This window comes from Phocoena phocoena, chromosome 15 (assembly GCF_963924675.1).
Source record: "Phocoena phocoena chromosome 15, mPhoPho1.1, whole genome shotgun sequence".
In the NCBI taxonomy this organism is placed as follows: Eukaryota; Metazoa; Chordata; class Mammalia; order Artiodactyla; family Phocoenidae; genus Phocoena; species Phocoena phocoena.
In genome coordinates this window covers 6,761,304-6,830,200 of record NC_089233.1, presented here as the reverse complement: position 1 = coordinate 6,830,200, position 68,897 = coordinate 6,761,304, and the positions used below count along the sequence as shown (strand labels likewise).

The following is a 68,897-nucleotide window of genomic DNA, read 5'->3' as shown; positions in this document are numbered from 1 at the left end:
ATGTCCTCAAGGTCCATCCATGTTGTTGCAAATGTCAGGATTTCCTTCTTTTTTATGACTGAATAATATATACACATTTTCATTATCCATTCATCCATCAATGGACACACTTAGGTTGCTTCCATGTCTTGGCTATTGTAAATAATGCTGCAATTTACTTATTTATTTATTTATTTATATTTATTTATTTTTGGCTGCATTGGGTCTTCGTTGCTGCACACGGGCTTTCTCTAGTTGGGCGAGCGGGGGCTACTCTTCTTGCGGTGCACAGGCTCCTCACTGCGGTGGCTTCCCTTGTTGCTGAGCACGGGCTCTAGGCACGCGGCCTCAGTAATTGTGGCTCGCGGGCTCTAAAGCGCAGGCTCAGTAGTTGTGGCACACGGGCTTAGTTGCTCCACGGCATGGGATCTTCCCGGATCAGGGCTCGAACCCATGGCCCCTGCACTGGCAGGTGGATTACTAACCACTGCGCCACCAGGGAAGCCCAGTGTTTTTATTTCTTTTGGACAAATCTCCAGAAGTGGGATTGTTGGATCATATGGTAGTTTTTTTTTTTTTTTTTTAATTTTATTTCTTTGGCCACGCCACGAAGCTTGTGGGATCTTAGTTTCCAGACCAGGGATCGAATCCAGGCCCACGGCAGTGAAAGCACCAAGTCTTAACCACTGGACTGCCAGGGAATTCCCTGGTAGATCTATTTTTAATTTTTTGAGGAAACTCTCTACTCTTTTCTATAATGACTGCATCAATTTACATTCTCATCAGTGCACAAGGGTTCCGTTTTCTCCATGTCCTTGCCAACACTTGTTATTTCGTCTTTTTGCTGATAGCCATTCCAACAGGGGTGAGGTTATTTTACATTATTTTATTTTATTTTTTACCACACAGATATATTTTTGAAAATTTTTATGGGGTTAGGTAGAGATTTCAGTGTAACTTGGAGCATGTCATCTCTCCACTTAAGATCTTTTCAGGGCATCCTGTAGCATTTAGGATGAAATCCAAACTCCTTGCCTCAGTGCCTGGCTGTGGCCCCTGCCCACCTGCCTGGCCTCATCTCTCCAGGTGTCCCTTTGCAGTCACTTCTGTGCTTGGCTAGTCTCAGTTCATTTCCTCTTGCAAATGCTGATTGTTCTGTTTTGAAAGTGGTTCCCCCACATTTTTCACTTGGCTTGCTCTCATTCCTCCTTCGGATTTAGTCTCTAGCTACCTCAGAGAGAGGTGCCTTCCCTGAATTCCCGTCCCCCTGTGCCCTGGGCTTTGTTCAGGGCTGTGTCCCAGAGCTCACCTCAGCACGGTGCCTGGCATGCACAGGGCAATAGGGTTTGGGGTAAGGAAGGATGACTCAGGTAGGTAGTATGTACCCCTGGGTCCTAGTCTGCCCACCCGATGGGGTCAGACTCCTTCCGTTTGGCGTCCTGTCTCTGGCCCCCCAACTGTGCTCCCTTTCCAGGCTGTGCTCCCCTCCCCAAGGGAACCTTTAAGACCCAGGAGCCAGTGAGGAGAGGCAGAAAGCTGGGGGCTGCGAGGAAGAGGCAGAGGAGAATGAGCACAGTCCCGAAGGGCTGCTGACCCCTGTCTCAGGCCCGCTCCACAGAAGGAGGGGTTAGGGGGTGACGAAGGAGAAACCCGGCTCTGAAGTAGACAGGAGTAGGAAGTCACAGGTGGGACTCCTCATCCGTAACAGCCCACCTAGATTTGTTGTCTTCCTCACCACCCTGTCCTTCACCTGAGGGCCCCCTGAGATGTGCTATGCAACTCTCCACCCCGTCAGCAGCTGTGGCTTGACCTGTGTGTCCCTGCCCCCAAGGAAAGGCTTCCCCTGGGGCCTGTCGGGGCAAAACCTCCAGGCAGGAGTGACCAGGTGCCCGGGCACCTGTGTGGCACCCCTCCCCCCCTTTTCCTCTCAGGACCCCATGGTCCTGCCTCCCTCCTGCTCTTCCTGTAACAGCCAAGTGTCCTTCCTTCTCCTAGTCCCCGCGATCTAACCAGGAGACTCTGGAGCCGATCAGAGAGAAGTCAGGGCAACTTTCACTCCAATGTGAGTGGGAGCGAAGGAACGAGGGGTCAGGACCACGTGAGGAATAGGCTTCTCTGTCTTCTCTTCATGAACTCTCTGGGCAGAAAAACTGGTACCCAGCAAAGACAGTTCCCTGAACCTAAGGCAATGCGGGAGGGGGGCTTCAGAGCCCCATCCTGCACTTCTCAGCAGTGCATGGGAGGCTGAGCCAGCCCAGCCTTTGGATTCAGAAAGACCTGGTTCAAATCCTGCCCTTCCTGGCTGTGTGACCTTGAGCAAGTGAGTTAACTTGTCTGAATCTCACTTTCCTTATCCGAGAAAAACGGTAAATATTTATTTCACATGGCTGTATGAATGTGAAGCGCTTTGCACAGGGCTTGGTACCCAGTGAATTGACAACAGGTGAAAACTCTTCTCCAAAATGTATCATTAAAGAAGTGGTTCTCCCAGTGTGGTCCTGGACCAGCAACATCAGCGTCCCCGGAGACAGGTAGAAATGCAGACTCTCAGACCCCACACCTCCTGAATCAGAAACTCTGAGGATGGGGCCCAACAGCCCATTTTAACAAGCCCACTGAAGTTTGAGAACTGCTGCCGCTTCGAATGAGAATGTGGACGAGATTCTGAAGCTTAGAAGACATCAGAACCACCTGGAAGCTTGTTAAAAATACAGATTCCTGGCCTCAAAGCCAGAGACTGAGGTGGGACCTGGGAATCTATATTTTAACCTGCGGTTAGTTTGATGGGGGACCCTGCACCAGAGGCTGCCCTGGGGGAAGGTCATGGAAGCCGCTTCGAGTCATAGAAGGCTCCAGCCTGGGGAGCTGAGGGCTTCCCGTGGGTGAAGAAGGGGATTTCAAGCTGGAGAAAGGAGGAATTTGGACTTTACCCTAAACTCCCTGTGGAACGGGGAGGAGTAGTGCCCAATGAGGGAAGGGCGTGCCCTCCGTGGACACCTGCCCAACCCCGTGACGTCACCCCACGAGCCGGGACCCCTTGCGCTCCGAAGGGGCGTGGCCTCTGGGAAGGGGGGGGTTTCTCCCGCCTCCGCCCTTGGTCTAGTCGGACCTCCCTTCACGACAGGTGGGTGCGGGTGGGGAGAGGCCTGGCCCGAGGGCACCGAGCGCAGGGTGGGACCTGTGGGGGCGGAGGGGTCAGCGGGGCTGCCGCCGAGCTGGGGCACCTGGAAGACCGGTTGCCTCGCGGTCCTGAGCTCCGGGGGCGCTGCGGTGCGCGGACGCCGTTACTGCCGCGTCGTCTCCATGGCCGTCTCGCCGAGCCTCCCTGGGCCTCGGGTTTGGGAGCTCGCAGCAGCCTTGCGGGGACGGCGGCGGAGCTGCGGGTGGCCTCGTGTTGGTGTCCGCGAACAGGGAGAAGTACCATCGTGAGCCCTTGAGCCCCGATCGAGGGGCCGGCTACCCCCGCAGCCCCGACGGCGTTAGCCGATGGAGGATTATGGAGGAGCTCCTACCCCGTATCCTTAAACACTCAGGGTCACCCGTGGTGACACGGGCCATTGGAGACACTGGTTTCACGGGACAGCTAATCTCTAGTTAAAACAACTCCTCAACAAGCTAGTGAAACCATGTCCTTTGGCCTGGAACAGCCGGCCTCTCTCTCCCTCTTTCCCTCTCTCTGTGTCCTGCTCTTGTTGCCAAGTCCACCACCAGCGGGGCACTTACTTCATGTCGAGCGAGATTTGCATCCGCTTCTCATTTAATCCTAAGGGCAGGCCGTCCCTTAGGCCCTAAAGGCATCACCCCCATTTTCCAAATCAGTAAATTGTGGTTTAGAGGGGTTCAGTAACTTCGGCAAGTTTCCAGTTAGTGCTATGAGAGTGAAAAAATGTCTGCCAGGCCGGTGCCCTTGTCACGGACCACTGCTTTCCCCACCTCTCTGATTGGACCCAGGGGTCCCTCCTTCTCTCTCCCGGAGGCCCCCTCCTCCATCCCTCTGCTTGCCATTGTGCAGGTTGTACACTGCACAACTCCACAGTCGACAGATGTATAGAACCATTAGGGCAATTTTCCATCAGATGGCAGTAAAGAGCTTTGAGGAAGGGGCACACTTTTCTCATGTGCACAAAGTCTCCTTCTAGGCTGCCCTGCTGTCCCTGCAACCATCTCCTCACGTTTCTTTTTCCTCTCCCTGGCACAGAACTTGTTCCTGGTGGGGGATCTGACCTCATCCACCCCTTTAGCTCTCATTGCACCCACTTCATGCTTCTAGGGTTTTCTCTCCTGCCATGGAGCAGCTGATCTTCAGCATCCAGCACCCCCCAAACCTGCCACTTCTGAGCTGTATCAGGAGACCTGCTGCTTCCTGCTCTGTCTGGTAGGCCTGGCTGTTGTGGGCATGCTCTCTCTACGCAGTCATCCTGAGCTGCGGCTGCTGCTGGGAGTGAGGCTGGTGGAGGCTGGATGGGGAGGCTGCTTCGGCCGATGGGGAGTGGGGGATGCTGGAGTCCTGGGGAGAAGTGGAAGTCCTGGATAGGAGAGAGGAAGGGGCTGGCTGCAGGAGATGCCAAGGAGAGGGGACTAGCCCCTGGTAGTGGCAAATGACTGAAATAAGTGTGTGTGTGTGTGTGTGTGTGTGTGTGTGTGTGTGTGTGCTGTTGGGGAAAGGGATGTATTGTCTGAAACAGAAGGTGCTCAGAGATCAACTAGTATAGCTCCCCTCCCCGCATTTTACAGATGAGAAGACTGAGGCCCAATGAGGAAAAAGATGGTGTTGCTGGGGGTCTGGGGATCCTCTGATTTCTGGTCCCAGGCCCAGTCCTCTGTCTAATGTGAGTCCCTCCTACTCCTCTCCCTGTCCCCCAGGGGCAGACTTTGGACCTGGGACTGTAGATGTGGTCTCAGTGCTGTGGTCACAGCACACTGCTGATTGGTGTCAAAAGGCCTCTTTCTCTACCGATTTCACTTCCTGCTAGACTACCCAGTCCCCGCCTGCAGCCTCCTCTGTCCCTCCAGCCCAGAATCAACCCAGCCTCAACCCTTTTTTGCCCAAGTAGCAGCCTTTCTTCGGCCTGGGATGCCAGCAGGAAATGTACTGGGCATTTGGGGGTTCTCTCAGGTTGAAGGACTGACACCATGTGTGTGGGGAGTAACTTGCAGAAAGGGGGCTGGTTCCTGATTCCTAGGTCTCTGCTAGCAGCCTACGCTTCCTAAAACTTAGTGTCTAAGGCTTCAGTTTCTTGAGTGCCCTTCCTGGTTGCCACGGCAGCCTGACACTTGCTGAGTATGACTGGTGACCAGCTGGGTGGCCACCCCCAGAAGCTTAAGATCTTGGGGGCCCCTGGGTGGGCATGGCTGGATGTAGACCTACCCCCATCAACTTCTCCACACAACAGGCCGCCCCATGGCCACCCCTCCCCCCTGTGCTGTCATGGCTCCCGCTTCCTTCTCCCCACACAGAGGGACTCACAGGGGGGCCAGTCATTCCTCTGTAATCTCAACACCAGGCTCCCCTCTCCAGCGCCCCCAACACTCCACCTGTCTCCCACCACCCACCCTTTCTCCTCCTGCCTTTGCCCTGGTTTCCCTTGGCAACTCTCTGGAGCCTGGAGAAGCCCTCGAAGGAAAGATGGTCCTTGATGGCCAAATCCTTCCCACCACAGGGCCTCCAATCCCAGCCCTCCAAGGATGGGGATGCTGCCAAGGTGAAGGTGTGGGTGAGATCCCGGGGGACATGGTGGCCTGAGCCTGAGGGGCAGCCCAGACCTTCCCTTCAGCTATATTAGTTTTCTGAGGCTGCAGTAACACATCGCCACCAACTTGGTGGCCTAAAACGACAGAAATTCATTCTTTCAGGGTTCTGGGGGCCAGAAGTTGAAAATCAGTTTCACTGAGTTGAAATCAAGCTGTGAGCAGAGCTGTGCTCCCTCCAGAGGTTCTAAAGGAGAATCCATTCCTTGTTTCATCCAGCCTCCGGTGGGTGCTGTCACTCCAATCTCTGCCTTTGTCACATTGTCTCTTTTTCTTCTGTATCAAGTGTCCTGCTGCCTCCCTCTTTTAAGGGTAATTGGGATTGAACCTGACATCTTTGAGAGGTCAGTTATTACACCAGCCTTCCGCCAAATACACACGTAAGTGTTGATCGCTTAGTCCAGCGGTCCCCAACCTTTTTGGCCCCAGAGACCGGTTTCGTGGAAGACGATTTTTCCACCAGCGGGGGGTGGGACGGTTCAGGAGGTAATCTGAGCGATGGGGAGCGATGGGGGCCACAGATGAAGCTTCGCTCGCTCGCCTACTGCACACTTCCTGCTGGGCGGCCCTGTTCCATTACCGGTCTGCGGCCCAGGAGTTAGGGAGCCCTGGCTTAGTCTACAAGTTGTGGGAAACAGCCAGGAAAGGATTTGAGAAGTAGGGAAGAGAGGTCCCAGGACCAGCTCTAGGCCAGACTCTCAGCAGCTTCCAGGTAGGCTCACCTGGGGGTGGGGATGAGGGGCGTGAAAGACCAGAAGGGCGATTGCATTTCTCCCCAAGTTGCGCAAACAGAACTTGCCTAAAGGCCTCCTTCATGCCACCTGCCCTGCTCTCAGGTTAGGAAGCACTAGGGATTGTGGGTAAGAGCCTGGGCAGTCACACAGACCTGGGTGTAGACCAACACCTCACCCATTACCAGCTGTGGTTCTTAAAGTGTGGACCAGGGGCCAGCAGCATCAGCATCTCCTGGGAGTTTATTAGAAACACAATTTCTAGGGCCCCACTCCAGACGTACTGAATTAGAGACTCTGTGGTGGAGCCCAGCACTGTGTTCAACAAGATCTCCAGGAGATTCTGATGCGTGCTGGAGTTTGAGAGCCACTGTCTTAGACTCCTCAAAAATGTGCATGAGAGCACCCACAGCAAACGCACAGTGATTGGTAGGATTAAACAAAGCTGTGTCCACAGAGGACTTAACTGCAGCCCTAGATTTTCAGAGTAGGTGCTCAGTACATATTTGTGGGATGAATGAAAGAGCTTTACGATGAGTAATGGAATACAAGTGGTGTGGTTTTCATTCACTCAGCAAACATTTACTGAGTGCTAGGTCCTCCCTGGGGCAGTTTTGAAGGTGATTCACTCCAGCCCAGTACACAGCTGAGAGAAGGTAAATTGATAGTCTCAATGCGGGGTGAGAAATGCCCCAGCTGAGGGATGGTCAGATGTGCTGAGGGAGCCCAAAGATGGAAGGAAGGAAACCATTGTTGACTTAGGTGCTTTCACACATGTATTATCTTTTTAGATGTACGAAAAGAGCCTTAGAGTGTAGTCCCATTTCCTGTACCTACTTGCTGTGTGACTTTGAGCAAATCACTTGGCCTCTTTGTATGCGGATGTATTTCCCCATCTGCAAAATGGGGATGATAATACCACACAGGGTTTTGTTTCAAGCAGTTAGCATTACCCCTAGCATATAGTGGGTTCTGAAAGATGTTAAATGTCTTCTTGTAATCCTCCCAGCAATCCTGTGATGTAGGTGTTACATTTACTTTTTAAAGTCTCAAAGGAGCTAAATGTGCTAGAAACCTAGGCCAATGTCAGTTACTGCAATCTGGCCCAACTTTAGCATTGAGCTCCCTGGCAGCCACAGAAAAGGAGGAAAAGTGATGGTTACCTGGAGAGCTGCTTAATTTACATAACAAAAGGAGACCACCTGGCTCCTTGGGGGACCCTCAGCAGGGCTACTACCCCCAGGCTGGCTGTCTCACCTGCCCTCCCTCCTGCTCCAGTTCCCAGCTAGTGTGGTGGTTGGCTTGTGGGGAGCAGAGTTGTTTCAGTGAAGGCGCATGTGAGTCAGATTCAAGGGGAGGGAACGTACACTGCGCCTCTCAATGGAAGGAATGTCAAAGAATTTTGGGCCAATTAAAAAAAAAGTCATCATATTAGTTAAATCCTAAATTGTCAGAATCAGGGATAGTGTTTAAAACCTGAAAAGAATACTTTTTTCTCATTTGGCAAATATTTATCTTCTCTCTCTGTGGTGGGCCTGTGCTGGGCTCTGGGGAACATGGCCACCCTCTTGCCTGAGCATAAATGGCAGGTGGGGAGAGGAAGGCTGGGCACCACACAGAGGAGGGTGCCTTGGGCTCAGGCCCTGGCTCTGCACCTACCAGCTGCTGGCCCTGGGTCAGTTTTTTCATAGACTCTAAAATCCCCTCCGCATTGCAGGTCCTGGGAGAGGGCTCAGTCTGGGCCTGGGCACCTCTTGCGGGCAGCTTAGGGGAGGTGGGGAGAGTGTGGAGGCAGAGACACAGGTTGAGATAAAGGGGAAGAGTCTGGGGAGCTGGGTCAGACTTTGATAAGGAAGGGTGGTGGTCTGCGGAGGCTGGGACCCTCCGTCCCAGTAGTTTTTGGGGAGGAGAGTCCTATTGCCCCACCCAAGCTTCCCATAGCCTCAGCAGCGGTGGACACCAGTGGACTCTGGGCCAGGGTTCCTTCTCCGCCATCTTGGAACCTCCTGCAGACTCAGGACCAAGGCAGGACTTCAGAGCTTCAGTTCCCTCTCAGGCCTTCTCCCTTTTACCCCCGGCCCTGGTCCCTCCTCAAGTTTCTGCACAGCTGCCCAAGCTGAGGTTATTGCTGGGGAACGTGGCCCCCGCCTCTTAGTCACTTAATGATGTCCCAGCCCCCAATACCTTGTCTCTGCCCCCCTTGACCCCCCCCCCATCTCTCCTCTTCGCCTAGAGCACCTCTCACCCCTACCTGGAAACTTTATGTTTCCCATCCCTCCCAGCATTCCCCCTCCTCTCCTTCCCCCGCCCCCCACCCTGTCTTTTCCTGTTGGGTTGACATTTGGCAGATGGTCCTGGGACCACGGCAGAGAGTGGAGTCAGAGGGACTCTGATCCTTCTCTTCCACCAGCCAGCCTCGGGCTGTGCAAAGACCTCACAGCAGCATCTCCCTGTTTGACCTAGAGGTTTCCGCGGAATCACCCTTCACCCTAGGGATCCCCCAGCATATCCTGTGTGCCCTCCCTCATTGAGTAGCAGACTGCCCCCATCCCATTTTTTTGAGGTGCCGACTCTCAGCCAGGCAGAGATCTGTTAGGACCTGTATCCTAGGTTAAGGCCAGCAGTTTACCATGTGACCCTCTGCATAGTTAAATTTCCCCTACCCATGGTCCCATCTTCCTGGTTTATGGCCATATGTTTTGTGGCTCTAACCTCACCCACCTTGCTCATGGCCTCTATCCCCTTTCTCGTAGCTCCAGTGGTTTTTGACCAGCCTCTCCCCAGGCTCTTTTAGACCCTAACCAATGGGCATCAACTTCTGTTCCCTATTTTGACACCAAGGACATCCCCTCCCCAGCAAGCCCAGGCTCGCAATCCAATACTCTCCCCTTTGCCAAGCCCAACTCCACTGAATTCTCCATACCTCCAACCCTGAGAATCTGTTTCTCTCTGTTTTCCTAGTGTCATCCAATTTCCCCTTCTTCATTCTCTACCCGACCCAGACTGTGGACACCTTCTTCCGAATGAGACCTTATTCCCTACCCTCAACTCTCCATCCCAGAAGCTGGTCTCATCCCATATCCCTGGAGACTCAGACATAAGGGGTGTCATCCTGGCCCTCCTGTTCCTTTCCCTGCTTCTGGAGGGGCCAGGCCGAGGGGCTCAGAGTCAGTGCGTTGGCGGGCAGCCGGACCTGTGCCCTCGCCTCCAGGTGTCGGTCTGTTCCTTCTGGGTTGGGAGAAAGGAGTGGAGGGCTCAGGCCCTCTGCTGGGGGGTGGTTTACCCTGCCAACCCCTGAGATTAGGTAGGATGGGAAAGTACACCGGGGCTGGGAGCCTGGACGTGTGTGTGGCTGAGGGGTGGGTTACAGCTGTTGAAGTGCAAGGTCAGCCACTCCCATCCTCCAGCATCCCCTGTGTGACAGGGACACAGTGAGGAGGTGTCTCTGGGTTGACCCCTCGGCAGCAGCCAGTTTGGGAGTGGGAGACGGGAAGTGAGGGGTCCCTGCACATGGGGTTTGCAGAGGGTGATGGTGGAGGGTTGCTGCCTCATCTCTTTGACGTGTCTGGGCCCTATTGGAGGGCGCTTTCCTGGATGGAACCATGGCTCTTCCCCTGCCTTCTCAGCTGGGGCGGGTCTTCCTAGCTGCCTGCTGCCATGGTCCCAGTCACACCACTGTGCTGGATGCATGCTGGTACTACTCAACAGCATGGTCCCTTGAAGGACCTCTGGCCCTGTCCTGTCTGCTGTCCCACCTTAGCCCACCTATAGTGTCTGGCCCAGCCGAACCTCAGGGATGACCCTGAATGACCCCTTCCAGCACCTAGCCTTGTCTGTCCCAAGCCAGGATCCGTGTCTGGGATTGCCTGTCCTAGATGACTAAAGGGAGCACCACTACCTGGTGAGTGTAACCCATCAAGACAAAACCCAAGAGCCCGAAGCATGACCTCTTCCTGGGGGTCTTCTTGTGCTCCTTTCCCTCTTCCTTCAGCACTGTTTCTTCTCTCCTCTCCCACCCTCCCCAGGATGGGAAGTGATGCAGAGGTGGGACCTCCCCAGCCTGGAGAGTGGAGGGAGGGGCTAGTTGATGAGGGCTCGGGCAGGGCCCCCTCACTTGGCAATCTCAGTTAACGGGGTTCGGGGAAGCTTCTCTGTTTCTCCTCCCCTTTGCTTTGAGTTGGTGGGGTGTGTGTGTGTCAATTCCTGGACCACATTTACAATCTCTCTCCTCACTCCCTCCTCCTGGGTTCCCCCTTCACACTTTCTACTGCGCCTAGTCAGGGCTTGGTTTTTCTGTGGTGTGTAACTGGAATCCATCTTTGCAGAAGAGGGTCCAGCTCTAGAACATGCCGCCACGAGGGGACTCTGAAGTTCAGGATAGAGAAGGAATCTTCCTTGCTTATCAGTTCCGTCTTAAAGGGGGGACTTTTTTTTTTTAGAGAGGAAGAGCGACATCAAATTGTATTAACGTAAATATGTACATGATAATTAAAAAAAAAAAAAGAGCACAATTCCAGCCAAAAAAATCCTAGGCAGAGTGGAGGTTGGACTGAGACCCCTCATTCCCTCACCTCCACTTACCCATCCTCATATTCATATTGTTTCTTTGAAGTTGTTCGGTGAAATTTACATTTCTTGGAGGCCCATAACATAAGCTAGCAAACAGAATGGCTTGGGGTTTTTTTGGCCCGTGCTGCATAGCTCGCAGGATTTTAGTTCCCCAACTAGGGATCAAACCCAGGACCCCGGCAACGAAAGCGCCAAGTCCTAACCACTGGACCGTCAGGGAATTCCCGGGAATGGCTTGTTTTAATCTCTGTATCTCGGCCTAAGAAGAGGTAGTGGCCAGATTTCTAAAAAATGTTCTATAGTTATTCTTTTTGCTTAAAAATGAATTATTTAATTAATTATTTTTAACGAAATACAGTTGATTTACAATGTTGTGTTAGTTTCAGGTATACAGAAAAGTGATTCACTTATACGTACATTCATTCTCTTTACATCCTCTTCAATTATAGGTTATTATAAGATACTGAGTATAGTTCCCTGTGCTATATAGGCTATACAGTAGGTCCTTATTGGTTACCTATTTTATACATAGTAGTGTGTATATTTTAATCCCAAACTCTTAATTTATCCACCTCCCTTTCACCTTTGGTAACCATAGTTTGTTTCCTATGTCTGTGAGTCTATTTCTGTTTTGTGAATAAGTTTATTTGTACCATTTTTATAGATTTCACATATAAGGGATATCATATAATATTTGTCTTTCTCTGTCTAGCTTATTTCACTTAGTATGATAATCTCTAGGTCCATCCATGTTGCTGCAGATGGCATTATTTCATTCTTTTTTATGGCTGAGTAATATTCCATTGTGTGTGTGTGTGTGTGTGTGTGTGTGTGTGTGTGTGTGTGTGTGTGTATACCACATCTTCTTTATCCATTCATCTGTTGATGGACACTTAGGTTGTTTCCATGTCTTGGCTGTTGTAAATATTACTGCTATGAACATTGGGGTGCATGAATCTTTTCGAATTATGGTTTTCTCCAGGTACATGCCCAGGAGTGGGATTGCTGGATTATATGGTAGCTCTATTTTTATTTTTCTAAGGAACCTCCATACTGTTCTCCATAGTGGCTGTATCAATTTACATTCCCACCAACAGTGTAGGAGGGTTCCTTTTTCTCCACACCCTCTCCAGCATTTACTGTTTGTAGACTTTTTTTTTTTTTTTTTTTGCGGTACGCGGACCTCTCACTGTTGTGGCCTCTCTCGTTGCGGAGCACAGGCTCCGGACGCGCAGGCTCAGCGGCCATGTCTCACGGGCCCAGCTGCTCCGTGGCATGTGGGATCTTCCCGGACCGGGGCACGAACCCATGTCCCCTGCATCGGCAGGCGGACTCTCAACCACTGTGCCACCAGGGAAGCCCTATTTGTAGACTTTTTGATGATGGCCATTCTGATTGATGTGAGGTGAAGTGGCTGGATTTTAAGACTGAGGAATTGAGTTTACTGAATTCATGGCTAGGGTTCCTGTAGGGCATTTATATCCATCGTCACAGCCCAGGCCTGAGGGTTGGGGGATAGGGTGCAGTTTCAAGTTTCAGCTCCAACACTTTCTGGGTGCCAAAGCTATCTCAGCCTCCTTTAAAAAAAAAAAAACCCAGATTTTTTTTCTAAATCGTAGAAATGTTCTAATATATACAAAAGTAAAGAAAAATATTATGATAAACCCCCATGTACCCATCACTCAGCTTCAACAATCACCCATATTTGGCTAATCTTGTTTCCTCTATACAGCCACCCTCACACACTGCCCTTCTTCCCAGCCCCAGCATTACTTTTAATTAAAATTTTTATTGAGATCACTGTAGATTCACTTGCAGTTGTAAGAAATACAGAAACATCCCTCGTACACTTTCCACAGTTTTCCCCCATGGTAACTGCTATAGACTGAATATTTGTGTCCCCTGAAAGTTCCTATAATGAAACCTAATCCCCAAAGTGTTGGTATTTGGAGGTAGGGTCTTTGGGAGGTGATTAGTGCCCTTACAAACATTTCCCGGTTTTGTACTCGTGTGTATGTGTATGTGTGTGTGTATGTATTAAGTTCTAAATAGTTTTTAAAAATTTTTTTTAATTTAATTTTTTTTATATTGGCGTATAGTTGATTTACAATGTTGTCTTAGTTTCAGGTGTACAGCAAAGTGGTTCAGTTATACATATACACATTCTTTTTCAGATTCTTTTCCCATATAGGTTATTACAGAATATTGAGTAGAGTTCCCTGTGCTATGCAGTAGGTCCTTGTTGGTTATCTACCTTATATATAGTAGTGTGTATATGTTAATCCCAAGCTCCTAATTTATGCCCTCCTCACCTTTCCCCTTTGATAACCATACGTTTGTTTTTGAAGTCTGTGAGTCTGTTTCTGTTTTGTAAATAAGTTCATTTGTATTATCTTTTTAGATTCCACATTATAAGTGACATCATATGTTGTCTTTCTCTGTCTGACTGACTTCACTTAATGTGATAATCTCTAGGTCCATCCATGTTGCTGTCAATGGCATTATTTCATTCTTTTTTTTATGGCTGAGTAGTATCCCATTGTATATATGTACCACCTCTTCTTTATCCATTCCTCTGTCGATGGATATTTAGGTTGCTTCCATGTCTTGGCTATTGTAAATAGTGCTGCTATGAATATTGGGGTGCATGTATATTTTCAAACTATGGTTTTCTCCAGATATATGCCCAGGGGTAGGATTGCTGGATTATATGGTAGTTCTATTTTTATTATTTTTATTTTTTTATTTTATTTTATTTTTTCTATACGCGGGCCTCTCACTGTTGTGGCCTCTCCCGTTGCAGAGCACAGGCTCTGGACGCGCAGGCTCAGCGGCCATGGCTCACGGGCCCAGCCGCTCCGTGGCATGTGGGATCTTCCCAGACCGGGGCACGAACCCGCGTCCCCTGCATCGGCAGGCGGACTCTCGACCAATGCGCCACCAGGGAAGCCCCTCTATTTTTATTTTTTTAAGGAACCTCCATACTGTTCTCCATAGTGGTTTTACCAATTTTCATTCCCATCAAGAGTGCAGGAGGGTTCTCTTTTCTCCACACCCTCTCCAGCGTTTATTGTTTGTAAACTTTTTGATGATGGCCATTCTGAGTAGTGTGAGGTGATACCTCATTGTAGTTTTGGTTTGAATTTCTCTAATAATTAGCGATGTTGAGCATCTTTTCATGTGCTTTTGGAGCACTGTATGTCTTCTTTGGAGAAATGTCTATTTAGATCTTCTGCCCTTTTTTTGATTGGGTTTTTTTTTTGATATTGAGCTGCACGAGCTGTTTGTATATTTTGGAGATTAATCCCTTGTCGGTAGCATCGTTTGCAAATATTTTCTCCCATTCTGTGCATTGTCTTTTCATTTTGTTTATGGTTTCCTTTGCTGTGCAAAAGCTTTTAAATTTAATTAGGTCCCATTTGTTTATTTTCGTTTTTATTTTCATTACTCTAGGAGGTGGATCCAAAAAGATATTGCTGTGATTTATGTCAAAGAGTGTTCTGCCTATGTTTTCCTCTAAGCGTTTTATAGTATCTGGTCTTACATTTAGGTCTGTAATCCATTTTGAGTTTATTTTTTTGTATGGTGTTAGGGAATGTTCTAATTTCATTCTTTTACATGTAGCTGCACAGTTTTCCCAGCACCCCTTATTGAAGAGACTGTCTTTTCTCCATTGTATATTCTTGCCTCCTTTGTCGCAGATTAATTCTATCCTGTTCCATTGATCTATATTTCTGTTCTTGTGCCAGTACCATACTGTTTTGATTACTGTAGTATGGTTTATAGTATATTTTGAAGTCAGGGAGCCTGATTCCTCCAGCTCCATTTTTCTTTCTCAGGATTGCTTTGGCTATTCAGGGTCTTTTTTGTTTCTATACAAATTAAATTTTTTTTTTGTTCCAGTTCTGTGAAAAATGCCATTGGTAATTTGATAGGGATTGCATTGAATCTGTGGTTGCCTTGGGTAGTATAGTCATTTTGACAATATTGATTCTTCCAATCCAAGAACATGGTATATCTTTCCATCTGTTTGTGTCATCTTTGATTTCTTTCATCAGCATCTTATAGTTTTCAGAGTACAGGTCTCTTGCCTCCTCAGGTAGGTGTATTCCTAGGTATGTTATTCTTTTTGATGTGATGGTAAATGGGCTTGTTTCTTTAATTTCTGTTTCAGATCTTTCATTGAAGTTCTGTGTAGTTTTATCACCTGTGTAGGTTCTTGTATCCACCACAGTAAAGGAAATGAACAGTTCCAACACCAAAGAAAAACTCTGGGGTTACACCTTTTATGACCACACCCACCTCCTTCCCACCACCTGCATCTCTTCCACTTCGTCCCTAACACTTGGCAACCACGAAATCTGTCTTCCATTCCTAAATTTTTGTCATTTCCAAAATGTCATATAAATGGAACCATATAGCATCTAATTTTTTTGAGTTGACTTTTTTTGCTCAGCATAATAACCTGGCAATTTATCCAAGTTGTTGCATGTTATCAATAGTATGCACCTTTTGATTGCTGATTAGTAAGTACTCTATGGCATTAAGTGAACCATAGTTTAAGTCTTTACCTGTTGGAGGGCACTGAGTTGTTTTCAGTTTTTGTCTATTATGAATAAAGCTGCTATGAACATTGGCGTGTAGGTTTTGAAATGCCCAAGGATATGAAATTAGCTACCACATTCTGGAGGCCAAGGGTGCTTACTGGGTCCATCATTGCTTCTAAGGGCTTTTCAGTAGACAGAATTAGTATATGCTTTTAAATTTAAACTAAAATATTCCATGGGTTCATAAGATACTTCCTAAATTCAAGAGTATAGGGAATTTGCATAACATCATTGATTTTATATTTGTATGTCTTTTCTCCAATGCCAAAATTCCAGTTCTGATAACATCAACATAATTATGTTCTATCCTACCCATTTTCACTTATTCCCAACAATATGACTACTGAATATAATCTAAGATTTTATGGCAGTTTAAAATTTTTTTAAACAGCAGTTAATTTTGTCTTTAGGGTAGATTTTTTGGATGTATAGCTAAATTACTGTGTTTTTCAAGTCATTCAGAAGAGTTCCCATCTGTGTAGTTAGTTAGTTCCCATCTGTGTAGTAAATATACATTTAGGTTCATTTGTTTCATCTTGCTTTCAACTTTTAGGGACTGATTTTTAAAAATTAATTTGTATCATATAATCATGTAAAACGTATAAGTTTCCAAAGTCAAATATACAAAACAAAGTATACAGATGGTCCCTGACCTGTGATGGTTTGATTTACGATTTTTCAACTTTATGATGGTGTGAAAGCAATAAGCATTCAGTAGAAACCGTACTTCAAATTTTGAATTTTGATCTTTTTCCCGGGCTTGCAATGTATGGTACCATACTGTCTTGTGATGCTGGGCAGAGGCAGTGAGTTGCAGCTTCCAGTCAACCTCGTGGTCATGAGGGTAAGCAACGTGATACACTTAAAACCATTCTGTACCCACTTTCAGCACAGTATTCAATACATTACATGAGATATTCAACACTTTATTATAAAATAGGCTTTGTGTTACATGATTCTGTCCAACTATATGCTAAATTAAGTGTTCTGAGCACATTTAAGGTAGGCTAGGCTAAGCTATGATGGTCAGTAGGTTAGGTGTATTAAATGCATTTTTGACTTAACGATATATTTCTCTCAACATAACCCCATCATAAGTGGAGGAAGATCTGCAGTAGAGGAAATGGGCATACTTATTCCTGACTTTAGCAGGAACGCCTCTAGTTTCACCATTGAGATTCTCGAAAACTTTTTTTGTAAAATATGGGTAACGCCATCCATTCTATCTGATCTTCCACAGCATTTCTTGGAAGATAAAGTATGTGAAAACAAACTGAAAAGTGACACAAAAACATGCCTGTTGACTGTTAACGCATTTTGGGAGAGCCTCAAAAGTCTTGAACCCAACTTAGTACATTTTACAGAAGAAGAAACAGAGGCTCACAGAACTGAGAGGGCCTACCCCAAGGAACATTAGGGAATGAGGCGAGAGCTCCCGTTTCCTGCCCTGCAGTCCGGGATAAATCCACGGAGCCTTTTTTTTTTTTTTTAAAAACTGTACTTATATGCAGATATTTATTTTTTATATAGATGAATATTTTAGTGGATCTTCGAAGGGGAAAAAGTCACAAAAGGCCGCAAACTGAATGAGGCTGCTGTCGCCCGGGCAACCACGGTCACCTAGGAGGGAGCCCGGGGCTGGAGTCAGCGAGCCACGCCCTCACTCAAACTGGGGAGCTCCGGTCAGTTTGGGGCCGACGGAACACCTGGAGATGCTGTGGAGGCACGGAGTAGGGAGGTCCAGTATGGGGACGCTGGACCGTTAATAGGGAGGACTGACACACTCTGGATTCCAGCGGAGGCCAGGTGGTGACGATAGGATATGGCAACGACGCTGTAGCGCAAGTTTCTAGATGAAAATGGTCCTAATGAGGACCCGTAGAGCTTCCAAGGGCTTCAGCTCTAAAACCCCGGCCTGGGGGCGGGGCAAGGCTTTATGGGCGGAAGCCTTCCGGGAGGCGGGGAGGAGGCAACGGAAATGACGCTTAGGCGCACCAATAGGGCGGGGCGGGCGCTAACGGTTTTCGGTAGCGCTGTCTTAGAGGGGCGGGGGAGAGGAGGTGGCGAGTCCGTGTTCCCTGACCCTTGGGCCCCAGCGACCCCGCACCCCTGCAGACACCCCAAGATGATGGGCTGTGAGGAGTCAGAGCTGGAGTCGGTGGAAGGGGGAGAGGCCGTGGCTGACCCAGGGCCACCCCCAGAACCCCGAGCCCCCGTGCCCGGAGCCCCCGTGCCGGAGCCCGGCCTGGACCTGAGCCTAAGCCTGAGCCCTCTGTCCGAGAGCCCCGGGCGCCGTTGGTCCAACCTCAGCCCGGGACGGCGGAAGGGGCGGGCGGACCGGCGGGGCGGGGCCCGCAAGGGGCGGCAGGTGAGCTGGGGGAAGGCCTGGCCGCCAGCCCGCCGACGACCCCGCGCCTACCTCTTCACCGCCCCGCTGTCTGCTTCCAGGTCCGCTTCCGCCTGGCGCCGCCCTCCCCGGTACGGTGCGAGCCGCCGCCGGCCGCCGCCGCCCCGAGCGAGAAGCTCGCGGCGCCGCAGGACCTGGGGACGCCCGCGCAGCAGAGCAGCCTGGCCCTGAGCTTCGAGCTGCAGGCCGCGCGGGCCGCAGCCGGGGGCCAGTTCGATGCCGCGAAGGCCGTGGAAGAACAGCTGAGAAAGTCGTTCCAGACCCGCTGCAGCCTGGAAGAGAGCGTGGCCGAGGGTGAGGGGGGCAGGCGGCCGGCCGGGCGCGGGAGCGGGGGTGCGAGGCGCCGCTCACTTCCGCTCCTGCGGTCTCAGGGCTGAACGTGCCGCGCTCCAAGCGGCTCTTCCGAGACCTGGTGAGCCTGCAGGTGCCCGAGGAACAGGTTCTGAACGCCGCGCTGAGGGAGAAACTGGCGCTCCTGCCGCCGCAGGCCCGAGCCCCGCCTCCAAGGGTGAGGGACCTGGGCTTGAGTCTCCCCTACCCCATCCCCCCTCCTCCCCAACTGCCAGAACCCCTGGCAGTTGGGGAGGGGCCCCCGAGGGTAACCTTGCTTTGTGCTCCAACTCCAACAGGAGCCACCTGGGCCAGGGCCAGACATGACCATTTTGTGTGATCCAGAAACATTATTTTATGAATCTCCACACCTGACCCTGGAAGGTCTGCCCCCTCTCCGGCTTCAACTCCGGCCCCGCCCTTCAGAGGATACCTTCCTTATGCATCGGACACTGAGGCGATGGGAAGCGTAGACTTGGAGGCTCCCTGGATTGCTAGTTCATATCTTTTTGTTTTTAAACTATGAGAATAAAGTGGTTTTGCTAACAAATGGGACTCTTCTTGGGAGCCTTGAGATGGGGTCAAGCCTCAGGTTGGAAGCTGCCAGAAAGTCAAGGTTTTGGCCCTCCTTTAAAGGAACTTGGTAGTGATGAGAAATAGAGCAGGCAGGTGGTCTGGTCCTAAAAGTGCCTTTTTCTAGTTCCACTTCGACTCCACGGTTAACTCTTCCAAAGTTAGCTTTGTGTCCAAAGCTTACGTAAAAAAGTTTTGTCAGTGTTTCTTTGGGGGAGGAGAGATTCTTCAGGTTTCACATCAAAGTTCACATACCCCTTTTTCCTGGCCTAGGGTTCTGTACACTTGTGTGTGGGTCTCGTTAGCATTCAACAGTCTTCCCAACCATTGAAAAACCTGCCCTCTTCCTTAAGACTATAGTTTGGGCAGAGAGGAAGCACAGGTTCTACCAGGAGGCACCGTGTCCCCCCCACCCCCCGCCCCCAACTAGAATGTGCCAGACAGGTGTGTGGGCCACTGCCCTAAACATCAAGTTTATTGTGCTGTTCTCACATTCCAAACCCAACCCCCTCTCCCAGTGAGGGACAGCAGAGGGAAGGATTTTCACAGTACCTGCATGCCTCCCCAGCAACGTCCCCCTTTTAACCCTCAGTCCATCTATCCGTGGTCCACTGAAACGCAGCTAGGGACAAGGGCTGAGGAGAAATGGGAACCTCTCCTTGGGAGAACAGGAGGAAGAGGCTAGAGAACTTGATACCCCCCACCTCCCATGCCCTCGGAGAACAGAGGGCAGCAAACAGTCCATGCCATCCAGCCCAGTGGGCTAGGGGAGAGGAAGATGATGGTGACTCCAGCACAGCTGGGCTTGCTGCTTAGGTGCCAGAGGTGTAGGGAAGAGGCTGGGGCAGCAACACAGGAAAAGCTTTCTCTGCAGATCCAGGAGAGGAAACTATTTTTGGAGGCAGAAAGAAAAGACCTTGGGATACTTTCCTCTCCCACCCCAGGTCCTCTGGAGCAGCGGGCAGCTTCACACTTTCTGTTCAGGGGGCCACTTAGTGGCTGGGGGAATGGGCCTTGTGGAACAGGTACACAGGACGCTGGAAGCCTGAGGGAAGAGTGTGTAATCAGGAGGGGTTTTGGCAGGACCTTAAGACTCCACAGGGTCTGCACCCTGCACCAGGACTGGCCTCCCTTCCTCCCCCCACAAAATAAGCCAGCCTTACCTCTGGAGGTGTTGTGGGGTGTGGCCACAAGCTCATAGCTGGAGAAGCCCACCTCTGGGGATGTCAGGTAGGAACTGAACTGCTCTGGCTTCAACTGAATTCGATAGTAGTTCTTGTAGATTGCTTCCTAGGGAGGACGGCAAGGGATCACTTTAGCTCGTTGCCTTCTCTGCTGGTGGAGGATGATGCCCACCCAGGGGGCCTTTTCACCTTGTTCAGAAAGTCCTCTTTCTGCTTCTTTGAGGCCTTCCTTGCCTCAACTAAAGGAAGGATAGGCCCAACTTCCAGAAACCCCAACTCACCGTGAGAGTCTTTCTCCTGCCGTAGGATGACCAAGGCTGGGGCTCCAGGACCAGGATGCCCCCAGGATGTAGGTGCCGGTAGATTCGACGAAACATGCGCTTCAGCCCCTCGTCTCCCCAGTTGAGGTGCACCCACTTGGTGAGGCTGAGGCAGAGCACCACATCATACTCAGGTTTTTGGGCCTCCACCAGCTCATCTCGATCCAGCACATAGTTACCCTGAGAGCAAGAATTGGGGGTGAGGTCAACAGAGGCATAAAAGAACCACTGCCCCCTCACAACCCACTCTGCAGCCTCACTTTAGTCCTTGGCCACAATCTGCTTTGACACTTCTCAAAATAACTCCCAAATGGTACCCTGTTTGAGTCTCATTTTCTTGCTTTCTATTGGTGGTAAGCCAATCAAACATAAAAAGGGAGCTTGGGTAACTTTATTTTTTTGCGGTACACGGGCCTCTCACTGTTGTGGTCTCTCCCATTGCGGAGCACAGGCTCCGGACGTGCAGGCTCAGCGGCCATGGCTCATGGGCCCAGCCGCTCCGCGGCATGTGGGATCTTCCCGGACCGGGGCACGAACCCGTGTCCCCTGCATCGGCAGGCGGACTCTCAACCACTGCGCCACCAGGGAAGCCCGGTAACTTTAAATTGAGCAAATTATCCACGAGATCACCAAAGCTGGGAAATTGCAGAGAAAGAATGGTGGGGTTCTCCCAAGACCCTGTCCACTACTTATTCCCACCCCACAGTCGTTAAGCTGAGAGATTCAATGTTATGCAAAGGGCCCCAACCCAGGTTTGAAAGGGAGACCTGTGGGTTCCTTCCCTGTAGTTGGGACTGGCAAAGTTTCAGGCCTATTCTTTTTCTCCCAGAGAAATGAAGAACCCCATCCCGCAGGAAACCTTTTCTAGATGATAAGCTCATTACCACCCTCTGCAAAGTCCATTCTTCTAGGTTGTAACCCAACACACTGCCAACTATTCCTGTAGCTGGCCTAACTGGAGCATTTTACGGGAATCCACCTGCAGTCAGGGGACAGACACTGAAGACATGGTACTCTCTCCTGCTTCCCCAAGGTACTCTTTCTGACACTTCCCCATCCCACCATCTTGGGTCAGTGTGGAGATGACCTTAGGCCAAGCCGCTTAGGTTCCTGGCCACTGACAATCAATTCTGCATCTAATGCAAACAAGGTCCCTATCAAAGGACAGAAACTGTAATTAGTCAGCCACTACCCTAATCCTCCCCCCCATCCCAAGACATTGCATGTCTGAAACCCATCCCTTCATGCACCTTCAGTAAGTTGGAGGACAAGTTTTCATCTGGACCACATCCTCTAACAGGGAAGGTGGACAGGTCTGGATTACAGTACTGGCCAAGAGCAGGGCAAGAGGAGTCTGCCCCAATTCTGGGGCTTGCAGTCATGAGAAAGGATTCCAAGTAGAGCCACCGCCCCCACGACCCAGGTTATAGGGGGGGAGACACACCCAGTGGAATCAATCGCAGATTGAGACCCTTCTCTGGAGGATTTGGTTTTCCTAGGGAGGGGTGCATGCACAGACATCCTCTGGGTCATAACCTTTCCCTGCCATGTTCCCATTTTACCTCATCTTCACTCCTGGTCCCTATCCCAAGAGTCTGTGAACCCTCTTACCGTGACGAAGACAACATTGTTGGGGAAGACGGATGTGTCTGCTCCATCCAAGGGCACTTGGGGTGCAGCAATGGGACCCCGGCTGGCTGTCAGTGAGGCCGGGAAGTAGCTTCTCTTTCGGACGGTTGTGGTCCCTTCCTCACTCTCTGCTCCTGGGGCCCCGTCAGAAGTCTGGGGTGGCAGACGCAGCTCTTCGGACAGGTAGTGTCGGATGTTTTGGCGGGCGGAATGGATGAGCTGGGCATCAATATCCAGGCCCACCATGCGGGACGGGCCCCACTTACAGGCAATGCTCAGGGTCAAATGGCCCACATTGCAGCCCAGATCTAGGACGTCCCGACCCCTAAACCACTCAGGCTTCAACACCCGAAGGCGCCCGTCCTCACAGGAAGGATTGCGGTACCCATAGTACTTGCAAAAATTCCCATACTGGAACTTGCACTGTTGCTTTTTGAAGCCCGCAGCAGGTAGTGGGTGGAGGTGGTGGCGGCCTCCCCCACTCCCTCGGCCCTTTTCCTTGGGACCCTGGCCCCCACCCCTAGCCCCTGCCTCTGACTTGCTGGAAGTCCTGCGACGTTTGCGATGTCGTGAGGAGGAAGACGAGGATGCAGAGGTAACTGAGGCAGCTGGAGGGGCTGAAAGGGAGCCTGAGGGACCCTGTAGGGCAGATGGAAGGGGAGACACGACCTCATCCCTGCAGTTGATGGCTGTGTTGAGTTCATAGGGTTCGGGGGCGTCCCGGTTCTGGCCTCTATGCTGCTGCTGCTGCTGCTGCTGCTGGGTGCCCTCCCCATGGAGTGAGGAAGTGAGGGGGGCTGTGGGCAGCACGGAGTGGCTATCATTCCCTCCAGCTGCCTGCTGCTGCTGCTGCTGGTGGTGCTGTCCCCGGTGTCTATGCCGCTTCCGACCAGTCTTGAGTGGCGAAGCAAGGACTACTTGGGCCTCATCAGTGCAAGTATTGAGACTGAGAGGGTCTGTAATATCTTTGGGGATGAGGATCTCCACTGGATCTCGCCCCTTGGCCGGAAGTGGGGATGACTTAGGGGTCTCCGCATTGAGTGCGCGGCTCACTTCCTCATCCAGGAGACTATTCAGGTTCAATGGATCAAAGATGTTGCCCCCCAGGAGGAAGTTGGAGGGTAAGACAGAGTCACAGTCCGAATTGACCCGCCTGCGCCTCTTGAAGGCCGGATGTTTGAAGCCTCCACCACCTCCCCCAACATTACAGCTATTTCTCCTCTTGCCCCCACCTCCCCCAGGGGGCCGGTGGGGCTGATAGCCATTACGGGGTCGAGGAGGAGCAGGGGGGCCCAGTTCTGTTCCGCCCCCTCCCCGTCGCTCCTCCCCCACGTCCGGGGGAGCAGCTCTCCCGGGGGGATCCGACAAGCGGGCCTCCCCGTGCGACTGCGCCTGGGGGCCGCCCCCTCGTTGTTGCTGCGACTGACCGCCCCGAGGGGTGGATGCAGCCCCGGGGCTCTCCTTGCCGGCCCCAGAAGCCGGGGATCCCGCCGAGTGTGCGCGCGGGCCCGGCCCACGCTGTGTTCCGCCGCGGAGCTCCCCGGAGGCTGCCTCTCGGTGCGGTTGCACAGTGGGGCCGCCCCCTCCGCCCGACTCATCTTTAAGCGACGGCGGCGGGGCCGGCACCAGAAACGGCTCCTTCTCCGCCGCCATCTCGATCATTTCCTCCCCTTATTCCGTCCCAGTCGAGGGCAACCGGGGGGACAGGGGGCTTAACCCCCCTTCCTAAACCCCGCTCGCTTCCCCCCCTTTCGCGAGTGCGCGCGCAGTTCTGCTCTTCTCCCCTAGTCTCGCGCCCAAGCGCCTCCCCCGAAGCGCGCCCTACTCGCCCGCGAGACCAAAACAAGATGCCCGCGAGACCCGAACAACTCGAGGAATCAACCGCGCGTGCGCCGACCCCTTTCTCCACTACCACTACCGCTTCGCCGCGAGCGCGCACTGCTGGGGCGCGTTCCTCTCTCCCTGGAATCACGCATGCGCACTCCGCCACCACCCTGGTTGCGCGCGCATCGGAGTACGAACCAACTTAACGGCTCCGGGAGTTTAAATATAGCCCCCTCAGCCCCCCCAAAAGCCCACCACCCCAAACTGACACCCTACTTCCCTTCGCAGCTATGTCCGTCCCTACTGATATCCTTTGTCTCTGCCGCGCGATCCCACCCACCGTAGGCGGGGGACGGGGAGCTGGTGTGAAAAGGTCTCCTTGACACCCGACCCTTGTTCCTGAGGAATGAGTCTCAGCGGTCTCCGCCCGGCTCTAAACCCAGCAACCTCCCTACCCCGCCTCCTTCCTCCCCCTAGTGGGCAGCGCCTGCGCACACCCTTTTGGGCTTGCGCGGGTAGATGCAGCACGTGCTGGAGATGACGCCCCGCCCTCCGCCCTAGGGGCGGGGACTGTTACGTTGCTTCCTCAGGTTTGGTACACGCATCATGCGTCAGCACGACTCGGAGGGGCGTGTCTAAGGAACGGGGCGGCCTTCATGAATTATTCATGACCTGGTTGCCCCCTGTGTCCACCTATTTAGAAAGGCTTCCGAGGGAGTGGAGGGGTGAACGTAGAAGTAGGGGAGGGGAAGGAGCGGAGCGTACTGCCCGTCTTCCTACTGTTCTCAGTATAATACGACAGTTCATTTTAACTCACCCCCTGGAAAATATTCTCTGCTGAACTGGAAAAAAAAAAAAAAACTAAAACAGGCAATGTTGTCCAACTTCCTCGTCCCCCGAAATGGCCGAGTAGTTCTCTCGCTCCTCCGCCTTCCCCCAATCGCAATCACCTGAGGACACCACGCCCTCCTCTCCACCTCCCCACCCACCGCCCGGACACCAACGCCTCCGCCCACCACCCGACGTCTGCGCACGAGCCCCCCAGCCCGCGGAGAGCGACCCCGACGCCCACCACAGCCACCAATAGCAGTACACCCACCACCACCGCCCCCTCGTACGCAGGCCTTCCCGAGCACATGTTGCGGCTTCGCGCCGCCTTATATAAAAACGAATGTGGGCGGAGAAGAGGCTTTGGCCTGCTTTGGGGACCCCCTGCCTCAGTCAATGGGGAAGAAGCTACTCGACGGCCTTTCCAGAGGGTGCTTTGTGGCTCGTTCTCCTTGCCAACAGCGCTTGGGGTGCGGGTCCTGTGGCTGAGAAGAGGGAGGAAGAGGCGAGAATGGGGTTAAGGGTAGTCTCAAAATAAAGTATCAAAATAAGGGCATGAAGGAGACTAAGAGGAAGAATGGGAATCAGGGCACGATTCCCAGAGGAAGGAAAAGGCAGTCTGGGGCACAGAGTAAAGTTAGTAAAAGGAAGATGTGCATCTTGAACGATCAGGCGCTATTGCTGCCACCTAAAAAAAGTGAGGGTACCGAGGGTTATGGGATTTGTAGTTTTACAGGGCGTTCTGTTGGAAGATGTCGGCAATAACTCAGCTGCGCAGACGCAGAAGCCGATTCCAGTTGCGCATGCGCCTTACCTCTGCGAACAGGCCGCCAGTGGGGGTGGAGGTGGAGCTTGTGCGCGGCCTCGCGCCTTTCCCTGGTGGCGGGAAAACTGGCCCGAGGTTCGAGGGGCTTGGAGAATCTCTGCATTAGCCCACACTGCTCCTCGCCCTTAGGTTCGCATCTCTCCAGAAGGTAGCTCCGCTTGCAGCTGAAGGTGCTAGGCGTGGCCAGTCCTGGCACCTGTCGCCTGAGAAGTTTTCTCCTCAGGGTGCCGTCCAACTCTTAACCCCTGTCCTCAGAATCTCTAACCGCAAACTTACTCCCAACAAACAAACAAAAGTAACTCAATATCACGGCGGGCGACGACGGACCTGAGCGAGAATGCGGATCCTGGTGCCTCCGCGGGTTGCGGGTGGGAGCTGAGGGGAAATTCTCTCATGGCGGGGGAGTTGTTGATAGGGAAGAGACGCTAGAAAGCCACTCTTTTACCCTTTGAGGGGAGTCAAGGACTTTTGGCTCTGTGGTACCTCCGGTCTTAAATGTTGTGCTTAAGACAGAATTGGTGAGGGAAGAGAGAGGGAAAAATGTGGGTCCGTCAGAGTTCTTCCCTCTGGTTTATAAGGTGGAATCAGGCCTTTTATTGTTCCAAAACGTCACCTTGGTGCTCTGTGAGTCAAAATGCTGCCGGAGTCTGGGAGTCCATGGGCATGACCCCTTTAAGCGAAAACAACACAAAAAGACTAGTTTGAGGTCGGCAATAGTTTGGGGCAAGTATGCAAGCTTTTCGGGAGTTTAAGATAGCAAGGGTCTGAACCAGGATCAGGGTCCTAAAGAAAGAGTCTGCTTTGGTGATAAGTGCCCGTATCTCTGTGCTTCCTTGCACTCTCTGAACCGAGAAGCTTTAGTCACCATTAATTTATTTATAAGATTATGTAAAAGGTTTAGTTCAGGTAGTTATGACAGTAAATGTCTTGTTAGGTAGTCTGTTATGGGCAGTAAGCGTAGCGGGGATCATTTTTTCCTTCTGTCTTGTTAAAAGTTTTAAATCATGCTTGCTGAGTGCACATGAGAGAAAGAAGGAAGAAAGAGACAGGAAGGAAGGAAGAGAGAAAGAGAAAAAGAACTCTTACTGACGGAGGAATGATAATGAGCAGGGATCTACATACCGTTAGACATTAAGACAAAAGGAAATCAAACTCCAGCTTAAAGGATATTTAAAATATAGTCTTTATTTATTTATTTAAGAGTTATGTTTTATCTGGTGGCCATAGTGAGGACTTCAAGCCTGGGAGGCAGCATCTCAAGTAACCCTGAGAAAACTGCTCCCAAAATATAGTCTTTATTTATTTATTTTACAATATATATTTACTTATTTTTGTATGTGTCTATCTACTCCCACTAGAATGTCAGCTCAGTGAGAACAGAAACTCGATCTTTCTTGTTCTTTGCTCAAAATATAGTCTTTTTTTTTTTCCAAAATACAGTCTTTAAATACAGTTTTTTGAGGCTCACGGAGTCTGTGTTAGAGGACAATTCTAAAGGGTTTCTTTTGTTCTTTTAGACCACGGATTCCAGGAACAATATAAAGAGGGAATAATTGGATACTTAAGAGGGGAGAAATTTGTGAACATATTCTAAATGGGGGGAAGGGAGAGGAGGATTAATGCTTTTTGAAAAATATTGACAAGACTGAATTTATTTAGCTAGATCAATTCTCAAACATTTGGGTCTCAGAATCCTTTTATACTCTTAAAAATTATGAAGGATTCCAAACATTGGTTTATATCTATGGATCTATTGATACTAGTATATTAGAAATTAAACTGAGAAAAAAATTAAACATTTATTTATTAATTTTAAAATAACGATAATAAACCTGTTACATAATGTTAACGTAGATAATATTTTAATGAAAATATATTTTCCTAAATGAAAGAAAATTTAGTATGAAGAATGGTGTTTTACATTTCTGCGAATCTCTTTCATGTCTGGCTGGATTTTCATCTGTTTCTGAATTCAATCTGTTATGATATCTTGTTTTGGTTGAAGAGTATGAGAAAACCCAGCCTAACACAGATAAGTAGTTGAAAAAGGGAGGGGACCCTCAGGGGTCTTTAGATCACACTTTGAGATCTGCTGAGCTAGGTGATTTCATTCTATAATCAGTGTCATGATTTTTAGTGTTCTAAATGAAAGAAAACTATTTTTTGGAATAGCTCATTCACCTTCCCTTGGTTCCCTTTATTATTTCTAAGTTATTTTCCCCTCCTTATTCACCCTTCTTTCTTATGTCAGTTCAGTAGTTAGGATCTGGTTATGGAACTTTCTGTTACTTTCACACTTAAAGCTTTATTGGATTTTTTTGTCTCTCTTTTTTCATCTAAGGTCAGAAAAAAGAAATTAAAACCTCAAATGTTATTCCTGGGTCTAGAGCCCCCAGTCATTTTGTAGCTGGCCAGGTAAAAGTTGGTGGTATTTTGTATATTTATTAACTTCCTTAAAATTGTTTTTCTCTCTCTGAAGTAGATTTCAACATTCGTTATTGTGGAAGAAAATACTTTGCCTGAAACAGAGGAGCAGAGACTTGACTTGTCAGACGGTGACTTCCAGATTTTCCCTTCTCTATTGATCAGGTTAGAGATTTTATTTAAAAGTAATGTTCTTCATCACACCCTCACTGTAGGTTAAGGAAAACCAGTATTCATTGCTGCTTGTATATTTACTACATCTTATTAACTCAACAATGATCCACAATTTTATCTAGTTGCTTGGGGCTCCAGTAACACACTTTTGCCTAGAGAGGTCAGTATAGGTTTAGATAATGATTTGAAACTAAATATTGGAAAAATTTTGCCTTTTTAGGTTGATTAAAATACTCTTTTTATTTTAAAAAATCACTTTGAAATGGTGGTATATGTATAAAATGCTAGAGTTACACAAGAGGGTACAGTAGAGAGCTCATTTCCACCCCCAGCCACCCTTTTCCAGTCTGCTGAGACACTTTTGTCAGTTTCTTGTGTATTCTTCCAGAGATAGTTTACGGATACACAAGGATCTTATATAGATGAACATTTAAAAAAATCAAATTTTGTCATCTCAGGTACACTAATTTTCATTTTGTTTTTCTCATTTAGTATAGTTTTATAATTCTGATTGTCTTCATAGGGACTTCTCAGGATCGTTTTTGGAATTCTAGAGTCTGGGAGAAGATATGTTTGTCATTTATTATTATTATTCCTTTTGCAGCCTAATTTTATCCAGTTTCTAGCTTCTATTTCGGATTATCGTAAAGAAGGGACCAGTTTGCTGCAGTGATTCTCCCCCTATGTCCCACTTGCTTTTTTTCCAGTGTCAAATAAGTTTGGGAGTTGGTGGTGAAAAGTTAAGATGGAAACAATGATAAAATGTGCTCCTTAATATATAGGAAAAGTAGTTACTGCAGAATAGCGCATATCAATTATTCGCATTTATGGGATGAAGAAAAGGAACAGAAAAATACCAAAAAAAAATTAAAAATACTTTATATTCAGCCATGCTGTGGCCACACTAAGTCAAGTCTCCAGTACCTTTTGAATTCATCTTGGGATCTGGAGGGAGGAATTCTACACCCTAAACAACTGAGTGTTTAGCTTGGCCATTTGAGGGTCATAAAATTTTCAGCCCCTTTAGAGGGAAGACTGTATGAACCCAAAGATCCATTTTATGCTGCTTTTGGACCTCTTTATAGTGGGAGATGGCAGAGTAGGAAGATTGAGTTTCAGGTCCAGGGCCTTCAAAGCACTCAAAACCAACAGCCAGAAATAAGATCACTGAGAAGAACAGACATGTTATTAGAATTTAGAAGCCAAAACCTGGGTTCATCTTGACTCTACCATGTATTAACACTGAGGTTTTGGGCAAACCACAGCTGGGTAGAAATAATATTAATGGTGGAAAGTGAAAACTGGAAAAATGTACAAGTTCTTGGAACATCACAAGATGAGTCTTGGCACTGTGCTGGTTCACAAATGACTTATAGCTGTGTAGAGATGTTAACCTCTTCAGCCTTTAGTGTGGCTGGAGGCCCCCCACTCCCATCCCTCAGTTGTATATGGATGTGGGCAGCCTGGTCCTTTTACCCTAGAGTACCTAGAAATATTTTCTGTGTTTCAATGTGTACTTTTAATGTATGCTTTACATGTGTGCTGTGATGTTCAAGTTATTGTGAAGCACTGAACTACTGAGCTAGACGATTGGGATGTAGTGTAGTACAATGCACAGCGCAAACTTATAAATCAGACAGATTCGAATCCTGATTTTTACCACTTTATCGATTACTTAATGTCTCTAAATCCCTCTAAGCCTCAATTTCCCCAAATGTAAAATGGTATCAATCTCATAGATTTATTGGGAGAATTAAATGAGATGGCATATTCAAAGATTATAGTGAGTGCTCAATAAGTGTTATTCATTATTATTAGTCACAACTTTGGTAGAAATAATGAAGCATGCTGATATAGAACATCTGTGTTCTACATCTGTAGAACATCTGTGAGTAGGTAGCTACAGATAAACTATGGATATAGAGTGAATATGCTAGATTCTTATTACTAGCTTCTCTGGGGACCTCTGCTGATTACTAAATATTTCTGAGCCATGAATAGAAATTGCGAGAATCCAGCACATTCGGAAATTTATTAGACTAGAAGATCTAGGTAAAGGGAAGATATACATTATAGTGATGTTAATAGAGGGGGTTCTCTATGCATAGGGATGTCTGAATTAGGTAGGAGAATTTATAGGTTATTTGTCTTTTAAGTATTCAGGAGAACCTTGTGAAATGAGGTTATCCCTCTGAAGAAAACTCTCACTGTTTAACTCCCAGGACTGTCCACACCCTACTACCACTACTCTGCTACTATTTATACTTCTGGCTGTTAAAAACGTGTCTTGCTTTAACAAGAGGCACCAAATGGGGTTGCTTATGCTAAGCCCCAAGTCACTAAACCAAGACAACTTAATTACAATGTTAGGTCTCCCAGAAATGGAATCTTAAACCAGTCAGTCAGGAATTGCCTGATCATCACTAGTTGGGTAATCTGCCTGATAGACTCCAGTAGTCCCTTAAAGGAAAGTAACCTTGTATGACCAACCTGCTTTTTTTTTTTTTTTTTTTTTTTTGCCTAGTATTACTTCCTTGTTCCTGCTCCCTTCTGCCTGTAAAAGTCTTTAATTTTGTATAGCTCCGTGGAGCTCCTGTCTATCTGGTAGATTGGATGCTGCCCAATTCGTGAATTGTTGAATAAAGCCAATAAGATCCTCAAAATTTACTCAGTTGAATTTTTTTTAATTTATTTTTTTTGGTTGCGTTGGGTCTTTATCACTGCACGCGGGCTTTCTCTAGTTGTGGTGAGCAGGGGCTACTCTTCGTTGCGGTGTGCGGGCTTCTCACTGCAGTGGCTTCTCTTGTTGCCAAGCACGGGCTCTAGGTGGGCGGGCTCAGTAGTTGTGGTGCACGGGCTTAGTTGCTCCGCAGCATGTGGGATCTTCCCTCACCAGGGCTCGAACCCATTTCCCCTGCATTAGCAGGCGGGTTCTTAACCACTGTACCACCAGGGAAGCCCCTGAATTTTGTTTTTTAACACATCACTACCACTATCATTTCTACCTACTTACAAGTGCCTACCTCATGTTGCACATGGTTCTAGGCACTTAAAACACTAAGGATTGTTGCTGATCTTTAAAACAGCAACTTTTATTATCCTCCAGCATGTAATTGGCACTGCTGAGGAGTAGAATTGTAATCAAGAAGGCAGAAAATGTAGTTCAATTGTCCCAGGCAAAGAGACCCTGAACCCAAGAAGACAGGTAGAGGAGAAAGTTTAAAATCATGTTCGATCAGGGCTTCCCTGGTGGCGCACTGGTTGAGAGTCCGCCTGCCGATGCAGGGGACACGGGTTCGTGCCCCGGTCTGGGGGGATCCCACATGCGGTGGAGTGGCTGGGCCCGTGAGCCATGGCCGCTGAAGCTTTGCGTCCGGAGCCTGTGCTCCGCAACGGGAGAGGCCACAACAGTGAGAGGCCCGTGTACCGCAAAAAAAAAAAAAAAAAAAAATCATGTTCGATCAGCACTGTATAGCACAGGGAACTATATTCAGTATCCCGTGATAAACCATAATGATGAAGAATATGAAAAAGAATATATATAAGTTTAACTGAATCGCTTTGCTGTGTAGCAGAAATGAACAGAACATTGTAAATCAACTAGGCTTCAATAAAATTTGAAAAATCATGTTCAGAGTAGTAGCAGTTCATTTCTTTTTTCTAACAGAGGCATAAAGAAAAGTGTAGCTTCTGAGCTGAACGATGACAACCTTGCAGAGTAAAGAAGGTGAGTCAAGAGTCACTTTCCTCTTCTTTCTCAGCCGTTGGTCATCTGGACACCTTTCCCCCCAAAGGGAAGCTCAATTCACATGTATTTCATGTCCACTTTGTTAAAGTTACTACTTTCTAGACACTTTGAGTGAAATACATTTGACTTAGAAACAGTCTTGTTCAAGAAATGTATGAACTCGTAGGGAGAGAAGAGACATTTAGATATTTAAAACATAAATTTGAATGTGGTAAATGCCACAGGACAGGTACAAAGTATTATGGAAGCTCAGAAGAAAGTTACATTACTTATACCTGGGAGGATCAGTACAATTTTCATTGCATCGTTTGTAGATTTTGACTAGGTTTTTAAAAATCTAATTTCCCCTAAAATTTTGTACAAAGTTAAAACAAGCAAATTAAAAAAAAATTCACATTTGAATAATTCAGCTTCCTGCATACTTATATTTATCACCTTTGACTTACTCAGTGGTTCTTAAACCTGGTAGTGCATTAGAATCATCTAGATAGCCTCGTAAAATTACGGATTCTTGGGCCTCACTTCAAACTACTTCATCAGAATCTTAGGGCAGGGATGAGAGGGTGGGGGGCTGGGAGGGTTGGGGAAGGAAGGCCTAGGAATCTGAATTTGTTAAATGATAATTTTTTTTTTCATATTATAATATTTCATTATAATATTATTAATATTTCATATCCAGATCATTCTGATATGGTCAGTCAGTGGCAGTGTTTGGCAATTTCTGTGTTAGATTCTATATTTCATAAATTCCATTTGATGATCAAATTTCTTTCAGAATTCGGGAAGGGACCAAAGAAAACCTTTGCCCCACCTGCACAAAAACTGCATAGCCTGATGCCCTATAACCTTAACTCATCGAAGGAGGAGATCCTGGGAATCAGTTCCCCAGAGGCAGAGATCAGGCCACGCCTGCTAAAGGCCAGGTTAGAGAAGAAGAAGGAGAAAACAACCAAAGAGAATGGTACAGGCAGTGGCCAGGAGATAAAAGGAAAGGCTCAAGACAACAAGAAAGCAGAGAAGAAAGAAAAGGTAAAAATCACAATGATGGGCTCTAGTGGGACAGTTTCTCCTAGTCACCCAGCCTGGGCAAACAGGATCTTTTCATTTCAGAAGACACTTAAATATTTATAACATAAATTTGAATGTAGTAAATCCCACAGGGAAAGTTCATCCTGTAGTTTCAGTTTTTGATTTCTTTTTGGGGCTTCTATTTTCTTCTCTAAGAGGTAAAAAGTGTTTTGATGAAAGCGTTTAGCAGGGCATACTGGGCAGGGAGGGGCTGAGGTGGGATGGAGGTGAGAGTAGAAGTAGACAGAAATTTTATAAACTTTTTCCTTTTCTTTGACTCCTTTACTCCCAGGAGATCTGGGATAGAATTTATGGAATCCTTAGGTTGACTTTATGCTCTCAGTCTTTTGAACTTACTGCCTCATCTAAAGGAGGCTTCCTTGACGAGTCACAGAGGAGGACTGGGGAAAGATGAGCAGTTTTTCTCCCCTACCCTTCTCTCTGCAGGGAAAATCAACTCTTACAAATGCAGAATTTGAGGAGATTGTCCAGATTGTGCTACAGAAGTCCCTCCAGGAGTGCTTGGGTATGGCTTATAGTGAGAGTAAAAGAGTTTCAGTTTGGCAAAGAAATTGTTATCTGAGGGGTAGAATAAGTCGATAGCTTCTCTCCTTCCCTCCATCTTTCTAAGTAAGGAAATATTAGATGAGACTTTGAAATAGTTTTAAATACATCTTCTATCAACAGGACTATAGCTAAACCACCTTAGACAGAGGGTACGACTTTTAGAAAAGTAGATTACATTGACTTCAGAATATAAAAGTAGTCTCATCTAGATTTTTAAAATGTAATTTAAATTTATTTCTATATGTTTACAGTCTTCATAGAAAAGATAAATTATTTTTCCCAGATTTGAAGAACTTAGTCTCCATCTCCATCTACCCTTGTATATTTCTGTTTCTAATACTGCTTTAACATATGCTCAGGAATTTGATTTTAGAATAAGGAACTCTATAGCATAGGTCGTGAGGCCTTCTCCATAAGGTCATGAGGCTAAGGACAGTGGTTTGACATTTTCAGCTATTCTTAGGTATACTGCCATTCCTAGAGAAAGTTTGAGGAGCAAATGATATAAAACATGGTACATAAAATTTCTGTTATGTACACAAAATAAAATTAACATTACCTGGCTATCCTAGAATAGGCAAATCAATCTGGAAAGGCTTGCAGAAGGATATAGATTTGTAGTTTTTCCTGAGAATTAAAAAACTTGAAAGTTGGAACTTCCCTGGTAGCACAGTGGTTGAGACTCCACGCTCCCAATGCAGGGGGCCCGGGTTCAATCCCTGGTTGGGGAACTAAATCCCACATGCATGCCGCAACTAAGAGTTTGCATGCCACAACTAAGGAGCCGGTGAGCTGCAACTAAGTAGACTGTGAGCCACAGCTGAGGACCCTGCCTGCTGCAACTGAGACCTGGCACAACTAACTAACTAAATAAATAAATATTAAAAAAAGAAAAAAAAAAACTTGAAAGTTCTATGGTGTGGCAAAAGTCCAAAGGTAAGCTCTTCCAGGCAACTGATGGGAGATATTTCAATGAAAATTTACAGTTTGGAAATAATGGAGTAGCTGTTTTCTTTAATTGCTTCTCTGCTTATAGTATTTTGTTTTGGGAGGGATGGCATCTAGCCTCAATTTTGCAGAGACTTCCTGTGCCCAGCCTACAAGATGTACCCAGTTAGACAAGGAACCAGGAATTGCTTCTTCTACTACTGATAATAATAATGCTGATGGGTAAGTTTATCCCAGTGAGGCGAGTTGATCACAGGGTAGACTTAATATTGATAAATGGTTATCCATCTATCTATCTATATAGTCATTTTTCATATCTCTATAGCTTTCTCTCATCTCAGGAAAGATACTTGAGTTGAGTTGGGAAAAATAGGCCAGTAGATGGATAAAATGACTTCAGGAGACCATAGAGAGCTTACAATTCTTCTGTCCTCCTAACTTTTATCCTTGGGTTTTTTCAAAAGAGGGGTACTACAAATTGCCCCTTTATACCTTTTAATTAAAAATCTTTTTTGCAGAGAGAGGATAGTGGTACCACATATTCTAGAGATTTCAGCCTCTCAGGAAGGTGGAGTAATCCCTGAGATAAAGACATCTAAGCCAGGCCAGCCAGATCCTGCACCCTCTGAGAAGAAATTCAATAAACTCTCCTTAAGCAAAAGAAAGAAGGCCGCTCGTAAGTATAGTCAGATACATTTTGACACCTGGCTCAAGTACTTACTCCATGAAATTAGGGAATTGGACAGTGGGCATACTGAGAATTTTCAGCCCAAGACTTGAAACTATTGAGCTATGATTCTTCTTCCTTCTTTAACTGACCTCTACTATCTACAAAGATTCTCTTCTTCATCTCCCTACCCTACAATTTTTTTTTTTTTTTTTTTTGCGGTACGCGGGCCTCTCACTGTTGTGGCCTCTCCTGTTGCGGAGCACAGGCTCCGGACGTGCAGGCTCAGCGGCATGGCTCATATGTTTTCTTTCATCTTCCCAGAAAATGAGAAAATGGAGAAAGCCCAAAGTGGACATGAGCACAGGCAGAAAGACCAACTGAAGAAAACAGTTCAGGATCATTCTCAGATCAGGGACCAACAAAAAGGAGAGGGAAGTGGTTTTGGTGAGTTGAGCCATGGTTTGAAAAACCTACCTTGGGCTTGAAAATTGGAGGTGGAGGAGAGAGGTAAGGGTTAGGATGTTAGAGGAAATTCTGCAAAGACTATAATTTATCCCTCACAGCTGCTTGTTAGAGGATATGGTGCTGAGGAAGAGAGAGAACTATTTCATTCATTCAGTTATTAAGTCATATAATCCACAGGTGTTTGGTGCTTGCTAAATTCTAGGCATTTTAAGAGGTACTGAGTAAATGCAGAGGAAACAAATATAAGCCTGTCCCGCGCGAGAGAAGCTTGTGAGGAAGGCCAACAAGAAAGCTACAAATTGGGAATAGTCCTGGAAAAGTTTCCAAGAAAAAGATATCACTTGAGCCAGATCTTGAAGTATAATTTAGTCAGACAAACTAAGGTGGGAATGGGGGTCAGAGTGATAATTATTGGCAGAGTAATGGAGGAGGGCTAATGTTTGTAGCTTTTGGGTATTTTGGGGAGTAGGAGGTTGTAGGGATGGGGGAGATAAGGTTAGAGGCAAGTAAGCCCCAGATCTTAAAGGACCTTACAAGTCAGGCTAAGGAAGTTGGATTTTATTTTAAAAGTAAAGAGGAACGATTGACATTAAGTAGGCAAAACTTGATAAGATTTGCATTTTAGAAAGCTTGCTCTGACACTAGCATGGAAGATGGATTGGCAGGAGAAAGACTAGATCCATAGAAATAATTATCCAGGCAAGGAAGACAGACAATAGTAGTGAAGAGGAAGAGATAAAATTGAGATCCTTAGGACGCAAGATCAATATGATACGATTGCTGCTGGGTATGAGAGCTGAAGAAGAGTGAGGCCTTTAGGATGGTCCTGTTTTCCGGCATGAGTGACTGAGTGGATGAAGAATCATGATCTGAAGTGGAAAATATAGAAGAAAGAGCAAGTTGAAGATGATGGATTGAGCTTTGCCTGAGTTAGGGGGTCTGTGATGAGATTTAGAGCTCAAGAAAGGGGTCTGGGCTCTCGGAGATACAGATTCGGGAGTCATCTGCATCAATAGGAATAGCTGAAATTTTCCAAGAAGAGGGTGTAGAGTGAAAAGGGAACATTGGATAAAAACCCTGGGGGAGCTTAATGTTTAGGGTTGAGCAGAGGAAGAGGTACCCAGGGAGAAAGCTAAGAAGAACTAAGAGAAAGCTCAGAAAGGTAGGAGGAAAACTAGGAGAGTGTGGTATCACAGATTCCAGGGGAGGAGAGAATGTCAAGAAAGAGAGAGTGTTTAACCATGTTAAATGCTACTACAGAGATAACAAAAAGAATAAAGATTTGAAAATCAACAGATATCACAATTAGGAAATCATTAGGGTTGATTAGAGCAACCATAGGGGTTGGTGACGGTGAATGGCAAGTTATTGTTTGTTGAAGAATACATACTTTTTTCAATTAGTTTAAATGTGAAAACTAGGAGGGAAAAAATAGTAAATAAAGGGGAGTGGGTATAAAGTAGATGGAAGATTTTTCTTTCTTTTTTTTTTTAGCTTTCTTTTAAAAGAAAGACACTTGCCCTCTTTATTGTCAGCATATTTATATGCTGAGGGAAAATTGTTTATAGAGAGGGAGAGATTAAGGAAGAGAATGAGAAGAGAACCAGAGGGTTTATTTTGAGTCCGAAAGGACCCAGCCTTTCAGATTGGATGGAGGGAAATAAGGATGCATATAGATTTATTTATTCTTTTAACAATAGTTTTTAATGCCTTATATTATATGCCAGGCATTGTGCTGGGTACTAGAAATATATTAGTGAACAAAATAGATAATCCTTGCTGTCATAGAATTTACAGTTTTAGTATGCTAGATAGATAACAAACAAATACATTGTGTGAAATAACCTTGGTAATATTGGAAAATTTTAGTATGATAAATAAAATAGATCATACAATATATTAGTATGTTTAAAATTTTGAAAATAAGTAGACTTAATCTGGGGGAAAACAGGCTTGCACCAAAAAAGAAAAAAACCCAAAAACCAGAACCCTAAGATTAAGGAACAGTGGACTAAACAGTCAGCTGGTGTCTAATAGGCATGCGTGTGTATATATATATATAATTTGGATTATAGAAGAATAATATGGTTTGTACATACTGGAAAGAAAACTCTAGGAAGACTATGCAGGTACGAAACAAGGTAGTCTAGGGCAGTAAACCACTCCTCGTGTTGTAATGACATGGCAATCAGTATAAAGAGCTGGAGGTATAAGTCTAATTTGGGCAGTCGGGTGTGGTCTGGGTAGTAGTGTTCCATCTGTAACTCTCAGTATTAAGACGAGGGATAGATTTTAGACTGGGAGATGGAATTTCACTCCTTTGGCAGTGCTCGTGAGTTGAATTGTGGTTGTAGTGACTGTGTAAGCCTCTTCCTATTAATGAACAACTCTTCCTGTTTTTCACAGTTGCCATGGAGAGGTGGGTGCTCCTGGAGCAGGAAGTAGAAAGGGAGTATCCAGTAAATAAAATTTGCATTAAGTTCTGTGAAGGGAAGGAAAAGAATGTCATGAGAGGAAATGGTGGAGACCGAATTAAGATTGGGTCAGCTAGAGAAAGCATTTGTAAGGAAATAACATTTAAGCTGAAACCTGGAGCAAGACTAGAAGTTAGCGAAGTGAAGCGTAGGAGACAGTTTTAGGTAAGGTGGATATTGTCTTACTCCAGGTACTAAAAGAAAGCTGGTATAATTGAGATTCAGAGAGCAAGGGAAGCAAGGCTGGAAAGTGGCTCTGGATAAATGTAAGGAGGTAGGCAGTGGCTAGATCAAAGACCATGTTACAAAGTGAGAATTTTATCTTAAGTGTAGTGGGAAGCCCCTGGTGGCTTTTAACCAGGGAAGTGACATCATCAAATTGATGTTTTAAAAGTACCCCTTTGGTGATTAATTGGAGAATGGAGAATGGGGAGACAAGAGTAGACCAGCTAGGAAGTTAGTGCTAGGATTAGATATTTTGGTGGCTTGGATTAGGATGATGAAGGAGACAAGAAGTGAATGGTTTTAAGATATATTTTAGAGGTAAAATTATCAGAACTTGGTAATGAGCTGGATATTGGGAGGTGAGAGAGAGGAGAGGGTTTGTCAAAGATGATTGGCTTCTGGCTTGAGCAGTTATGTGAAAGGAGGTGGGAAAAGACAGTTCTGTAGGATAAGATCAAGCATTTGGGTTTGGGCCCATTAGGTTTGAGATCGTTGTGAGACATCCAGATAGAGATACCAAAGAGCAAGATGGCTATAGGAACCGGGAGCTCAGAACAGAGGCTGTTAACGTACTTCTGTGTGTTGTCAGGTGTGAAAGTGGATTTCAAAGCTGAGGGAATGGATGAGCCGGCCTCAGGAGAAAGTGCAGCATGGGGAGTGAAGACCCATGATTAGGCTTTGGAACTCCAACTCAGGGATTTAGAGATTGGACAGAGAGCGAGGAGAATTCAGAAAAAGAGACTGAGGAGGGAGTTACCAGAAAGATGGGATGGGGAAACGGGAGAATGAGGGATCACAGAACCCAAGAAAGCTAGTGTTTCAGGAAGGAGCAGTCAACTGAAATGCTCTTGACCTGTGTCTGTGACATCAGCCTTCATTATCACAGAGCCACATCGTGAGCCTCAAACACTGTTTCCAAACACCTCTTCTTTCTAAGTTGCTTGAGAGGAAACTTTAAGGAACTGTTTGTCTTTAAAAACTGTCATTGGAAAGTTCATCCTAAACCATAAATATCTAGTTTTATAGCATTAGGATGATTTTCCCCCACTCATTTCCTCTTTAATATTCATTATTTTTACAACCACCATTTATTTGATTGATCTCTGTTCACTTTTATGGTCTCTGGCCCTTTCCCCTACTCTTTTTCTAGTCTTTCCAGGTCACCTCTGTAAACATCCAAAACTATCATTGGAAACTGTCTTTCAGACTAATATATCATTCTCAACCAGTACTTTATTCTTCAAAATAAAGTAATTGAGAAGGTGATCCATAATATGAGATATTGTGAAGGGACCCAAATGTAAGCCAACTGCTTTTCTGAGGGATGATTTTGGTGGGATGGAGGGCATCCCTTATGTTTCGGCATTCAAGGTAAAATTTGACAGTGGGCGAGTGAACTAACTAGAGAAACATATTGGTTGATATTGTTAGCTGTGAATATAATACCTAGGTGGCTGGTCAGTGATTTTTCTCTAGCAATGCTCAGTCAAATGAGTATAGGCACAGAAAAAGGAGAATGGGTTCATTCAGAATTGTGTTTGCTAGCTGGGCGGGAGGAAGGACAGAGGGAAAGGGAGTTGTTGATGTCTGCAAGAGAATCTAAGGAAATCAAACCTGCGTAAGTACAGAGTGAAGAAAAATAATTAATCTTAATTGCTACTAGATTGAGAGAAAGGTAGGGGCCAGTGGATTAGAGATCTAGATAAACTGAAAGTTGCCACAGGGGTCTTGGAGCAAGTAAGGTGGAAGAATGGGGCATTTTTATCAGAGAGGGGTTTAGATAAGTGGTTCAGAGGAGTATGCGGTCCCTGCAGATGACTGGGTGTGGCATGCAGGGTGGGAGTGGGTTCCTGAGGTGAGGGGGTGACTGAGGTGGCATGGAGGAGAACATACGGGGTGCCTTGTGAGTTTACTCCTGTGGCTGTAGTGGTCATCTACGAGGGCAGGAGGTGGAGAGGAGAAGACTGAACCAGATGCCAGCATCGTGACAAGGGTGATGAGAGGGCAGTGTAGTCCCATGGCATAGACCTCGAGGGAGGAAGGGTTTTATAGGAGGGAGGATAGTAATGGTCTGCAAGTGTCAATGGGGAGTAAGGATGATGCTGACCCCACTTTCTGGCGTGGGGTATGTGAGAAGGACAGGCTCTTCTTAGAGGGCTTCAGCGGTGGGGTGGGGTCGGGTTGGGGCAGTGTCATTAGCACATCACCAGATTTCAGAAAGGAGGCAGAATTTCAGAGAAGAGATTGAAGACATGTGGACTTTTGTTCCTTTTGTTTGGAATCCCAAAGACTATAGTGGAAGAGTTTGGGAGGGAGAGAGGAGAGGCTGTGTCGGACGTTGGGTCAACTTAGAAGATGTGGGGGTAGAGAAAGGTGGGGATGAGAGTTTGGAAGGTAATGGATAAAAGGAGTGTTTGGCCATTGAGCACAGCCTGAAGTAAACAGTTTGAGAAACGATAGGCTTAAACCTGTCTTTTGGAGAGGGGTGAACTCAGGGCTGTTGGTCCCAAAGGCTGCAACTTGGTGATTTGGTGTCAGGTTAATTTGTTGAGGTTGAAACAGGAACTCCAGATGCTGTGCACAAAAGAGGTGCTGATTAGTTCTTCAGAAGAACTTTTTAGTAGTGACATGCCCTCAGAAAAATGAGGCACTAGCCAGAAATATGCCAGACAACCTTTTTAAGAACTGTCAATACAGGAAACACTCCTTTCTGCCTTGGGGGAGGAGAGATGATAGCGTGGTATAGGAGAAAGATTGAGATGTGAGACCTGGGCTCTAAGTTCAGCTTTGCCACCAATTTAGACTGATCTTTAGCAGTCAGTTATCTCCTCTGAGCTTTTGGTTTTACCATTTATAAATTAGGGATTGGATGAGCTGATCTCTAAGGCTTTGTGATTCTGGCAGAGGTGGTGGTGGCAGCCACCACCTTTAATTAAATTGAAGAAGGAAGAACATATTTTTGTGTCTCTTATATCAGGCTTTTTCCTGTGACAGGTCAATGTCTAGTCTGGGTCCAGTGTTCCTCCCCAAACTGTGAGAAATGGAGGCGGCTACGTGGGAACATTGACCCCTCAGTCCTCCCAGATAATTGGTCCTGTGACCAGAATACAGGTAGAATGGAGTGGAAATTTTTTTTTTCAGTTTTTATTGTTCGTCCCTTTCTTTCCCTGCTTCCATCCTTTAGATTAAATATGACAAAAGTATAGTTAGGACTCCAGGGGTCCTTGTAGTTAGCGTTTGGGGAGAGAGAGGGATCTTGCTGTCATGACAAGATGAATCTGGCATAAAGGGCTAGAGGAAGACACCCTGAAAAGCTGTGTTGTGAGGAGAGTCCTGGAATCTAAACATATGTTCTGAGTGAATTCCATCTTCTTCAGCATTGGTTTGAGCCTGTCAATCTGATTAGATTGTTGGTATTGGGTTGGCAGATAGGAAGGGACATGGGATGTATGGGGAAAAGCCAGTGAGAGAGATTCAGTGTCTTAGAATTCTAGAATGTTTGAAACTCCTTGAAAGAGATTATGAAGCTCTAGTCTAGCCCAACTATTTTACAGATGAGAAAACAGAATATCAGAGAAATTACCTTCATGATGTTACACTGATGGAAGCAGGGTCAGACTCGTGGGATGTAGGTAGAAGTTTGGAGTCTCTTTCTACAGAGCATAACGAGGCAACTCTCCTACTTCTCCAGGCTCTGGCTGCATTTCCTTCATGGGTCTCCCAGGTGTCCTTTTGGTCCTACCTGCTGCATATACCAATTTCTTCTTGTCCTCTCCTCTGCCCTCATCCAGATTTTCACCTTATGAGGCTCTTTCCGTCCCTTCATTCCTCCTCTCTTTTGGCAGATTTGGAGTATAATCACTGTGATATCCCTGAGGAGACCTGGACAGGGCAAGAGAATGAAGTGGCCTATGCCTCCTACATCCCAGGATCCATCATCTGGGCCAAGCAATACGGTTACCCCTGGTAGGGCGCTATGGCAGAGTCAGAGCATCCTTCATGAACTTGGGAGTGGTAGATTCAAGCAGGGAGGGAAGGAAATGGAAGGAATTTATAATGGAGATGATACCTGCCTTAGAAAGAGCATGGGTGAGGGAGAATATAAAGTGCTAAGTTGGAGGCTTTGAAAGAACCTGTTTTCTAGAGGTTTCACGATGGAGGCGGTATCTCCCTGGAAAAAAGGGTTGGACAGTTCTACCCTGGATGGGTAGAAAGAGAAGAGTGGCTCTAAGATATTTTTTTAGACATTGGGAAATGAGAGATATACGAAGTAAAGAGAACAAGGAAGGGTGGAATAGCTTCTTTTTTGGAGATGTCCCTAGTCAAAAGATTTTGTTCTCAGGGTTGCCAGAAGGCCTAGAAGAATAAGGTATTTTTACTAGGAAGATTCTGAGCTTCTTTGTACATTGATGGAAGTCACTTCAATCATTTGGTAGTGACCACTGTGGAGGGTTGACAGAGGGGTCTATTTTGGGGGTCCTTTATTTGCAAAACATATTGCCCTTTTATGTACATGTATATTGATGAGTTTGTGTTCTGTTCACCTAACCCCTTCTCTTCCATCCCCTACACCCATCTGTCTTCTCCAGGTGGCCAGGCATGGTAGAATCTGATCCTGACCTGGGGGAATATTTTCTTTTTGCATCTCATCTTGATTCCCTGCCGGTGAGTTCTCCTGATTCAGGGTGGGTAGGTGCTCAGGCCAAAGTAATGAACAAATCCATCCTAACAGATGTACAGAGTTAGAAATATAGACATAGCCAGCAGACACAAGCAGAAACAGATTCTTAGCTAGAGTGAGAAAAAGATATAGAAACACATTTGTATCTAATTAAAATTTATTCATTACTAGGACATTCATGTTTTGATAAATATGCTTTGGTTAGGACTCCTGAGGTCAGGATGGAAGAACAATGGAATGAGGTGGGATATGTGGGTCCGGTTTAAAGGAACAGAGAAGGCCCCGCCCCTCCTTCCTTGTAAATCCTCGGTTCTTCTCCTGCCTTTTCTGGCTAGAGGGCCAAAGCAAGAAGAAGGACAAGAGTCTATAACAGAACCATCTTTTATTACAGTCCAAGTACCATGTGACATTTTTTGGAGAAACAGTCTCTCGTGCTTGGATCCCAGTCAACATGCTAAAGAACTTCCAGGAGCTATCCCTGGAGTTAGCTGCACTGGTGAGTAACCCTCAGGGGTCAGTTGTGATATAGGGAACTTGAAAAACTAAATCTTCTCTTTATTAAACCTGATTTCTCCCAGGGGAAGCTGTGTGAGGAGAAAGTACATATCTGACCAAGTATGCAAGGGTGAGGTTATTCATGAGGTACACGTCTTTCTACCAGGATTGCAGCAGGATAATGATTTTTCTTAGTCTCTTTCCCTGTCTGCAGATAGAGGGCCTTCCTAAAGACCATGGTTTTCTACAGTTTAGCCAAAGCAGGTGTGATAGAAATGAAGGCACAGATTAACTTGGGATTTCTCAGCCTCGACACTTGACATTTTGGGCCAGATAATTTTTTGTTGTGAGGGGATTCCTAGGCATTGTAGGAGGTTTAGCAGCATCCTTGGCATCCTACTGGCATCTAGCCAGTAGGACCCCTAACCCTAGCTGTGACAACCAAAAAATTGTCTCTAGACATTGCCAAATATATTCTGGGGGGGGAAAATCTCCCCTGGTTGAGAACCACTGAATTAACTAAATAATATTTCTTCCCTATAATCAGTTTGGGCTTGATGAGCCTTGCAAATGAGCAGAGGTTTAAGAGCTCAGGGACCTTAGAAAATCAGGCAGTGAGTACTAAATCAAGCAGCTGGATCTAAAGAAACTTGTGAGAAGCTTAGAAGTACAGTCATCTGAACTCCTTTAATTTTGCCTTTACAAATTTCCATGGGCTTTACTTTGGAGAGGACACCAAAATGTTGGTTGAAAATTTTACTAGGAATTGATGAAAGGTTTGTTTGGGTATAAGACGGGATTGTGTCTCTGAGCTCAAAAGATTAAGAATAGGAGTATCATATCAATACCAGAAACTGGAAATAAATGTAAAGATAATGTCTGGTGAGTAGCAGTTTGTTGGAGTTACCTTTCTGAAATCTTTCATTTCAGAAAAAGTGCAGGAATAAGGACTTCAGCCAGAAACTGGGGGCAGCCCTGATGATGGCTCAAGAGGCAGAGCAGATCAGTATTCAGGTGAGCAAGTTTAGATCACATACCTGCTTCTCTTTGGGACTTGGGACACAAAGCAAGTTATGCATTTCCTACTGAAGAAAACCGGCTGTCCTTCCCCATTACACAGTCTTAGTCCTAGAACTAGTCTTTTCTTCCCAGGCCAGCTTCCCTTGATGCCTTAAATCATCCATTCTTTTCCCTACCCTTGGACAAATGGGATCTTTTCTCAGTCCAAACAGGGACTGTTAGTAGGGGGAATCCCACCAACCTATTTAACTTCGAGTCTCAGATGTATGTACCTTATCTTCTCTCTTATATGGAGTCAGTTTTTACCCTCAGATTCTGCTTTTGGGTGGGGTAGAGAATGACAGTGAATTTCCCCTTCCCAGTTATTAACTGAATTATAAACAAACTGGAAAAAGAAGTTATAATAATATTGTATATTATAATATTATAACATTATAATAGTTAAGCTCTACAAAATCTAGATAGAAAGTATGAAATTTCAAGTGAAAATGGTATGGAATATTAATACAAATTCTATAACTAAAAACCTTGAAGACAGAGGACAAAAATAGCCCCTAGGAGAGTAGTAGATGATGCTTTTGTTTCTTGGTTCCCTCAGGAGCGGGTTAACCTGTTTGGTTTCTGGAGCCGATACAGTGGATCTGACTACAGTGGGGAAGGAAAAGGTAGGATAAGTAGGAGGTTAAAGACTAGAGAGAGAGGGAAGGGATTCCTTCATGAGGGCAGCAACTGAAGCTTTTATTTTATATCCAATATCATCAACCTAGTTCTGGATTCTATAATAGGAGGCTCTTCATGAATGCCATTGACCAAGTGTCCAGGATGGATGGATGCACAGATGGGTAGAGAGAGGAATGGAGAAAAAAAGGGAGTAGGGAGGGAGGGTGCATGTTGAATAGTGACAGGACTTTGAAAAGGGTGGAACCATGATAATCTAGGATCAGATTTCGTGGAGAAAATGTGACTTGGACCTGAAAGGCAGAATTAGAAGACTGATTCTCTGGGATCAGCTCCACTAACTCATCACCTATTTTATCGGATAAATTATTTAGCCTTTCCTTCCTATTCCTGTTCTAGACGTAATGCTCTCTGGGGCTAACAGCTTAGATTCTTGCTTGGAGAAAGAAGAGGAAGAGTCAGAGTTGGAGGAAGAGGAGGAAGAGCAACAAAAAAAAGTAAGATTGATCTTGGGGATTCCTTTTAGGAGATTGCTGTAGGCCATCTGGTTAGCATGTATTTATATTTTCTAAGGAACCGTCCTGTCCCTGCATCAGAGTAGCCCTGACTGGCTGGCTGGTTTTATCTCTTAGAGGGTCTTCAGGGAAGGAGAGTCTCCTCTTTCCTCAGTTATTCTCTCTAATATCTCATATCTCTAGGAACTTATCTTTTGATTACAATCTCAATTCCTACTGTAGTTCTTTGGTTCCTACTGGAGCAATTTCAGGGAATAGCAGGTTGCCTCTCTTCACTGTCCTTTCTTCCCTTTGTGAACACTTAGGATATTCATTATTTTATTTCCTTAGTCTGTTTTCAGGCATATGAAATACATATATTTTTCATATTTAAAGACTTTTTAAGAGCAGTTTTTTGTTCACAGGAAAACTGAGAAGAAGTTACAGAGAGTCCCTGTGTACCTCCTGCCCTCACACATGTATAGCCTCCTCTGTTATCAACATCCCACCAGAGTGGTGCATTTGTTTACAGTTGCTGAAACTACATTGACACATCATAATCACACAAAGTCCATAGTTTACATTAGGACTCACTCTTGGTGTTGTACATTCTATGGGCCTGGACAAATATATAATGATACATATCCATCATTATGGTATCATACAGAGTATTTTTACCACCCTAAAAATTTTGTGTGTTCCATTTACTCATCCCTTTTCTCCCATACCCCTTAACCACTGATTTTTTTTTTACTGTCTCCATAGTTTTGCCTTCTCTGAAATACCACATAGTGGGAATCATACAGTATGTGTAACCTTCTCAGACTAGCTTCTTTTGCTTACAGCTATGCATTTATGATTCCTCCATGTATTCTCATGGCTTGATAGCTCATTTATTAATTTTTTTTGGCTGAATAATACTGTATTTTTCTGGATATACCACAGTTTATTTATACATTCACCTACAGAAGGACATCTTGGTTGCTTCCAAGTTTGAGCAATTATGGATAAAGCCACTATAACTATGGTTTTGTGGGAACATAAGTTTTTAACTCCTTTGGAGTAAATATTAGGGAGCTTAATTGCTGGATTGTATGGTAAGAGTATGTTTTGTTTTGTAAGAAACCATCAAACTGTCTTCCAAAGTGGCTGTACCATTTTGCATTCCCACCAACAATGAATGAGAGTTCCTATTGCTCCACATCCTTGCTGGCATTTGGTATTGTCAGTGTTCTGGATTTTGGCCATTTTAATAGGTGTGTAGTGGTATCTTGTTGTTTTAATTTGCATTTTCCTGATGACATATGATGTGGAGCATCTTTTTATATTCTTTTTTTTTTTTTTTTTTTTTTTTAATTATTTTTTTTTTTTTAACTTTTTATTTTTGGCTGAGTTGGGTCTTCGTTGCTGCGTGAGGCCTTTCTCTGGTTGCAGCGAGCAGGGGCTACTCTTCATTGCGGTGCGCGGGCTTCTCAGGCTCTAGGCGCGTGGGCTCAGTAGTTGTGGCACAGGAGCTCTAGAACGCAGGCTCAGTAGTCGTGGCGCACGGGCTTAGTTGCCCTGCGGCATGTGGGATCTTCCCAGGCCAGGGCTCGAACCCGTGTGCCCTGCATTGGCCGGCGGGTTCTTAACCACTGCGCCAACAGGGAAGCCCTCTTTTTATATTCTTATTGGCCATTTGTATATCTCCTTTGGGTGAGATATCCATTAAGGTGTGTGGCCCATTTTTAAATTGAGTTGTTTATTTTCTTATTGTTGAGTTTTATGAGTTCTTTGTATGTTTTATTTTATTTTTTATTTTATTGAAGTATAGTTGATTTATAATATGTTAGTTTCATATGTGTACAGTGATTCAGTGCCATATATATATATTCTTTTTCAGATTCTTTTCCCTTATAGGTTATTACAAAATATTGTGATATATAGTAGGTCCTTGTTGGTTATCTATTTTATATATAGTAGTGTATATATGTTAATCTCAACCTCCTAATTTATTCCTCCCCTCTTTCCCCTTTGGTAACCATAACTTTGTTTTCTATGTCTGTGGGTCTGTTTCTGTTTTGTAAATAAGTTCATTTCTCTTTGTTTATTTTAGATAATAGTCCTCTATCGTGAGTCTTTTTTTTTTCGGTACGCGGGCCTCTCACTGTTGTGGCCTCTCCTGTTGCGGAGCACAGGCTCCGCACGTGCAGGCTCCGGACACGTAGGCTGAGCAGCCACAGCCCATGGGCCCAGCTGCCCCGCAGCATGTGGGATCCTCCCGGACCGGGGCACGAACCCGTGTCCCCTGCATCGGCAGGCAGACTCCCAACCACTGCGCCACCAGGGAAGCCCCTCAATTATTTCTTTTATGGATTGTGCCTTCAGTGTTGTACATAAAAACTCATTGCCATACCCAAGGTTATCCAGATTTTCTCCTGTGTTATCGTCTAGCAGTTTTATAGCTTTACATTTTACACTGGGATCTATAATACATTTTGAGTTAATTTTTGTGAGGGGTATAAGGTTTGTGCCTAGATTAATTTTTTTGTGGTTCCACCACTATTTGTTGAAAAGACTATCTTTGCTTCATTGTATTGCCTTTGCTTCGTTGTTAAAGATCAGCTGACTATATTTATCTGGGTCTGTTTCTGGGCTCTCTAGTCTGTTCCATTGACCTATTTGTCTGTTCTTTTACCAATACCACACTGTCTTGATTACGGTAGCTTTACACTAAGTCTTGAAGTTAGATGGGGTCAATCCCCCAACTTTGTCCTTCTCTTTCAATATTGTATTGGCTATTCTAGATCTATTGTTTTTCCATATAACTTTAGAATCAGTTTGTTGATATCCACAGAATAACTTGCTGGGATTTTGATTTAAGTTACATTGATTCTATAGATCAAGCTGGGAAAAACTAACATCTTGACCATATTGAATCTTCTTATCTACAAACATGGACTCTTTCTCCATTTACTTAGTTTTTCATTGATCTCATTCACTGGAGTTTTGTAGTTTTCCTCATATAGACCTTGTTTATATTTTGCTAGATTTATACCTAATTATTTAATTTTTTTGGTGCTAATATGAATGGTATATAAATGTATTTTTAAATATCAAATTCCATTTTATATTGCTGGTATGTAGAAAAGTGATGAACTTTTGTATATTAATCTTGTGTCCTGCAACCTTGCTATAATCACTTATTAGTTCCTAGAGTTTTTAGTTGATACTTTTGGATTTTCTACATAGATAATCATGTCACCTGCAAACACAATTTCATTTCTTCCTTCTCAGTCTCTATACCTTTTATTTCCTTTGTCTTATTGCATTAGCTGGAACTTCCACTATGATGTTGAAAAGGAGTGGTGAGAGGGGACATCCTTGCCTTATTCTTGATCTTAGTGGGAAAGCTTCTAGTTTCTCACCATTAAGTGTGATGTTAGTTGTAGGTTTTGTGTATATATTCTTTATGAAGTTGAGGAAGTTCCTCTCTATTCCTTATTTACTGAGAGTTTTTATTATGAATGGGTGTTGGATTTTGTCAAATGCTTTTTCTGCATCTATTGATAGGATCACATGATTTTTCTTTCTTAGCTGTTGATGTGATGGATTACATGAATTGACTTTCGAATGTTGAACTAGCCTTGCATGCCTTGGATAAATCTCACTTGTTCATGGTGTATAATTCTTCTTATACATTGTTGGATTTGATTTGCCTAATACGTTGTTGAGGATTTTTACATCTCTTCATCAGACATATTGATCTATAGTTTTCTTTTCTTGTAATGTCTTTGTCTGGTTTCGGTATTAGGGTAATGCTGGCCTCATAGAATCAGTTAGGAAATACTCTCTGCTTCTATCCTCTGAAGGAGATTATAGAGAATTGGTATAATCTGTTCACTAAATGTTTAGTAAAATTCACTGTGAACCCATCTGGGCCTGGTGCTTTCTGTTCTAGAAGGATATTAATTACTGATTCAATTTATTTATTAGATATAGGCCTATTCAAGTTGTCTATTTCTTCTTGTGTGAGTTTTGGCAGATTGTGTCTTTTAAGGAAGTGGTCCGTTTCATCTTGGTTATCAAATTTGTGGGCATAACATTCTTTGTTGTATTCCTTTATTAGTCTTTTAATATCCTTGGGATCTATAGTGATGTCACCTCTTTAATTTCTGATATTAATTTGTTTCCTCTCTCTTTTTTCTTAGTTAGTCTACCTAGAGGCTTATCAATTTTATTGATCGTTTCAACGAACCAACTTTTAGTTTTGTTGATTTTTTCCTATGGATTTCCTGTTTTCAATTTCATTGATTTATGCTCTAATTATATATTTTCTTCTGCTTGCTTTGGATTTAACTTGCTCTTTTTCTAATTTTTCTGGTTTCCTAAGGTTGAAACCTACATCATTGATTTTAGATCTTTCTTTTTTTCTAATATATCATTCAATGCTATAAATTACCCACTAAGCACTGCTTTCACTGCATCCCACAAATTTTGATAAGTTGTATTTTCATTTTATTTAGTTCAATACATTAAAAAATTTCTCTTAAGATTTCTTCTTTGACCTATGTTATTTAGAAGTGTGTTGTTTAATATCCATGTGTTTTGGGATTTTTCCAGTTATCTCTCTGTTAATTCCATTGTGGTATAAAAGCAGACATAGTATGATTTCTATTCTTTTTTTTTTTTGCCGGCTCTGGGTCTTCATTGCTGTGCATGGGCTTTCTCTAGTTGTGGCGAGTGGAGGCTTCTCATTGCAGTGGCTTCTCTTGTTGCAGAGCACAAGCTCTAGGCACACAGGCTTCAGTAGTTGTGGCGAGTGGGCTGTAGAGCGCAGGTGCAGTAGTTGTGGCGCACGGGCTCAGTTGCTCCATGGTATGTAGGATCTTCCCGGACCAGGGCTCGAACCCGTGTCCCCTGCACTGGCAGGCGAGTTCTTAACCACTGCACCACCAGGGAAGCCCCTGGTTTCTATTCTTTTAAAGTTGTTAATTTGTATTTTATGGCCCAGTGGTCAGTCTTGGTGAGTGCTCCGTGTGAGCTTGAGAAGAATGTGTATTCTGCTGTTGTTGGATAAAGTAGTCTATAGATGCCAGTTATATCTAGTTGATTGATGGTGTCGTTGAGTTCAACTGTGTCCTCACTGATTTTCTGCCTGCTGAACCTGTCGATTTATGATAGAGGGTTGTTAAAATTTCCAGCTATGATTGTGGAATCAACTATTTCTCTTTGCAGTTCTGTCAGTTTTTGCCTCATGTAGTTTGGTGTTCTCTTGTTAGGTGCATACACTTTAAGGATTGTTATGTGTTCTTGGAGAATTAACCCCTTTATCATTATGTAATGCCCTTTTTTATCCCTGATAACTTTACTTGCTTTGAAGTCTGCTCTGTCTGAAATTAACATATAGCTACTCCTGCTTCCTTTTTTTTTTGTTTGTTTGGTTTTTTTTTTGCAGTACGCGGGCCTCTCACTGTTGTGTCCTCTCCCGTTGCGGAGCACAGGCTCTGGACACGCAGGCTCAGCGGCCATGGCTCACGGGCCCAGCCGCTCCGCGGCATGTGGGATCTTCCCGGACCAGGGCACGAACCCGTGTCCCCTGCATTGGCAGGTGGACTCTCAACCACTGCGCCACCAGGGAAGCCCACTCCTGCTTTCTTTTGATTAGTGTTAGCGTGGTATATTTTTCTGCATCCATTTACTTTTACGATCTATATGTGTCTTTATATTTAAAGTGGGGTTCTTGTAGACAATATATAGTTGGGTCTTGTTTTTTGATCCATTCAGACAATCTGTGTCTTTTAATTGGTCATTTTAGACAGTCATTTAGACTGTTGATGTTCAAAGTAATTATTAATACAGTTGTATTATTATCTACAATATTTGTTACTGTTTTCTATTTGTTGCCCTTGTTCTTTCTTCCTACTTTTGTCTTCCATTCTTTTTTTGCCTTTTGTGGTTTTGATTGAGCTTTTATATGATTCCATTTTCTCCCCTTCCTTAGCATATCAGGTAAGATTTTTTTTTTTCCTTTGGCTTCTTTCAGGACTTTAATTTTCTGTAGTTTGAAAATAATATGCCTTGGTGTGACTGTTTGGCATTTATCCTTCTTGGTATTCTCTGAGCTTCCTGGATCTGTGGTTTGGTGTCTGACATTAATTTGGGAAATTCTCAGTCATTATTGTTTTCAATATTTCTCTTTTTCTTGTCCTTCTGGTATTCCCATTACACATATCTATACATTCTGTAGTCACCCTACAATCTTTGGATATTGCATTCTTTTTTCCAGTCTTTGTTCTCTTTGATTTTCAGTTTTGAAGGTTTCTTTTGAGATATCCTCAAGTTCAGAGATTCTTTCCTCAGCTGTGACCAGTCTACCAATAAGCTCATCAAAAGCATTCTTCATTTTAGTTACAGTGTTTTTGATCCTCAGCATTTCTTTTTGATTCTTTCTTAGGATTTCCATCTCTTTGCTGACATTGCTCATCTGTTCTTGAATGCTGTCTACTTTAGCCTTCAGAGCCCTGTGCATATTAATCATATTTGCTTTAAATTTCCAATCTGATCATTCTCTAGCATGTTTGGTTTTGATACTTTTTTTTTTTTGATACTTTTTAAAAATTAATTTATTTATTTTTGGCTGCGTTGAGTCTTCATTGCTGCACGTGGGCTTTTTCTAGTTGCAGGGAGCGGGGGCTACTCTTTGTTGCAGTGCGCAGGCTTCTCATTGCAGTGGCTTCTCTTGTTGTGGAGCACGGGCTTCAGTATTTGTGGCACGCGGGCTCAGTAGTTGTGGCTCATGGGCTGTAGAGCGGAGGCTCAGTAGTTGTGGCTCACGGGCTTAGTTGCTCCGTAGCATGTGGGATCTTCCCGGACCAGGGCTCGAACCCGTGTCCCCCGCATTGACAGGCGGATTCTTAACCACTGTGCCACCAAGGAAGTCCCTGGTTTTGATACTTGTTCTGTCTCTTCAGGTTGTGTTTTTGCCATTTGATATGCCTTGTAGTTTTTTTCTTGATTGCCAAACATGATGTGCTGTAAGTATATCTTTAGTAATGTGGTGGTAAGGTGTCAAGGGAGGGGAAGTGTTCTATATCCTGTGATTGGGTCTAAGTCTATTAATGAACTTATGCCCCTGGACTGTAAACTTCACAGTGTTTCTTAGTTTTTTCCCACCCGCTTAGGTGGGGCGGGGTGATTAGAGTGGGCTGAAGTTGGGTGTTTCCCTATCCCCAGGACAGTTAGGCTCTGTTAACACCCTAGTAGGTTAGGCTCTGGTTAACTGGTTTCTCCTGAGGGTAGGTTTTGTTAAGAAGAACAGAATGCTCTGGTATATTTCAAAATGGTTCTTTCCCCCTCTCCCGGCTGGAAGCATGAAGGAGTTTTTCTCTGATATTTTCTGTGAGAATCTGGTTGAGCTCCTGGAAGGAAAACTCACAAAAAGTCTGGAAGTCCCCCATGACTGGGTATCCCTGGAGTTTTTAACTCTCAGACTTGTCCACACTGAGCAATTCCTTTATTACTGTTGAGGTTTTCCTATCCTGACACTAGTTCTCTTGGTGGTTTCTGCTTGTGAGTGTATGTTCTGATAAGCGTGACTCCCTGTATTTGCCTGTGTATCTTCAGTTTTGAGGGCAGAGGTTTTCCCTGTGTCCTCACTGTTCTTATGGATCTAAGAAGAGTTATTGGTATTTCAGTCTGTTCAGCTTTTTAGTTGTTGTTAGAACACAGTTACAGCTTCCAAGCTCCTTGTGTGTAGATCTGGAAACTAGAAGCTCTGAAGTGTATATTTTTCACTTTCTCTTTTAATTTTTAATTTACCAGTTTTTATCATGTTTGTGGCCTAACTTTATTTCCTTCTGTTGTGCATAAAGCCTTGCACTGACTAATAACAAATAGAATGGGAAGGATGAACATTTTTATCTTTGTTGTCATTTACTTATTTATTTTTAAACATTAAAAAAAATTATTTATATATTTTTGGCTGCGTTGGGTCTCTGTTGCTGTGTGGGGGCTTCTCTAGTTGCAGTGAGGGGGGCTACTCTTCATTGCGGTGCATGGGCTTCTCATTGCAGTGGCTTCTCTTGTTTCGGAGCACGGGCTCTAGGCACATGGGCTTCAGTAGTGGGTTTTAGAGCACAGGCTCAGTAGTTGTGGCACACGGGCTTAGCTGCTCCGCAGCATGTGGGATCTTCCTGGACCAGGGCTTGAACCCGTGACCCCTGCATTGGCAGGTGGATTCTTAACCACTGCACCACCAGGGAAGTGCTGTCATTGATTTAAATTGTATCAGACTCACAGAACCTAATTTGAACTCCCTTAAGTGCACTCATCATTTCTGTAGTGTCCCACTCTATTAAATCACAATTATGTGACTTCATTTATATTTTCTTATTTTTCTCTCCTTATTTTTCTCAGGATCCAACTTTGCCTGGTCCCAAGCCAGCCAAAATTCAGACAAAAAAACCCAAGGCAAGAGGTAAGCAAGTCAGCTGGAAATCAGACATGTGCTACAGTTAAGGCAAGGCAGAAGCAGAGAGTGGGAGGGTCTGCATGTGGCTGGGCCTTACTGATGTCTCAGCTCCAGAACCTGAGAAAATGAGCAAGACTCATGCTAGGGGCTTCCCTGGTGGTGCAGTGGTTGAGGGTCCGCCTGCCGATGCAGGGGACACGGGTTTGTGCCCTGGTCCGGGAAGATCCCACATGCTGTGGAGCGGCTGGGCCTGTGAGCCATGGCCGCTGAGCCTGCGCGTCCGGAGCCTGTGCTGCACAACGGGAGAGGTCACAACAGTGAGAGGCCCGCGTACCGAGAAAAAAAAAAAAGAAAAAAAAAGACTCATGCTAATGTTGTCAGGGAAGCTGTAGCCTTCTCAATTCTGTGAGTTGAATTACAAAATCTTAGGTTAAAGGTGGAATGAATGTTTTAAATTCTTAGCCAAGAAGGATGACTTCCTGGAGGAGGCGGGTTCTGAGATGAACTATAAAGAGAAGACCCGGGGGGAAAAAAAAGGAAATATTTGGGGAAAAGAAAGGAACCAAGAGGACTCACTAGATTGAAAATGAGCAGAAGATGCAAGGCGGAGGACAAATGTGGGGAGTCTATGGACCCTAGCCATGCTGTCACTCAGTGAGAAATAAACCAGTGTCCTTCACGGTTGGGGGTTGGGGGTGATGCAGGTGGAGCACATGGACGAGATGGAACCCCGCAAAGGAAGACAATGAAGAGATCTCTGGGAAATGAATCTGCAGCTCCATCTTTACCCATCATGGGAAGGAAAAAAGGGCATGGGAATTCAGAACCTGAGCAGCCAGGTAAGGCTCAAGACTTGGGGAAAACTGTGGGGAAATGAGGTTCATGTCTGCATTTTCCCTCCTTTGATCATTTTTTAATAATTTCACAGCTTTTCATTACTTAAAAAAAAAAGTTTGGCCAAAAGGGTGTCATCCAAATTGTAGAACACAGCACACACTGTAGAAACATTTGGTGGTTATTATTTGATTTGATTCAGGGACATTCAGGGATAGGAGAATGGTAAGGAGGTGGGAATTAACATTTATGGTTATTTCCATGGGCCGGCTAGATAGATACTTCTATACTTGTTCCCTTTAATTCTTTCAGTATCTCTATGGCTGGATATTTGCCATTTTACAGATAAGGAGACTGAGGTTTAAAGGGTTTAAAGTTTGCTCAAGACCCATGTCTAGCCTGTGGATCCAAGTCTTTTTGACTCCAAACCCCATTTTCTTTCTTTTAAGAAAGGTCATCTTTTCCAGAGATTGTTTTGGTAATAGAAATTTAGGAGTTTGACTTGTAAAAGGTGAGGACAGATGACCCAATAAGTCTTTCAGTTTTATCACTTTTTCATTTAGGCCCTAAGAAAAAATTTAAAGCTCCCCAAAGCAAGGCCCCAGTAAGCAGCTCATCTGAGGAAAAAGAAGCTAGAATAGTGCCAGAGGTCCTGACCCCACCAGCTCCTCCCGGGGCCTGTCCCGTGGTGGCGAAAAAAGGGCCTGCACCCCAGGAGCCACAGCCTCAGGAAGCTGGAAGTATCCTCTCTGATGATGGAGCCTCCAGTGACCTGGACCTGGACCAACTCATGGAGGATGTTGGAGAAGAGCTGGAGCAGAGGGAGGAGCCACAGCACAGAGACGACGCAGGGGAGCTCGCCGTGGCCTTCTGGGAGGAATAGCTGTGGGCTCGCACCTCCTTCCTGCTCTCTCATCCCTTCTGTGGGAGCAGGAGGCGGAGCCTCTCAGAGGATCCCCGAGAAGCTGATAAATGTTGGGGTTGTTCATTGGCTGTGAGGCTGGTTGGCTAAGGTCAGAGTTGTGCAGTTTATGTTAATAAACCAGGTTACTGGTTTAGTTGGTTTGGTTCGTCTCAACCACTTGCTTTCTTTTGGCTTCTCTCCCTCCTCCTCCGTGTCACTGTGGCACGTCATGCTTTCTGGTTGGAGGCCTGTCAGTATAGGGATCTGGGAAGGCGATGACACCCGAGTCCTAGGAGAAGGACACTGAGAAGGGCAGGTCTGGGTTCAAATCCTGCCTCAGCCACTTACTAGCTACATGGCCTTAGGAAAAACACTGTAACCATTCTGGGTTTTGTTATCCTGCCTCAGATGGTACATCCAGTGCCATATAGGGTTGTTGATGATGCTGAAATGAAGTAAACCACTAACACAATGCATGCTAATTATTATCATGAGGGAAGTAGAATGGTTAAATTAGGAGACAGACCTTGGGTTCCAGACTGACTACCAGTGTTTGGGGATTTACTGGTCCCTGGCCTGAGGCAGTCACTGAACAAAAGTACTAGGGGAGGGATCTTGGGTGTGAGCTATCTATTATGGTTCCTTTATGGCAAGAAGGACAGAAGTTGAAGGTGATGTCAGCTTTCTCCTTAGATACATTCAGGCAAATTGTACAGGGACTTTTATTTTTGTGGTCAAGGGCTAGGAAGTTGAAGAGGGAACTGGAGCGGGTGGCTGTGTGTCTCTCAGGTCCTTGGTGGCCTTCAACACCTGCTGGCTTCTGAGTTGTCTGTGTCTGTCCAGGGAGATTATGAGAAACTGAGATCCCTGTGTGCAGTTGACTCTAAGCAGGTCCTCACTCAGTCTCACTCCTTAGGCCTTTATGACAGAGTATAGGGTCTCTTCCTGGGGGCCCTCTTGGGGAGGCGGGTGGGGAGGCGCTGCTGGTGAGGTCAAGCTGGAGAGGGTGAGGGAGGCATACAAGATGCCATCATCCTGGGGGAGAATGGAAAGGGGAAGGGGTTAGGCAGCAGAGGGGGAGCTGTCCCATTTTAGAGCCGCAATCCCACAGCTGATGCCCTGCCGAAACCACAGTCCCTCTGTTCTTCCACCCCACCTTCTCCAAACGTTCCTTTAATTCTTTCAGGCCCTAATCTGAGCTGCTTACCTTGGTGTCCAGCTTGGGGCCTGTATGTTGTCCTAGAAAAAAATCAAGAAGTGCCAGGGTTAGGTGGCCTGGCAGCAAGGGTAGAGAAATGGGTGGGGGCTCCAGTAGTGAGGTCATCTTTAGGTCAGGAACAGGGTCTGGGGGAGGGTGGGTGAGGCGGGGGAGAGAGGAGGATGCTGAGGGCACATGTGTAGGGAGGGGGTGTGTGGGGGGAAGGACGGCCCAGGTGGAGAGCGGGGATGATGGCGGCAGGACCTACCTTTATTCCCAATGTTCTCGTATTTCTCCTCTGGGTTTTGGAAGGATCCCCTGTGTGGGAACAGGAAGGGGGCGATGTGTCAGAGGCTGGGCAGAAAAGAGTTACCACCTGCATCGGGCTGGTTCTCTTGGTGGGGGCTCTGTGACCTGCCTGGACACACTCGGAAGATGAAGGCAGAGGTCTGAGGCTCTCCGAAGGAGGCCGCCTGGACGGGGTTGAGGAGTCATTTGCGTTGTAGCCCTGTCCCTGAGTGCTGACTGAGGTGGATTGTTCTGGAGAAGCGGCTTTACTGCAGGGGCACAGGGAGCAGAAGCAGGAGGGGGAGTTTCTGTTCTCTCTGCCGCAGCACCTCAGTTAAAACCAGGAAGCTAATCTCAGGTCCCCTGGCCATCGCCATGGGGAGGGGTCCGAGGAGCGCAGCTGTCAAGAGTCAGGAGGGAGAGAAAAGAGGGAGGGGCTGAGAGAAGGAAAAGCCTGGAAGTGGAAGGAAAGATGGAGAAAGGAAAGAGGTGGGCCATGAGGAGGGTAAGAGCTCAGGAAAGGAAGAGGAGCTGGGGCCCAAGGAGAGGGAGCCAGGCTGGAAGCCAGGAGGGAAGTTGATCTGAGAAAAGACAGAGGGCAGAGCAGCTAGAGGTCCCGCGTCACAGGGGAAAAGGACAGATTGGATGAGGGGCAAGAAAGAGGACAGAACGTGGAGGTGGTAGGTGTGTTCAGGAAGGATGAGGTGGAGAGAAACCAGGATGAACAGAGGAAAAGGCTGAGAACTGGGGATGAAGGAGGAAAGGGGCAGCCAGAGAAAGACAAAGGGAGATGTTCTGGGAAAGAATCAGAGAAAGTGCTGGTCCACTGTTCTCGATTTTTTAAAGAGCTGGAGCCTCCGGAAGTGAAGAGCCTGGCCTGTTAGGGGACTTGGGAGGGTGTGGATGGAGAGTCCAGGAGGGGAGGGGCTGTGAAAGGCTCCCTAGTGCTGTTCTCAGAAAGAAACTTCCTGCTTCACAAAACAGCATCCCCTCCCCCCTTGGAGGAGAAGCGCTCACCTGGCTGGAGTTCTGGCTTTAGTCTGCAGACCTGTAGGGGGACCAACAGTGTGTCAATGTGTCATCCATGGAGGCCTGTCTCCTGCCTGCCTTCTCTGCCCCGCCCCACTCTGAGCTAATCCTTGGAGAGACCAGAGCAGCGAAGCAGCTCGGCTGAAACCCGCCTGGGAAGGGCCTGGGACTCTGAGCCTGCACCCAGCAGGCACCCTGAGGCTGCCCACACCTGTCCTGCCTTGTCCTCAACACCCATCAGGAGAGCAGCTCTTCCCTGCACCCTGCGCCCCTTCACCTTCTGAACACATTGGACTTGCCCACTTCCCCCAACTCCAGTGACCTCTGCTCCACTCAGCCACACCCTGGGCCTTTTTTTTTTTAATCACTCGAGCTGAGACCTCTGACCTAGTAAATGCTAGTATCATAGTTATGCTACTACTGTCTTTCCTTCCAGCTCTCTTTTGTCATCATCCCTCTGTACCTGTGCTTAACCTCACTAACTCTTGTCTCTTGATGATCCACTTTCTTTCAGGTTATCCAGGCTCCCTGCTGAGTCCTCTACTCTCCATCTGTGCCCTCTTACTCGCTCCTTGACCTCCTGTGTTCCCCTGTCCTTCTGCCACACTTGCTGACACATCTTCAATCCTGGATGTGTCCTAAAGCAGGGAATGCTATTTGCTTATCCCAATATCCATTTGATTCTTCTTATTCAGTTACAGAACCTTGATTTTATTTGGAGTGGCAGTGTGCCCCCCTACAGATAGATGTGGGACCTATGACTAAGGGGAAGTTGTAGGTAGGACTTTCAGGAAAGCTCTTTAAAAGGAGGACAGAAAGCTGGGTCATAGTCTTTTTGTCCTTTCCTCCTACATCCTGTTTCCTGTTTAGATTCACAAATCATGCCTGGAGTCCTAGCAGCCATCTTGCACCATAAAGCACCCTTCAGGATAGAAGTCAGTATCCAGGACAGTGAGCAGAAAGTTAGGAGCCTGAGTGCTTAAGGACGGTGTCCTCTGCTTTCTGGCTCCAGATCCTTTTAGATGAGGAAAAAAGAAACCCTCTGTGTTACTTAACCCACTGTTACTTCTGTTCTCTGATGCTAGCAGCTGAACACAACTTTTTTTCTTTGGCTGTGGCACGGCTTGCGGGATCTTAGTTCCCCAACCAGGGATCGAACCCAGGCCCTCGGCAGTGAAAGTACAGGGTCCAACCACTGGACCGCCAGGGAATTCCCTGAACACAACTTTTAATCAGCAATTCCTAAAGGTTTCTAAACCTGCATGGTTGAATACTGCTGAAAAAAAACAGTCATGTGCAATGATGCTTTATGGCTTCTCATCTGAGTTGATCCTCAAATACCATCTTGCATTTCCTCAGTGACTATGTCACATTTTCTCTACATCTTGAACGTTCATCCTCACTCTCAGGACACAACCACTGTGGTTTTTGCTCTGCAGAGCTAAAATAACAATTTTAGACTGACCCCAGCCTGGCCCACCTCTGGCCCTTCCACTGCAGACTCTGTTATCTGCAAGGCCAAGCTGAGGTTGCCACTTTGCTTTATCACATTGCTGCTGGGATCAGAGGCTCTGGGGTGTGATTTCCAAGGTCTTCTTCTCTCATCTCCTGCCTCCTCCACAGCTGTGAGCTGCTTAGAGTTCCCAGCATGGTTTCCTTCCCCTGGAATGACAGTGACCTCTACAGCACCCTCACCACCTGGCTAATTCTTTTTCATTCTTTGAGACTTTTTGCAGGTGTCACTTCTTCTGGGAAGTCCTCCTTGATTACCCCTCCTTCCTCCCAACCTACCATAGCTATTTGCAAATGAGGCCATTAGCCCTTGAGGCAACTGTCTTCCCCATATCCTCCTATCCCCCAGTTCCTTGAAAGCAGGGCCTGTGCTTTATTTACTTTTGCACCTCCAATTATAACCCAGACCCTGAAAAATGGGTGTCCAACCAGTGCTTGCTGAGTGGAGCCACCTTCCTGTCCCTTCTGTTCTCTCACATTTCCCAGGGCAGACCCTCCCTACCCTTGCACTAAAAGGTGAGGACAAATGAGAAATGATTAAGTCAAATGAAAAGAACTGGAAACGATCAGATTTGTGGAGAGGGATTGGTCTTGAGCAGTGGTTCCCAAACTTGACACACAAATACCACCTGAGGAGACCATTAAAAATGCAGAGTCCCAAGCTCAGATCTCAAGCCCAGCGGGGATCTGCATTTTTAATGGGCATCTATGGTCATTCAGATGCAGGAGTGTTCTGAGAAACACCCAGCTGGGAATCTTGGGGAGAGATTGGGGGTCCCAGACTACTTACCTTTGCTTCTCTTCCACCTGAGGTACACAGTCAGCCCCACAATTGCAGTTATGAGCGCAGCGCTGGCCAGTGCCAACCCGACTGTAGCTTCATTACTCAAGGGCCAAGACCATGAACTCCTTTTGCCCTCTGGGACCCTGAGGCCAGCTGTGGTGGTGATGGTGGTGGTGGGACCTTGAGTGGTTGTCTTGGTGGTGGTGGGGACTTGAATTGTGTTGGTGGCTGGGAAGACATGAGAAATATGCAAATTCTTCACTAAAGGGCTGGAGGCATCTGGGTGAAGCTGTCACATCTTGTTCCCTAGTTTGGGGAATGTGGGGGGGTGGGGAGCAAGTCTCTGAAGCTCTCCCACAGGGAGGGGAGTAACAAGGGCAGATGCTGGAAGCCCTGAATCCTCATCACTCTGTTTAAATCCTGACCCTACCGCTGATCAGTGCAGTGATCTCAGAACCTCATTTCATCACCTACAAATAGGGACAACTAAGTCACAGGATCAAAAAAATTAATGTGGTAAAATATACGTAACACAGATTTACCATTTTAACCATATTTAAGTGTATAGTTCAGTGACATCAAGTGTATTCACATTATCGTGCAACCATCACCACCATCCATCTTCCGAAATTTTTCATCTTTCCAAACTGAAACTGTCCCTATTAAACATCAACTCCCCATTCCCCCTTTCCCCAGCCCCTGGCGCTCACCATTCTACTTTCTGACCCTAAGCATTTGACTACTCTAGGTACCTCACAGAAGTGGATTCAAACAGTATTTGTCATTTTACATGATTGTCTTAATAAGTGAGAAAACATCTGTAAAGCACCTAGTGTATATTGGAAATATATTATTATGGTTAAGTTAATATGTATTGAACTTTAGTTCCTACACACAGATTGTATCTTTGTAGATGTTTAAGGCACCATTAAAAAATTGACATAGGGCTTCCCTGGTGGCACAGTGGTTGAGAGTCCGCCTGCCGATGCAGGGGGACACGGGTTCGTGCCCCGGTCCGGGAGGATCCCTCAGGCCGTGGAGCGGCTGGGCCTGTGAGCCATGGCCGCTGAGCCTGCACATCCAGAGACTGTGCTTTGCAACGGGAGAGGCCACGACAGTGAGAGGCCGCATACCGCAAAAAAAAAAAAAAAAAAAAAATTGACATAATACTAAGCTACATACAGAAAATCCAACTCCAATAAAATCTTCAGGTTAGTGTGGACTGAATTTTCTGTCCACTTGTAGAAATTAATAATAAAAGTGTGAATCCCATCACTCAGTTGAGACAAAAAATTTTAAGTTCTTAGTCAAATAAATATATATAATGGCATGCTATTTAGAAAATAAAAACAAGAGCAGGATGTATTTTTTAAAAACTCCTGGAATATGACTAAACCACACTCTAAGCTAAATTCATAGTATTAAATGCTGTAATTATTTAAAATGGGAAGAAATTTTTAAAATGAATGAAAAGTCAATTTCCAAAGAAAAAAATTACCAAACAGAGAGGAGCCAGCTCTAAGGAAACTCATAGTTTGAAAGTAATGAAAACCTATGTTGGAATAAATGCTTTTATGAAACAGAACAGCAGAAGGAATAACAAATACAGGAAGTGGTTAGAGAAAAAACAAACAAGAAGACAGATAAGACTCCTGCAGATCTAACAACCACAAAGAGTCTGTTGAAATCATGAGTGAGTGTGTGCTCAATCATAGGTTGATAATTCTAAAAAATTTCTGTGAAATTGATGATTTTCTGAGACAAATAATACTTTTTTTTTTTTGTCTTAACTCCTTTATCCCAGTGCCCAGATTAGGACCTGACATATAATAGTCACTCAGTCAGTGCTTGTTATTTCATTTGTTAAATGAATAAATGAAATAATTTTCCCTTGGAATTTCACAGCATTCAACCACTGTCTTCCAGCTTCCTCTATTGCTATTGAGAGAGTCAAGCCACTCTGATTCCTGAATCTCTTTATGTGGCCAATTTATTTCCTCCTTGGAAATGTATTGGATCTTCCTTTATCCCTGGTGTTTTGAAATTTCATGTTGCAGTGCCCCAGGGTTGGTCTCTTTATTTTTATCCATTCTGCTGGGTTCTTTCATTCTGGAAAATTTCTAGAGTAATTTTGTTGATAATTTCTTCCCCCATGGGCTTCTTTTTTCTGTTTTTAAAACTAGAATTCAGGGGTTGGAACTCTTGGACCAATTCTCAATTTTTCTTATCCTTCCTTATAATTCCTATATTACATTTCTATGGCTGCTATGACAAATTGCCACAAGCTGGGTGACTCTAAACAACAGAAGTTTACTCACAGATCTGGAGGCCAGAAGTCAGAAATCGAGGTGTCAGCCACGCTGCGCTCACTCGGGAGGCTCTGAAGTGGAATCTCTTCCTTGCTTCTTCCAGCTTCTGGTGGCTGCTTCATTACAGTCTCTGCCTCTGTGGTCACACTGCCTTCTCTTCCATCTGTGTCAAACCTCCCACTGCCCCTCTCTTATAAGGACACTTTTATTAGTATTTAGAGCCCACTCAGATAATCCCAGATAATCTCATCTCAAATTCCTCAACTGAATCACATCTCCAACAGTATAAGGCAGTATTCACATTATTCAGTATAAAGTTCTGGGGATTAGGATGTAGACATGACCTTTGGGGGGGCTGCTTTTCACCCACTACAATATCCAAATCTTTGAATTTTTTTCTACCTTCTGAGATATTTCCCCAAACTTCATCTTTCAATCATTTATTGAGTTTTCCATCTTTGCTAGTATACCTATAATTTCCAAGACCTTTTTTTGTTTCAGAAGCTCCTTTGTAAAGCACCCTTTTGTGTTATATACATGAAATTCCTTAACTCTCTGAGGATGATAGTTATTTGAAAATTTTAATCTCCTTTCATAATTTTGGATTCTTCCAGATGCCCTTTCCCCCCAGATTGTTCTGTTCTCTGCATTTCATGGGAAAAGCATTCTTTAAATGTTTAGTTCAGTCATTTTTAAAACAGCTTCTGTAGCCTCAAGCAACCTGGGCACAGCTGAGGTGAGGGTACAATCCTTAGTGCAGAGGATTTGGCGCAAGGCCGAGACCCCAATCACCTTACCCCCTTGGCTCCCAGCATACAGGAAGCTGTGTGTGTTATAGCAGAAAAGGCATGTCAGTTAGTGGGCTGTAGAGTGATCTGTTAGATTTCTAGATCTTTTCAGGCCCATCAGATAGATATCCCAGAGAAGAGTCTCCTAATATTCTGCCCTTGGTGGGTGGGTTGTGGGTACCAGCCTGGCTACCTGCATCCTAGGAGGCTCCCACAGGGGTCAAGTTGTTTAAGGTCTCATCAGTTCACCAAATCTCCAGATTTAAGAACTAAATCCTTGTTGCCAGTTAGGCCCCAGGGTACTCCCCCCAGGCTCCTTGTGGATTATCGTTTCTAGAAAGCAAATATCCACTCTTTGGCTGGGGTTGTGGGTGGGGGTACGGAGGTGTCTCTGCTTCTTAAATACATTTCAACTAGTCCTCTAGTTTTCAGACCCCCTTCCACCCCCAGTTTCACAAGTACTAGGAGCTGCCATTCCTGACCCTTTAAAGGGTTTTGCAGTGTAAATCGCCTTCCTTCTGGGTGTCCCTGCTGGTGGCTTAGGGTTTAACTCCTCTGGTCTCCTGAGCCAGTTACATTAGTCTATCTGTTTCCAGTGTCCCCAATTTTGTTTTTGTTCACCTGGATTGCAAATACTTTGTCCTTGTGGGTTTTTGTCTTAAAAAATTCCCTTTGCTGTCATTTTAGTAGATTTTGGGAGGGAGTGGAGGTAAACATGTGCGTATAACCCAGCATCTTGGCCAGAATTTATGCATTGCTTTTAAAATGAAAATTATAACAAGTATACATTTTTAAATGTTGCACATTAATAATAAAAGTAGAGAATAGGAAAAAGTCTTGTGAGGCACTTACATGATCTTTGGAAGAACATTACAAGGGTTTACTGAGGGATATAAAATAGGACCCTTTCCTCAGTGAGAAGATTGCACATCATACTGATTTCAGTTTCTGTCAATTGCTTTATACGTTTAATGCAATTCTTATTTAAAAAATCAACATAAGCATTTTTCTAGGTACTTGGCAAACTTATTCTAACATTTATGTGGAAGAATAGGCGGGCAACAAAGTTTCTGAGGAAGAAATATGTGGTTGTGATGGAAAAAGTCTTAACAGTCATTGAAACATGATAAAGTTATAATAACTAAAACAGTGTCATACTAATATAAGAAAACACAGACTAGTGAAACAGAATAGACAGACCAGAAATGGATGCTATTCTACAAAAGAACTTAAAAGCTAGGCCTATGAATCAATGGAAAAAAGAAAAAATATTCAGTAAATGAAGTAAGGACAACTGATTTGTTTCTTGGTATAAAGATCAACTTAGTTCTTTATCTCACACTATATACCAAAATAAATTCTCACTATGTTGAAGAATTTTATTATGAAAAGTAATCAAATCTTACAAAATTTAGGAAAAAATATTTTCACCCCTAGTGGGATGTGGGGTTTTCAGCTTAGAAATAAAAGAGAAAAACTACAAATGAGAATATAATTAGATTTGGCTACAAAAGTAAACCGTTTTTTAAAAAAAATTAATAAGCCAATCTCAAACTTATGAGATATGTTTGCTACAGATATCCCTTTGGTGTGATGTTTTTGCATGGTGGTACTTCACTGGGATTAAAAACATTTCTTTTTATTACTTTCTTGTATCTTTCAAAAAGTAATGAGCATGACCACCCAATTAATTGAATTAATTGAAAAAAATTAACTTATTGATGAAAAAACTCACAGTAAGCGTGACTGAAACACAGAAATGAGAAAAAGAAGGAAGAATTAGGAAAGGAAGAAGAGGGATTTAAGGAGAGACGAAGTCCCTCAAAAAAGGCCATTTAAGGAAATATGGAGGAGGTACAGGAAATACTAATCCAAGGCTGTCTTGCTTAATTCAGGTTGTGAGTCACTATCTATTTGCTTTAAAACCAGCATAGTGGTCAAGAAGGGGCAATGGTTTTCCGAGGGGGAGACACGGGGAGTGTCCATCCCAGCCGGGAGCAGAAATTCATCACTGATACTGCTTAGAATTGCCAGCACAAGTGATTATAAAAAGCAAACAAACGTAGACGATTTTCAAAAAAATAATCTACAGACAACACACTCCTTTATTGCCTGTGCCTGGGAGAGAACCCCTCACCTCTGCCCTGGAGTCAGATACACTGAGGTTCAAGTTCCAACGCCCCACTGAATGACAGAGGGAGATCCGTTGATGCTACACGGCCATTATTAGGTGAAAAATAGTCAAAACAAGATGATCAGGTCAGTACCTGAGGCCAAGCGGCTCATGGTTAAGAGAAGAGGCTCTGGGGTTAAACTGGGGTCAAACCCCACCTGCACCAGGAGTGACTTCGGGCAGGTGTTTGCTGTGTGAGCCTCGGTCTCCCTTCCTGTAACAGGAGGATGGCAGAAGGGCCGACTGTTACCGGGGTCGTGGGGAAGGTTAGCTGGGGTTTAGCTGGGGTGATGCTGCCAAGGTGTCCAGCCGGGAGGCAGGGCACAGTCAGCGGGAGCTGCCTTTACCGCTGCTGCTGCCTCGTCATGACCAGGACAGAGGAGCAAAATCAGGGTGGACAACGGGGACAGTGTGACTAGAGCCACACAGGGAGAGGTGCGGGGGAGGCAAGGAGGTAAAGAGGGTGGAAGCCGGGGAAGAGGAGATGGGAAAGAGGTGGGATGGGGGTGGGAGCGTTGAGGGCCATGTTCTGGGGAACAGAGCAGCAGAAGGAAGGGGGAGATGGGAAACAGGTGATGGGGACACGGGACGCCTCGGGCCACCATTGGTGGCCACCACATACCTACTGTGTGTGTGGGCTGAGCTCATGGCCGTGGGGAGACAGACACGGGGTAGCTGAGTCTCCACACATGGACACATGACAAAGGGGAGGCAGCCACATCCCAAAGATGTCAAGTCACCTGGAGGACATGGGATGAGGGCAGGGGAGGGGCAGCCCCAGCTTGGAGCAAGAGAGGAGAATAGCTGGGAGCCCAGAGGGCGGAGGCCTGAGGATGAGGGAGGGGGCAGAGAGGAGGATGGGCAAGGGAGGCAGCGCAGGGCTGGGGAAGATTAAGGTGAAAAGGGGTTGATAGAGGCCTGGGGAGGAGTAGAGGGGGCAGGGAGAGGAGTTTGAGAGAATAAAGGAAGAGGGGGCCTGGGCCAGGCCTGGGAGACAAGACCCCAGTGGGCTCCAAGAGCCTCAGGCAGGACAGCTGGACTCACTGGGGTTGATGGTGAGTGTGGTTCCCTCGATGGACTGCCACATCTGCTTGCCGTTTCCCTGTGTGTCCATCTCCACCCGGCAGAAGTAGCTAGACGCATCCTCCCGCCGCAGTTTCGAGATCTGGAGGGAGCCGTTCTTCCCACCCTTTGTCCAGTTCAGGAGGAGCCTGTCCTTGAAATCATTATGGATGAACATCGGGGTCGTGTTGTAGATGAACTTCCCATGGAAGTGTTTCCATCTCCAGAATATATTCACGTTGGGAACCTTGTGTAATTCCCAGGGGTAATAGAAGAAGAAGGGGATGTGGATGGAGTCACCCTCGAGGGCTGAGAGTTTCTTTGGTTGGTTCATCCCAAAGGCAGTGTTTGGATTGGGTTCTGCCCGGTGACCTAGAGGAGGGAGGGAGAGGGAGAGACTCTGAAGGTGACCCCAGACCGTCAGCCACCCTCACCTACAGTGGGATGTGTGACAGGTGGTAGGACTGGCCCTCTGGCCTGGGTGAGCCCCTCTCCAGGCTTGGGGCGGGGAGGAGGGTGCGGGGTTGGGGGGACCCGGCACTGTGGGACCAGCTCTTTGTTTGTTGGGGGTGGGAGGCCTGGCCGGCTACCCCAGGGGACACTTCTACAGACACCCAGCCATAGCCCCTCCCCGGGGGGGTGGTCGCTGTGACCCTGGGCAGAGCAGGACAGTCCCGGCCTCTCACCTGCCTGCAGAGATGCCAGGGGCAGCAGCAGGGTCAGCAGCAGGGGCAGACCCATGGCCTTGCCCTCCTCCCGGGATGAGAAGACAAGCAGAGCCTTCAAGGCCAGAGGGGAGTCCTGTGGAGGGGCCGCCTGCGGGGAGTCTCAGCACCAGGAGAGCGAGGACCAGGCTCCTTCGGAGGACTGAGGAGGGTAGGGGCCTTCCCCAAGCCCGCCCACCCCTGCTGTGACTGGAACTTCCTTTATCAATCTGGCTTCTTTTCCTATATTGCAAAAGGGCCTCTCTGTGGTCAGTGCAAAGGGAACAATGATCTAGGGCTCCCTGCCCCGCTCTGCACACTGAGGGGCTGGTCCTGACCTGGGCCAGCTGGGGCCTCTCCTCTCTCCCTCAGCTCCCTGCCTCTGCCACCCGCTTGGCATCTCCTTAGGAGTCAGTCTGTGTCTCTGTGTGTCTCTCTCTCCTTTTCTCTGCTTCTCTGAGTGTCTCTCTCCTCCCAGGGAAAGGGGTGACAGCAGGACCAGTTCAGGCTCCTTCAGGGAGAGGTCCACGGCCCTGAGTCCCTGCCCAGCTACAGCCCCTTAGAGAGGAGGAGGAGGGAGATGCTGGTGGTCAAGCCTCAGCCCCCAGCCCAGGCACCAGGGGCACCCAGCATGCTGGTGGTCTCTCTCTCTGCAGGTAGGGGACACTGCAGTGCCCCTCTTCATCCCCAGGCAGAACCAAGGCCCACCAGGCCCCTCCCGCCCTGCTCTGCTCCCTGTGTGCAGTCTCACACCCTCCCTGAGGTGAGGTGAGGGTGGGTGCAGGTTCCCACCTACCCAGAGGGTGGGCCTTCTGGAGGCCACGCCTCCACCCAGAGATGCGGGACTGGATCTGCAGGGCCCTCTGTCCTCACACTCTACAAGGAGGACACCGGGGCTCAGACACGCCCTGCCCCACATCCAGGACTCTGAGGTGGTGGGTCCAGGACTTGAACTCCAGTCTTGCTGAGCCCACAGAGCCTTCTGCTCCTTCTGGATGCTTCCTGCTGGCTGCACCACAGAATCTCTGGGCCTCACCCTGTGAGTGCAGAGCCCTGCGGGGTGAGCCCGGAGGCTGTATTTAATAACGCTTCTCAGGGGGTTCCATCTGCAGCTGTGCAAGCCTGGCTCATCCAGAGCCTTCCCTGGACAGAGGGGATGAAGGTCAGAGCAGTC

General features: G+C 46.2%; 4 protein-coding genes across 9 annotated transcripts; 2 read left to right on the top strand and 2 right to left on the bottom strand.

Annotated features, from left to right (window-relative positions):
- Positions 1–17,669: 17,669 nt before the first annotated feature.
- On the top strand, positions 17,670–18,921 carry PPP1R35 (protein phosphatase 1 regulatory subunit 35). The gene is made up of 4 exons (XM_065893336.1): positions 17,670–18,002; positions 18,083–18,335; positions 18,413–18,549; positions 18,671–18,921. The coding sequence occupies exons 1-4, from the start codon at positions 17,760–17,762 to the stop codon at positions 18,842–18,844; spliced, it is 807 nt and encodes a 268-aa protein (XP_065749408.1). The 5' UTR covers positions 17,670–17,759; the 3' UTR covers positions 18,845–18,921.
- A 473-nt stretch (positions 18,922–19,394) lies between these two features.
- MEPCE (methylphosphate capping enzyme) lies at positions 19,395–24,018 on the bottom strand. The gene is made up of 4 exons (XM_065892731.1): positions 22,060–24,018; positions 20,410–20,628; positions 20,108–20,234; positions 19,395–19,989 (listed from the first exon to the last, which is right to left on the bottom strand). The coding sequence occupies exons 1-4, from the start codon at positions 23,737–23,739 to the stop codon at positions 19,937–19,939; spliced, it is 2,079 nt and encodes a 692-aa protein (XP_065748803.1). The 5' UTR covers positions 23,740–24,018; the 3' UTR covers positions 19,395–19,936.
- A 4,017-nt stretch (positions 24,019–28,035) lies between these two features.
- Positions 28,036–56,030, top strand: ZCWPW1 (zinc finger CW-type and PWWP domain containing 1). 6 transcript variants are annotated; one of them, XM_065892018.1, is made up of 16 exons: positions 28,036–28,144; positions 31,821–31,880; positions 33,417–33,495; positions 34,589–34,706; positions 35,003–35,153; positions 35,476–35,598; positions 41,313–41,429; positions 42,164–42,284; positions 42,908–42,983; positions 43,391–43,495; positions 44,425–44,508; positions 45,113–45,179; positions 45,592–45,689; positions 54,084–54,144; positions 54,843–54,977; positions 55,536–56,030. In XM_065892018.1, the coding sequence occupies exons 6-16, from the start codon at positions 35,487–35,489 to the stop codon at positions 55,853–55,855; spliced, it is 1,296 nt and encodes a 431-aa protein (XP_065748090.1). In that variant the 5' UTR covers positions 28,036–28,144; positions 31,821–31,880; positions 33,417–33,495; positions 34,589–34,706; positions 35,003–35,153; positions 35,476–35,486; the 3' UTR covers positions 55,856–56,030. The 6 variants fall into 6 exon arrangements, with proteins under 6 accessions (XP_065748090.1, XP_065748088.1, XP_065748089.1 ...); XM_065892016.1 differs by lacking the exons at positions 28,036–28,144; positions 54,084–54,144; positions 54,843–54,977 and adding an exon at positions 32,677–32,930 and having other exon boundaries at positions 31,856–31,880; positions 35,009–35,160; positions 55,536–55,580; XM_065892017.1 differs by lacking the exons at positions 28,036–28,144; positions 44,425–44,508; positions 54,084–54,144; positions 54,843–54,977 and adding an exon at positions 32,677–32,930 and having other exon boundaries at positions 31,856–31,880; positions 35,009–35,160; positions 55,536–55,580.
- A 758-nt stretch (positions 56,031–56,788) lies between these two features.
- Positions 56,789–67,815, bottom strand: PILRA (paired immunoglobin like type 2 receptor alpha). Its single transcript, XM_065892352.1, has 7 exons — positions 67,706–67,815; positions 67,002–67,391; positions 60,694–60,897; positions 58,380–58,410; positions 57,343–57,392; positions 57,084–57,115; positions 56,789–56,911 (listed from the first exon to the last, which is right to left on the bottom strand). Exons 1-7 carry the CDS (start codon positions 67,758–67,760, stop codon positions 56,789–56,791), a joined length of 885 nt encoding a protein of 294 aa, XP_065748424.1. The 5' UTR covers positions 67,761–67,815.
- Between the last annotated feature and the right edge of the window lie 1,082 nt (positions 67,816–68,897).

Excerpts from the sequence above, each read along its gene's own strand:
- PPP1R35 (XM_065893336.1), top strand. The coding sequence starts at position 17,760 with ATGATGGGCTGTGAGGAGTCAGAGCTGGAGTCGGTGGAAGGGGGAGAG. Across the intron at positions 18,336-18,412 it reads GGAAGAGAGCGTGGCCGAGG|GGCTGAACGTGCCGCGCTCC; the intron begins GTGAGGGGGGCA and ends CTGCGGTCTCAG. Across the intron at positions 18,550-18,670 it reads CCCGAGCCCCGCCTCCAAGG|GAGCCACCTGGGCCAGGGCC; the intron begins GTGAGGGACCTG and ends CAACTCCAACAG.
- MEPCE (XM_065892731.1), bottom strand. The coding sequence starts at position 23,739 with ATGATCGAGATGGCGGCGGAGAAGGAGCCGTTTCTGGTGCCGGCCCCG. Across the intron at positions 20,629-22,059 it reads ACAATGTTGTCTTCGTCACG|GGTAACTATGTGCTGGATCG; the intron begins GTAAGAGGGTTC and ends TCTTGCTCTCAG. Across the intron at positions 19,990-20,107 it reads ACCCCACAACACCTCCAGAG|GCTTCCAGCGTCCTGTGTAC; the intron begins GTAAGGCTGGCT and ends CTCTTCCCTCAG.
- ZCWPW1 (XM_065892016.1), top strand. The coding sequence starts at position 31,856 with ATGACAACCTTGCAGAGTAAAGAAG. Across the intron at positions 31,881-32,676 it reads AACCTTGCAGAGTAAAGAAG|AATTCGGGAAGGGACCAAAG; the intron begins GTGAGTCAAGAG and ends AATTTCTTTCAG. Across the intron at positions 41,430-42,163 it reads GTCCTGTGACCAGAATACAG|ATTTGGAGTATAATCACTGT; the intron begins GTAGAATGGAGT and ends CTCTTTTGGCAG.
- PILRA (XM_065892352.1), bottom strand. The coding sequence starts at position 67,760 with ATGGGTCTGCCCCTGCTGCTGACCCTGCTGCTGCCCCTGGCATCTCTG. Across the intron at positions 57,116-57,342 it reads CGAGAACATTGGGAATAAAG|GACAACATACAGGCCCCAAG; the intron begins GTAGGTCCTGCC and ends ATTTTTTTCTAG. Across the intron at positions 56,912-57,083 it reads GCCCCAAGCTGGACACCAAG|GATGATGGCATCTTGTATGC; the intron begins GTAAGCAGCTCA and ends ATTCTCCCCCAG.